The sequence below is a fragment of the Nycticebus coucang genome, chromosome X, assembly GCF_027406575.1.
Source record: "Nycticebus coucang isolate mNycCou1 chromosome X, mNycCou1.pri, whole genome shotgun sequence".
Lineage (NCBI taxonomy): Eukaryota > Metazoa > Chordata > Mammalia > Primates > Lorisidae > Nycticebus > Nycticebus coucang.
In genome coordinates, this window is record NC_069804.1 from 158,654,084 (window position 1) to 158,726,172 (window position 72,089).

The 72,089-nt window shown below is 39.6% G+C and overlaps 2 protein-coding genes across 2 annotated transcripts; both read right to left on the reverse strand.

The window, feature by feature from the left end:
• Window positions 1–454: 454 nt before the first annotated feature.
• Window positions 455–23,091, reverse strand: IGSF1 (immunoglobulin superfamily member 1). The gene is made up of 23 exons (XM_053579095.1): window positions 22,984–23,091; window positions 20,646–20,771; window positions 17,983–18,038; window positions 16,081–16,354; window positions 13,611–13,713; window positions 13,428–13,454; window positions 12,752–13,033; window positions 12,149–12,436; window positions 9,867–10,151; window positions 9,330–9,623; window positions 8,571–8,849; window positions 8,127–8,247; window positions 6,198–6,268; window positions 6,070–6,102; window positions 5,396–5,686; window positions 4,816–5,094; window positions 3,913–4,200; window positions 2,895–3,182; window positions 2,416–2,703; window positions 1,937–2,224; window positions 1,537–1,815; window positions 1,021–1,144; window positions 455–870 (listed from the first exon to the last, which is right to left on the reverse strand). Exons 1-23 carry the CDS (start codon window positions 23,089–23,091, stop codon window positions 735–737), a joined length of 4,608 nt encoding a protein of 1,535 aa, XP_053435070.1. The 3' UTR covers window positions 455–734.
• A 36,466-nt stretch (window positions 23,092–59,557) lies between these two features.
• LOC128577054 (olfactory receptor 10A4-like) lies at window positions 59,558–60,487 on the reverse strand. The gene has a single exon (XM_053579096.1). It carries the CDS (start codon window positions 60,485–60,487, stop codon window positions 59,558–59,560), a length of 930 nt encoding a protein of 309 aa, XP_053435071.1.
• Between the last annotated feature and the right edge of the window lie 11,602 nt (window positions 60,488–72,089).

Consider the following 72,089-nt stretch of genomic DNA (forward strand, 5'->3'; position numbering starts at 1 on the left):
AATTAATTTACACATTGTGATTGCCAGGTAAGGGTCAGAGAGCACACTTTGTCAGTTTCAAAGTTCTGCAGAGGGCCAATCTGGCTGTTTAAAAGTAGGTGCACTGTGGTATCTAAAAGTAACATGGTGAAAAGGATGTAAATTAGGTGTTTGTCCTCCTCAGAGTTAACTTGTAGAGAACACTGCCACTCATTCATTCATTCAGTCAGTCAGTCAGTCAATAACGGGGTGGAAAAACAAAAAGACACTCTATTGAGGGACCACATGTCAAACTAAATGGGAAGTATCTATTTTGGAGCCCTCCCACCTTCACAACTCCAACTTTGAACTCCTTTCACTATGTAAGTAACCACGTGTTCTCTTATTCTGCCTTGGAGGTCAGCTCCAATATATCATTTCTTCTAAGGTGTTAGTGAATAGTATATGAATAGAAGACCACTACCACAGTTATTGCAGTTAAATAGTGAATACTCTCTTTATTGAGAAGAACACATTTTTAATAGAATTTCATGCACCACAAAATCAGTACAGTGAGGAGTTATAGGGGTGGGGAATCTCTCTTGGGGAAACATCTCAAACTGGTAGAGCTCTCAACTCCCCAAATTCCCTTGACTCAGCTCAGGTGATTAAAGACCAAGGAGTAGTAGATGGGGCTGATTCTTAGGGTAACCAGTCAGATTTACAGGTCTACGAGGGTAAAAGAGAGAAGAGGAAAGCTCTTGTAAAGGAGATTATTATACAGGGACTGACAGATCCACAGAGATCCCCTGAGAGGTTGATGAGGGAGAGTTGGTGGTGGTGCCTGGTTCTCCTTCTTGGTTACACTCTTCCAGGGCTATAGTCTGGTCTCTTCCATCTGTCTCTGAGCCCCTGTGTAAAGAAAAAGGTGTAACTAAGGGAGAATCCAGACCTGAAGACAGGTTGCATGGTAGGGCTCAGCTGCTAGGGGAACATTTGGATCATTATTTTCCCAGCAGCACTCAGTTCACAGAAGGAGGCCAAGCTGAGGCATTTATTTACCTGGTTCGGAGTCGAGGCCACTTTTTCCACTCTATGGCTAGCACCACACCCAAGGCTACAATAACCACCACGATCAGGCTACTTCGGACAATGTTTCCCACTGTACACTCCTGAGCAGCAGGCCCTGGGGTGATAAAAGAGCAGAAGTCAAAGCTCCAGAGGTTAGCATGGGTATGTTCTCCTTGCTCTTATGGTGCACCCTCACTTTGGCCTCCTCTAGGGTTAATGCGGGAGCCATATGTCCAGACTGCTGAGAGGTGGCTGGTGGCAGAGCTTATGCTGATGCAGAAGAAGCCCTCCTTCCCTTGGGAGGATGGGACCTTGAAAGAATCCCACTCACTGTCTTGGAGTGAATCTGAGGTCCCACCTCCTCACCATCCTTAGGAGAAATATGACACATTTGGGGTCTCTGACTCTAAAACCTCTCCCCTCTCAATTTGAGTGTCCTTTCCAAGGGGACTCTCCCTGGAATCCCAGGTGTGTCATGCCAGGACAATGGAAGGGTTATACTCTTACCTGCTGCCCCCACCAGCTCCAGGGGATCACTAGGCTCTGACCAGATATTAGGGTAGGCCTGCAGGCGGTAGCTGCAGCTGTAGTTTCCAATGCCCTTTCCTTCTAAATTGTTGATGACAAAATCTCCATCCTCTGAGAACTGCTGAGGTGCTTCTTCTCCATCATGCTCTAGGACAAATTCCACACCTGGCAGGGGTCCTCGGCACTTAAGGGTGATATCCTTCCCTAGCTTGAACACAGTACTGGGCCAGGCTGCCAGAGAGGGTTTAGGGGGCTTATCTGCAACAGACAAGGACATAGAGTTAGAAGAAGGGGTCCTGAATCTAGCCCTTTACTCCTTCTTTTGTAACTACTAACAGCTATACAATCTAGACTCATACTGAAGTCTCCAGGACCTTACCAGTCACCCATATCTCCAGGGAGTCACTTTGATTTGAAGCAGCAAAGGGAGCAGAGTCCAAATAATAAACACAGCTATAGATCCCAGAATCGTCACCTATCACTGCTGCCATCCAGAAGTCAGCCCTGTACCCGCTTGGCCTCTGTTGCTCTAAGGGCTTTTGAGTTCCCTCTTTCAACAGGACAAATGTTGAGTCTGGCAGTTCTCCTTGACATTGAAAAGTCATATTTTCTCCAGGGGCCACTACGGGACCAGGCTGGACTAATAGACTGGGTTTGGGGAGTAAACCTGGAAAAAAAAGATTCCTGGTCAGAGAGAAGAGGTCACTTTCCAATGCATTACCCCCAGCATCCCTGTTCAGTAAAGTAGCAAGACTATTGCTTGCCTTTCCTTGAACTCTTTGAAAACTATCTCCCACAAACCAGTCTATTCCATCCTTTCTGCATTACCATGCCCACTTCAGAGCATCTTCCCTTTACCTGTGACTATGAGTTCCAGGGTGTTGCTAGGCTGTATCTTGATAGGGCTGGTCCAGTCAGGGTGGTAGCAGCAGCTGTAACGCCCTATGCTAGCACCGGATATATTGGTGATGGAGAATGCCCCATTGTTACTGGTGGGTCCCCAGAGCTGCAGAGAAGTGGCTTCCCCTTCTTTGTGCAGAATGTACCCCACTCCATGGACTGGCCCTTGGCACCAGAGAGTCACGTTCTGCCCCATGGAAACCACAGAACTGGGCTCAGCAAACAACGATGGCTTGGGGAATGTGTCTAGAAAGAAACCAAAGATGTAATGTGGTCAGTATGGAGACTTATCACACCCAGAATTAACCCTTTGTCTTTCTCCTCCTGCACACAATAGTTACCCTCCATGGCACAGGTTTTCCTTCCAGAATGGATTAACCTCCCTAACCCCTATTCCAATGGTCTCTATCCCACCCCCAGGTCTTGTCGGTTCTTACCAGTCACCCAGATCATAAGGGGTATACTGAGATATGAGCCCCTGTTTGACATAGTCGTCTCATAGTAGATACAGCTATAGTTCCCAGAGTTCTCTGCTCCAACAGTGTGCAGGAGGAAGTCAACTGAGTTCCCCGAGGCACTCTGGAATTGCAAGGGAACCTGTGTTCCCTCCTGTAGAAGGGCGAACCTCATGCCCTGGAAAGTTCCTTGGCAGTGCAGTGTCACATTCTTCCCAGGAAGCACCACGGGACCTGGTTTTGCCAGGAGAGTGGGTTTGGGGTAGAACTCTGAAATTAAGAGATCACAGCATTAGAGAAGCCCCCTTACATTATACAAATACCCTTTTTTAGTGTTATTATAAGAAACAATAAATGCTTATTGTGGAAAATTAGAAAACATGGAAAAAGAACTAAGAGAGAAAACATAATTCTACCATGCAATGATAATTCTTTATATTTCTTTGCCCTATATGTTCTCTATGCATGCCCATGTCCATGTAGCTATAACTGTTTACACAACTGGGACTCAGTGGAATCTGTTATTTTTCACTTGACTTTATATTGTGAACATTTTCCTATGACATTAAATTGGCTTTGAAAGGTGTCATTTGTAATGACATTTCAAGCTCTTCTCCCATTCTTTGAGGGCCATCCAGCCCTCGAATCTCTGACCACCTAGCTAAAGAAAAAGTGGACATTAACCCCAAAGAGCAATGCCAAGCCACAGAAAGATTTCAGGAATAGGGCCAGGAGCTGAGGTCCTGGGATTGGACAACCCCCATCTGCCTCCTTTCCTTCTCCAGAAGTGAACTGCTTGCCTCTCCCCTTCTTTGTCGCTTTTCCCTGTAATAATAACATGAGCAGCTGTCCTACAGGCATTGCTCACCATGTGCCAGCTACTGTCCTAACCACTTTCACAGTCTTTTAGAAAAAGTATTTCTCTCTTTCACATTGACAGCCCTTCTTCCCACTGTCCTAGGGTTGGAACCACATCTACCTGGATTTCCCCCCTCCTAACCTGTCACCACAAGCTCCACAGGGTCGCTGGGTTCAGACCAGATAGTGAAGTCATAATAGCGGCAGCTGTAATTCCCTCCATCACCAATGCCAGCAGAAATGATCAGAAAGTGAGCTGAACTTGCTCCAAGACTGGTCCAAGATTTGTCGCTGGATGCTATTTCACTTCCATCTTTGTAAAGAATAAAGCTCACGTGCTGGAGGTGGGTGGAGCAATTGAAAGTCACTCGGGCACCAGGGGTGACCACAGGGCTGGGCCAAGTCTTGAAGAAGGGCTTGGGGTACATTTCTAGAGGGGAGAACCCAAAATAAAACACAAAACCAAATTAAGAAAAAATGAAAGAAAGAAAGCAAATATGGCAAATATTGGTTCTAGGAAGTGACTCTGCTATCTATAGTATTTCATTCAGAAGTAAGTGCAGTCGAAAATCAAGGGGAACCCACTTTGTAGATACACTTCTCACACAGGAACCCCTCACCCTTAGCCCTCACCACCTCCAAGTCCTTGCTGTCATCAGGGCAGGCATTGGGGGCTAGCAAAAAGAATGCATTTTCTTTGGGGTTCTTCCGGTTCTCTGAGCCTCAGTTTGCCCATTTGGACAAGAAGTGGGGAAAGTACCTGTCTCACCTCCCTTGAAAAGTTCCTCTATAGCTAAATGAGATAATCGATGTGAAAATAATTAGAAAAATTAAATCACCCTCCACAAACCCAAGCTATTAATAACAATTATGGCTATTAATATCGTGCAGCCAGAGGCCCTGGCACTCCCAGTGCCACGCCTGCCTGGCTCTAAGATTGGACACAAGCAACTAGGACCAGCAGCAAAGTTTTCTGTGGGGAGAGGGGTGTCTGACCCAGAGCTTTGCCTCCCCCTCCTTCCTCACACACCCTTTTCGGCTCTACCTCTTATAACAAGCTCCAAGGGCTCACTGGGCTCAGACCACTTGAAGGGGCGCTTTTCAGTGTGAGTGCGGCAGCTATAATTGCCTTCATCTTTATCCTCCATTCTTTGGATTGTAAAGAAGGCTTCTCTCCCGACAGAACCAAGTTGCTGGATAGGCTCCTGCTCTCCCTCTTTATACAGAGCAAAGCTCATGCCTGCCAGCCATCCTTTGCACTGGATTTGCAGCTCCTGGCCCCGAATTGGGGGGGAGGCAGAAATGACAGGTTTGGGGAGGATGTCTGGAAAACAAAATGGGGTGGAAAAGGAGTCAGAACTTTACAAGTGCCCAGATGTGACACTTGGTGTCACTTTGTGAGCAAATAAAGAGACCCACTCTGGGCTGTCCCTTGCCTTTTCCTGCAGGTCTCTTCTCATTCTCTTCCCACTCCCACCCCCATTTCAGTGCCCCTCCTTGCCTCCAGGCAGCACAAGCCCTTTGGGCTCCGGATCTCTCTGCATCATCCCCCTACTCCCAGGAACAGCGTTGGAGTCCCAAGGGTACTGGGCATCCCTCTGGAAGGACTGTCCATCTTGTCTTACCTGTCCCCACCAGCTCAAGTGCCTCACTGGGTTCTGACACAGCCATCTCCTCCCATGAATGGCAGTGGTAGCTCCCGGTGTGACTCTGGGTCAGGGCGCCAAGGGGGAAGGCAGCCCGGACTTGCTCAGAGGCCGGGCGAGTTGCGATCCACCCGGTCCCGTCCTTCAGCAACACAAACTCCTTAGTTGAGTCAGAAGGGCTTCTGCACCAAAGAGTTAAGTTCTTCCACGGGGCGAGAGGGAAGTTGGTCTCTGCCCACAGCTCAGGCTTAGGGGTTGGCGTGATTATTTCTAGAAACAGCAGAATTAATGAAGCCATCCTCGGACCCTTCTCTTGCCGCCCCCCTTGCCCTTGAGCCTCCAACTTCGATTACACTGCCCACCGCCCCTTTCAACCCAAATTCAAACCCTTTCCTTCTGTCCTTCCTCAGGTGCTGGGAAAAGGGGAAGTGGATGTCTCAGCTGAGCCTCAGAAAAGTGCAGAAGCTTGGGGGAAATTTTGCAGGCAGAAAGGCAGAGTTGGAGGCTGAATTTTGCCAGCAGTTTTAGCAAGTGCCCCTTCCTGGATGTCCTTCCCTCCCATCCAGTCACTCCCTGGCCACTGACACTGACACTCTGTAGTTATTTCAGATCTCCAGGGAGGAATGTCCCAGTCTGGAGCAGGAAAAACTCACCAGTCTCTTCTGTCAATACCCCATTGCACAGTCCTGCAAAAGAAATTGCTGCCAGAGCTCAGCCCCATCCCCCACAGGACTTCTCCCCGGCCTTCTGCCCAGGCCCCTTCCCCACCCCCTGTACTCACCACAGCAGAGGAGGGCTGTGACTATGAAGAGCATGGTGACCCCTTGAGCTGTTCCCAGCAACCAGGCTTCTCTAGCGAGACCAGAAAAGAGATGAGAGGAGTTTCTGAGATTAGGGGGAGGGTGGAGAGAAGGGGGCGGCAATTTATGCCATTGGCTTACTCATTACCCAATAGGGACTGAATATTGTCAGGATAATGGGACCTAATATTTTCTGACATTGATGACTTTTCTTTTTGAGGGCCTCACCACCTACAAACTTCTTCCACTTTTATGGCTCACGTGCCCGCCTGCCCTACCCTCCTCCTCAGCCTATATCATATGTCAGCTCTCCATGGTCCCTGGTTAGGCTGTTGCCGGAGTCGAGACACCAGATGTGAAATGCTTTGGTATTATCTCCAGCTTTCAGAACCCCTGGAGCTCAGTGTGACCAGCAGTTCTGGGTAGTGGGTGTAGGGGCAGAAGGAGAAACCTCTAGTATTTCTCCATCATCAAGTTTAAGTTTGGAAGCAGTTGTCACGATGGCAGTATTGGTCCTCAGACAGACCTACCTCACCTGCCTTTGTTATGGACGGGTTGTCTGGGCAACCTCAATGAATTACTGGAAAATTGTCAGTGCTGAGCTAAGTTTGTCAGAAAGTGGGATCCCTCTCCCCCACCCAGATTCTGACTAGAAATGTGCACAGCTTTGGGTTATTAGTCCTGTAAAATTAGAGGATATGAAGTAAAAGTCTATTTGACAATTTATGCTTAGCAAATACTGACCTGCCTTCCTGGTCAGGAAAATGTGCCTTTTCAAATTGCTTTTTCTCTGAAATCTGGTTTCTGATCTTATCCTTTGTTGCAATGGTCCTGGGCTGGCATCAGGTACATAGACCTACATTTTCTTCTAACCCCCTGGTGTGGTGGTGACCCTAATGTGTATGGGACTCTGGACGGATTCTGGAAGAACTTGAATTTGACCCCCACTGAAACTTTTTGAAAATTTGAAAGGTGGTGGATTTTGCAGAAGACTTAGGTAGTTCCCCCCTGGTTGCCCAAGCACTCTGTCCCTCAGATCCCAGTGGAAAACACAGACACACATAATCATAGTCATCATCCATTGTGTATTGAATACTACTAGACACACAAAAATCTATAATTATAATAGGGGGTGGGGTACAGCCAGAAGCAGGGAGTGAGGGGAAGTAGGTAAGGTATTCAGGAGCTGAGGTCCCCACCAGTTTAGGAGCTGTCATTTATCTTCTTATTCCCAAGCGGAGTAGTCTGAGCACAAGCCATGGGTATCAGAGAGGTGGCCCAGAGGACACCAAAGGATGAAAGGAAATGGCAGGAGAATCTTTTTGACTTGCCAGTTTGTGGGTGAGAGGAAACAGTCTGATTCCCTATCCCCATCCATTGCCTCATCGGATGCCCATCCAGGTCAAGACTATATTCCCAGAATGCTCTGTGCATGTGGTTGGAGACCAGAGTGGCAGAGAGACTGGTTTCTAAGGCAACTAAAATAGACCACGAAGCTCTTTAGCCCTTGATAGTCAGGAGTAAGGGTGAAAAGTTGGGATGAGAGTTGAATAACAACTTGGGAGATAGGACAGCATGGCTTCTTAGAAGGGAAAAAGTACAGATAAAGTTCATAGGGGAGGCAGAGTAGTTTGGGGGGAGATTTAGGTGCCCTCCTTGGAGGGGGGATGTCAGCAAATGCAGTTCTGATTACTTCTCCAATCTCTAAGAATTATGCACTTCTCCACCCTCTGGTTTGGGTGCTGACCCTTCTGTGAGGTGAAAGAGAAATAGTTGGGGTGAGAAAGTCTTGTCTCCAAAGCCCAGAAGGTGGGGATGTATAGGGTGTGTTCTGGTGGCTCACTGGGGGATTGACCTATTTCTGAGAGTAAGCTAGGTTGGGGAATGGGGGATTGGGACATGACAGTTACCTGATTCTGAGTCTCCGACACTTCCACCTTATCCACAGCAATACCAACAGCAAGGCAACAAGCTGCATGATTATTGACAACCTGATAGCTTCATTCAGAACATAATTCCAGGTGAGAAAGCCTGTGGCCAGAGAAGACCAGAAGCTGGGCCTTGATGGGGACAGGGGTAGGTAAATACATTCATTGGGGGAGGAGGAGCTGGTTACTGAAAGTGCTTATATTGGGAAGGTGAGGCAAAAGTGGCTTTCTTTTTAACGGTGAATGGGAGTCTTGAAAGTATCCTGCTCACTATCTTTGAGTGATTATGAGGCAACTTCAAGGGAAAGGTGCCCAAACCCAAGGGCCCTGACTTACAAGTCCCTGACTCCCCTTCCCATGTTTCTGGGAACTGCTCTGGGATCCTTAGGGTCTTGAGGGGCATTCGTTGAAGAGTTATCCTCTCACCTGCTGGTCCCATCAACTTCAGAGGCTCACTGCGATGTGACCAGATGTTAGGATGTGCCTCTATGCGATAGCTGCAACTGTAGGTCCCTGTGCCTTTCCCATCAACATTACTGATGATGAAGTCTCCATCCACTGAAAATTTTTGAAATGTTTCCCTTTCTTCCCATTCCAGAGAAAATTCAAGTACTGGATGAGACACTCGGCACTGAAGGGTGATGGACTTTCCTAGCTTGAACACAGTGCTAGGCCAAGCTGACAGGGAGGGTTTGGGGGGCTTATCTGAAACCAATTTAGAAACCAGAGTTAGAAGTGAACTTAAATCCAGTAACTCCTATCCTACCAAAAGTTTCTGAGCTCCCTATTTGGTTTCCTCTTCTTTTCCACGTCCACTTGATCAGTAGCTTCAAAATTTGACTGTGTACTGGAATTCTTTTGCCCACACCTTGGTGCTCTAATGACTTCTGGTTCTCTACCTTTAATAATGAAGACCTCATACTTGTAAGCTTCCCCTAGCCTGAAGAAAAATGACTTTTCCATGGGTCAATGGGGCTGAGCCATGCTGAGAGCTAGGGCTTGAGGAATAATCGTGGGAGAGGAGGTCCCTAATGTTTTTGGAGAAAGTTTTACACCATCCTTCTAGTGTGTTTTTCCTTGGCTTATAGCCCCAAGAGGGTACAAGGCCACTAGGTTCTTCTAATAACACTCTAATGATAATAAAAAACAAACAGGTTGATGACAAACACACTTGTTAGCACTTGCCTACAACCAAAAGCTCCACGGAGTTGTGTGATGTCATCCTAATGGAGGTCTTCCACGTGAGAAGATATTGGCAGCTATAGAAGCCAGAATCACTGTAGGTGACATTGTTGAGAGAGAATGACTTGTTGTTAATGATGCTGGTGGCATCCAAGAACTGAAGTGGTTTGTCTTCTCCTTTCTTATAGAGTGCAAGACCCACTCCATCCACCGGTCCTCGACACCGCAGGCTCACGTTCTGACCCACTTGGACCACAGGACTGGGCCGAGCAAATAGCCAGGTCTTGGGGAATGCGTCTAGGATGAGACCCAAAATATAAAAGACTAATCATCTAACATCTCCCTCCCATTACTTAGGATTCTTTTCCTCTACTTCCTCCAGTCCATTTTTGAAAAATCCCTGCCTAAGCCCAACTGTAAAAATTCTGATCCCATCTCCACTATTAGCCTTGGCTGCATGATTAGATATTGAAGGGGGCCCAGAGGAAGTTTTATATCCTTAGCCCCTAATATAGATTTCATGGCATACCCCTCTCTTACCGGTGACCCAGATTTTCAGGACATCACTAAGGAGTGAACCCCTATATGACCCATCATAGTAAAAACAGACGTAATGTCCAGTATCTTGGATCTTCAATGTCCGGAAGAAGAAATACGCCTCATTTTTTATTGATTTCTTGTGGTAAAAGGAGTTCTCCAAGTCTTCAAGTTTCATTAGAGCAAAGGTCATTCCATAGATTGGCCCTTGGCACCTGAGACTCAGGCTTTCTCCAGGTGCCATGATGGGACCAGAATAGGCTGTCAGAGTTGGTTTAGGGTAGAGTCCTAGAAAGGGAAGAGACCCTGAAGTTAGAGGTAGGATAAGTCTTTCCTACTGTTTTCTGTTTCTATTTCCCTAATTTATTTGGACATAAAGTGGTAGCTGAAGTTGTTGTCTCCTTCTTTTCCCTTTCTTGGATCTCTGCCTCCTCTAGGATATAATTAAGGGTAGATTCACTTATGCCCCTGCCCTTTCTCTAAATTCTTTCAGCTCCACTGAACTGTAAACAAGTGTGGGGTTGTGTCTTAGCAGAACATCTACATCCATAATTCCTTTTATCTTTAGGTCCCTGAAATGCCAAATGTAGTTCTTCCAACCATCAGAAAAACCAAACCTCTGAAAATGTCTTTGATTCCATTTTTGCTGAACATAAATACTACTGCAATATTAAGTAGAGGTTTTGAATACATTAAGCTCACCTCAAGACCCTACTTCCAACATGAAATTGAAAGAAGCCTTCATAAGGAGAGTTTGGCCAGAAACTCTGCAACCCAAAGAAATCTCCATTTATGGGACAATGCCCTAATTTCCATGGATGTTCCTCCAAGAGGATTGTACTATAAAAGTGAAGGCAAACCTAACCTCCATACCACTCCTTCTTATCTCAACCCCATCCCAGGTAAACCCACCCATCCATTATGGAAGGATCAGCTCTGTCATCTGCTCATTGAGCATTTAAGTTGTGTCAGGCATCATGAAGTCCTAGGCGTATGTCTGTAAAGAAGACAGTCCCTGAAAGCAAAAAGTTCATGGACCAGTGTGGGCTACTGGTGTACAGGTGATTATGAAAGTATGTGTCAGTGGGGTGGTGCCTGTGGCTCCAAATGCCAGAGGTGGTGGGTTCAAACTCAGCCCCGGCCAAAAACTCCAAAAAAAAAAAAAAACGTGTTAGTGGAATCTATGCTGAAAGGGGATGTGTACGACAAACATCCATACACACAGTTCAAACAGACAGTCCTTTGTTCTTTGATCCTTAGTAAAAAGCTATACTAATAAAATTAATATCTACCATTTATTGAGAACTTATATGCCAGGCACTGTACATATGTTATAATTAGGGAAATCCTCACAACAACCCTGTGAGGTAGGCATTTTTATAATACCAATTTTGTAGATAAGGAAACTGAGGCACAGAGGGGCATTATACAGTAGGTCAGATAGATACTATTATCCCACTTTTGGAGTGGAGGAAACTAAAGCACAGAGAAGTAAAGTGACTTGCTCAAGATCACATAGGGAGGCAGTGTCAGACGTGGAAGTAAAACCCGGGATTACTGCTTTTATGTCCAGGGTACTTTTCTGGGGAAAGCAGCACAGCTTTCCCCAAGCCTATTTAGTTTAATGGGGGGGACAAAAGCCAATGTGGCCAATTTCTTCTAGAGGCCTCCAGGCCAGGGGGTGGGACAGTTGAGCCTGAGGTATGTCTGGCATTTGCCATTTTGGAGAGCTTTCTTCTGGGTTACAAGCTCGTTGCTGCCTTACTGGCTTTGCTGATTTTGGATCAGAGTAATTTATAAAGCTATTTTTTAAATATGAGCTATCATTTCCTTTATTATTTGCTTTTTTTTTTTTACTCACCAGCACTAGCAATTTATTCTATGTTCTGCTTTTAAAAATAAGAATCACAAGTAAAATACATTTAAAATTTTAAAAATCTGTTTATAAGACTGCAATGGCAGTGCCTGGTACATATTTAGGTGCTCAATAAATATTAGTTGAGTGAATGAATGATGCGTGATATTCAACAAGTAGAGAACAACAAAGTTATGATGAGCTAAAGCTTCTGGACTGTTGGCTGGGCTAACTCATTAGCCAAATGATTGGCTCTCAGGCCTTTGTCTTGTAGCATGTGTAGTTCTAATTTGTATTTCAGCAACATGTCAAATGACTCTAGCTCATGTGTCTTGCAGGGCCTAGCAACTGTAAAATCAGAAACTGCCTCAACCAACCATGATCCCTGGGATAACAATTGTCAGATACCAGCAGCCGTGGCCACACCCACCTGCTACAACCAGCTTCAGGGGGTTGCTGGGCTCTGACCACAGGGTGGGGAGCATCTGGATATGAGTGCGGCAGATGTAAACCCCTTCATCCTCAGGTGTCATGCTGTCAATGGAGAATATGGCCATTGTCCCTGTCGGGACCTGGTAATCCACGGGCTCTTCATATCCCTCTTTAAACAGCATGAACACCAAATCCTGCAGCCAGCCGTGGCAAAGGATGTTAACATTACATCCAGGAAGAGGTGGGGTCTCAGCCTGGATCCAGAAGATGGGCTTGGGAAGCTGACCTGGAAGGAAAGAATGCATTGGAATTAGGTAGAGCAAGGATAGTGTTGCTTGCTTCGGGAACAGCAGAGGAGAGCTCTACTTCAAGGTTTCCCTGTAAGATTCTTGTTTGCCACCCTCCTTTTCCCATCTCTGTTCCAGAGTTTTCATCCTCACTATGCATTGCTCAATGCAGAGTAGGCACTTATTTACTTACTGTGGAATGTATGCGTTTGAGGTAAATAAATAAATGAATAAAACAAACCCTGCCCTGGGAAGGCAAATTTGAATCCTGGGAGCTGGAGCTTATTGCTAAATATCTATCTCTGTCTTCTTACCTGGTGCCTCTAACTCTAGAACTTTACTGGGCTTTGACCAGCCTGTTTCCTTCCAGTAGCAGCACCTGTAAAGACCTGTGCTGGACTCAGTAAGGGCACCTATGGGGAAGGAAACTTGGAAGGTCTTGTAGGAAGGGCGAATCCAGGTCATGTGGGTCTTATCCTTCAGCAGCAGGAACTTGCTTGATAGCCGAGAGGGGCTTCGGCACCAAAGCGTGATGTTCTCCCAAGGGGCATAAGGGTAGTTGGATTCTATCCACAGCTCTGGTTGCGGTTCCATCACTGTCATTCCCAAAGATCACAAAGACATGAACAGTCTAACCCTCTCCCTCCCATAGCGTGCACATAATGTCCCTTAAAATTAGCCCCAACCTAGACCCCCCTTTTTGCCTTCCCCTGAGAACAGGAATGTCTGCTCATGGGGGACATGAAATAGAAACCCCAGGATATTTGTTAAAGGAATCCAGATGAGTCAGGGAATAAAGTGCAAGCCTGGCTTCCTTTCCATCTGAGATAAAGTTCTTCCCTATTCCACAGGAAACCAAGTCCTTAAGTCTGATTCTCAACCAGCCCAATCTTTATTTGGGGTCTCAAAGCTGTTGTGTCCAGGGCCTTGAAAGCAGGCCATTGTCTTCAATCCTTTGGGAAGGAAGGTACCTGATGGGCCAGGACTCACCTATCGATGTCATACCCCAACTCAGCCCTGAAAAGAGAGACTCTGTAAAGATGAGTTCCTTCATTGTCCCCACCCTGCCCTTAAATCTCAATACTTCCCTCTCCCTCCCCAAGGTAACCATTTATACATTTATACACATACTTATGACAGGGTCACTTGCCCCTCACCCCTTCTTGTACTCACGAATGCAAAAGAGCAAGATAGTGAACATCCCCAGCATGGTGCCCCCCTCCCCTGGTGGGGCTCTGGATCTTGAGGGATTTTTCTTCTCAGCAGGTGGTAGAATCTAAAAGCAGAACTGTTTTTCATCAGGGGACTTGTCCTGCTCCTTAATGTCTAGTTTAGATCACTAAACCACACTTGACAACCCTACATTCCACTCCCTCACAGGCATGCAGAGTATTCCTAGGTCATCCGTCATTTTCTCTCCTTGCCTCTTATCCTCACTTTCTCATCCTCCCACCCAAGGTCTTTGCTGGTATCTAAGATGCCAGATGTGTTAAAAAAGGTCTACTTGTCCCTGGGATCTCAGAGGCCCAGAAGTGACCTAATATGAGGCTGATGAAAGCCCATGGGATGGGGAGATGGGATATGCAGAGAGTCATCTTTTCAAATTCTTTAGTCAAATACACACACACACACACACACACTCTGATTTCTCCAACAAACTAGCAAAAGAAACACTAATACTATCTCCATTTTTCTGATGAAGAAACTGAGGCCTGGAAAGGATGTGTAATTTTCCAAAAATCAAAAGATATTAAATATTAGTGCCAAAATCCAAATCCTTGTTTAACTCCAAGACCCATAATCTAAAACTACTATTTAACTCCCTGCCCCCTCGCCCCTATTATCTCATCCATTGGAAACCTTCCCTTCTAAAGACTGCTTCAGATCCAATATTATTCTCATTTTTATTGCTTACCCCTAAAAGCTCAATACCCCCACTCAAGCGGTGTTGTGGAATCGAGCTGGGTGAGCTAATTAATATAAGGTTTAAATGATTCATTAGCTGCCTGTAATGTCTAAGCAGTTTTTTTCATTGCCCCTAAGGAAGATGGAACTGTTTGAATTTCAGGGAATATGATAAAGATACTTGAGTTCAGGGAGGCCTTTGGATTTTTCCAGAAATCACTGTTGATCATAGGACCTACATATACTTAAAGTAGACTCCTGAGCTTTCAGGCCTCTCTTACCTCCCCCAAAAGTAACCTTTCACCAAGGGAAGGTATTTTCTCACTGCACAAACTCAAGCTCATTCTCCTCCACCAACTCTCTATACTAAGTCTGAGGTCCTGGCTGACCCTATCTGTTTAATCTTAGGTCAAGAGAGTAGGGTAAAGGCAGCTCCCACAGCAGAGAAAGGGACTAAGTTTGCATTTCCAGACTGATCTTCAGCCTGTAAGTTGCTCTAGTGCTAACACTAGGCAGGACAGAGGAGCAGAAAGAAAGGAAGATTCATTCTGAAAACATCTGGGCTATAGGGAACGATTGGACAGTGAGAGATTCAAGGAGGCACAGCTCTCTTCTTCATTTCTCACTTTGCATTACCGGATGCTCAGTTTATCCTCTCTGAACTTTCCTTACCTATAAAGTGAGGGAATACTATCTCCCAAACATTATCACTGCATTGGATTGGAGAAAAATATATGTACAGTGCCAGGCACAGGGTGAACATTTCATTTTTGAAAGGTGCTAATTTTTTTCTTCTTTCCAAAAGGGGCATTAAACTGGTGTAAGACTCTCAATATGCTCTTTCCCTCTCACATCCTACAGCCCCTTGCCCTCTCTCCTCTCAGGGCTAGGCCAAGGCTTGGATACCACCCTGTTGCTTTGTTCCCCTGGGGCTTTGGGCCAGGAATTATTGGGGGAAGCAAGGTTTCACTGCCAAGGGAAATCTTCACCCTGTGATTCTACCAAGAAAATACCATATGAGGTTCCAGCCTTACCACTTGGACCCCTAAACCACAAATCTTTGCCTCGGGGGTTTGAGTGGAGCCAGGGAAGCTGGACTTTTCAGCATGTCTGATCCCTCCTCAATCTCTAAGGAAAACGTGCCACTTATATCCAGTCCATAATGAATCTTATAAAGATTCATCCAAAATGAACCTTATACCCCAGGACATGAGAACAGCCCCAAGCTGCAGGTTAATTGACCACTACCATTGTTGGCCTTTCACCCCCACTCTCACCCCACCCCAACTTCAACTGTCTAGTCATTTTACCCTCCCCTTCTACTTCACCCCAAGCACTTTCCCCACCCTTAGTCAGCGCCGCAGTGCTTTTGAGGGTGACATACCCGAAATGTCTAGTGGCTCGCCCCCTGCATAGCTTTGAGGGCTCTAGGAATCAAAGGGGTTGGGCACAGCTGGGAGCCGGGTACATGCTCCGCTGAGGGTTTGGAGGGAAGACTGAGACGGGAAGGGGAAGCTATCTACAGTGCCCAGAGATTCTCAGCGAAGCAGGTCTGGGATCGGGGAGGAAAGGAAAAAGGCAGAGATGAGGAATGAGGGTGGGGGGAAAAGACTGGGTAGCAGTTTGATTTATAGCAATTAAATACAGCAGGAAGACCTGTTTGGGGTTTTGTTTAGGATCTGGTGGCCGGTATTTAATCCTCAGCCACTGAGCTATGCGCTCATTTGCAGGTACTTACGGTAGTTGAAGGCCCGCTCCGCTGTTGGAGATTCTCCAGTGAGCTCCTCCAGATGCAGCAAACTGCCCGGCATGCGAAGAGCTGTCTAAGGACAGCCTCTCCGCTCTGAGTCCCGCCTCCCGCTTCCCCCGCCCGCCTGTAGGCCCGCCCCAACCTCCTCCCCTCCCTGCGCCAGGCTCTGGGAGCCCACCTACAGAAACTCTGCCTGGCACCTGCAGTCTTCTGACGACCAAGATTTCTATGCCCCTCCCATCTCCCGCCTCTCTCCCGGTCCCTGCAGAGGTGGCTGGAGCCAGATTTAGGCCCCTGCACCCTCGCTTGTAGCTCAGAGTTTCAATGGGTCACCGTACTGTGGAGGGGAGAAGGCCAGCTATTAAAGTAGCCAAAGCTGTAGATCCTCCTCTCCAGCTCCCTAATGTCTTTAAGGGGATGTCAGATCTTCCTCTGCTATTTAAGGCTCTCATTTATGTGTAAACATGACCATCCTCGTGGTTTAAATGCCTACTATGTGCCCCTGGACCCTGGACAGCTGTCATTTCTAATCTTCATAGCAATCCTACTAGATAAGTGTTACTTTTCCCAGTTTTACAGATGAGGAAACTGAAGCTCAGAGAGGGTTAAGTAACTTGGGCAGCCTTTAAAAACCAGCTTTGGATAAAAGCCCAGGCTCTAGAGACATACAAATTTAAATTTCAGTCCAGGTTCTACATTCAATAACTGTGTGACCTCAAGCAAGTGAGTTCAACTCTCTGAGTTCCAGTTTCACCATCCATAAAAGAAAACAGCAGACCCTATTTCACAGGGCTACAGTGGAATAATGCAGGTAAAGCTCACAGCTACATCAGGCCTGCCACATAGTAGGTGCTCAATAAATGGTAGTTGCTGCTCCTGGTACTACTAGTAGTATTAATCTGTAAAGCTAAACAATAGCCAAATTTTTCTTTAGGTACATTTTTTTTTTTACCTTCATAAAAGATTATCAGTTATTTAATGGAAAATAATTCAAGAATGCACTATGTAAAACTAAAGTAACAGCTCTTTTGGTGGCAGGTTGAGAACCACTTGTACAGAAGTAAATTAAATTTGGAAAAATTTTAAATCAATATTGGTATTAACCCGTAAATTCTCTGAAAATTATGTTCAGACAGAATGGAAAAAGCAGGATCAGGGCGGCGCCTGTGGCTCAGTGAGTAGGGCGCCGGCCCCATATGCCGAGGGTGGCGGGTTCGGGCCCAGCCCCGGCCAAACTGCAACAAAAAAAAAAAAAAATAGCCGGGTGCTGTGGCGGGCACCTGTAGTCCCAGCTACTCGGGAGGCTGAGGCAAGAGAATTGCTTAAGCCCAGGAGCTGGAGGTTGCTGTGAGCTGTGATGCCACGGCACTCTACCAAGGGGCATAAAGTGAGACTTTGTCTCTACAAAAAAAAAAAAAAAAAAAAAAAAAAAGCAGGACCCACAATGGACCCAAGCATTAATACTGAATATAAAATAAAAATAAAGGACAATCTCCATAGTTGACCACCTCCCTAAGTTGACCTGAAACTCCTGGTACTACTAGTAGTATTAATCTGTAAAGTGTCATAGATTCATGCATCAGGTGCTATCAGTATGGCTTCCTGGCATTTTCAACTCCTACACACCATTATAAACTGCAGATTGTTGTATGACAAATGGAAGAGCTATATAAATATACATATATGTTTCTGGGCAAGTTATTTAACCTTGCCAAGGCTCAGTTTTCATATTTGTAAAATGGGGATAATAATTGCACTTATTGCCTTACAGGGGTTTGGGGTAGAATGAATGAAAACTGTCCAGTAAAGCATTACATAGTGCCTGGGACACAGCAAGCCGCCACTGATTCAAGACATCTCTTAAGTACTTTCTTTGTGGCAGGCATTGACCCGAATGCTGACAATTCAGAGGGGATGACAGTTTCTCCTCTCAAGGAGTCTGTAGTCTAAGGATAAATCACAACAGAGAACAAGTAGGAGGAAGCCGGAAAAGGGAGAAGCCTTGGGAGTCAAAGAGGATTGTAGCAGAAAAGACCAGCAAGTAAGGCATGATAGTGCCAGTTCGGAAAATGGCAAGCAACTTGCTGTTACTGTGTGCCTGAACTAGGGCAGTGGTGATGGAGAAGGAGGACAGAAACATTGAGGAGGCAAAATTGAACAAACTAGATGGTTGTTTGGAATATAGCAGTGATAGTTATTATCTGTCTGGGTGGAAACATCCATGCCAATTTTCAAAACATTTACAGTGTATAGAAATCACTCCAATAGTACCAAACACTAAGTGTTTCATAAACCTTAGCTCATTTCACCCATAGCAACACTATGGAATAGTTATTATCATCCCCATTTTACAGATGAAGAAACTGAAATAGTCATTAAAGCAAATTGCACAAGGCCAATGCAAACAGCAAGTGGCAGAGCTCAGACTCAAATCCAGACAGTATGCATAGAATGCCATGTTTTTAACCATTACTCTATGCTGCTTCTGCATTGGATGGTTGAGCTTATAAACTAAACTAAAAAAAAAAAAAAAGTTCGAAAGTGCTTCATAAAATAGAAAAGATCCAATCAAATGCACTATTGATAATGTATTTAAAAAGCAATGATAGTGCCTCCCACCTTTCCCCACTCTGTTGTCCTTGGGTTGAAGCTTGTGCTTTTGAACCAGCACCCAGAATTCCCGTTATCTGGTTGCAGAAGCCTGAGAAGGTCTTGAGACTGTGTGGGTGAGAATACCATTTTCTCTTGTCTTTTGCTCAGGGACATTATGGAGTTTTGAAGCGATTTATTATTCAGGCTTCATAGAAACCCCTGGTAATTGAGATGCCAGAAGCTCCATCTCTAGGCTACCTCAGTGGATTTTAAAACTTGCAGCCTGCAGAAAGAAAAACTCTCTGGCCAGCCTCCCTGGAGAAACCTTGAGTGACCAAATATTACAAAGCTGGGGGTGGAAGCCAATAGTCTGGGGCTGAGACTCAGCTGAGATGGAGTTCTTGACAGTGACTCTGCTGGTCTTCTTCCGTTGGGAATCTAGCAGGCCTGTGGCTTTGTGATTCTGAATCTCTCTCTCTCTCTCTCTCTCTCTCTCTCTCTCTCTCTCTCTCTCTCTCTCTCTCTCTCTCTCTCTCTCTCTCACACACACACACACACACACACACACACACACACACTCCAAGAAGCCTGGGTTGCTCTCTTGGTTTATTACTCTAGAGTTAGCTGATATTAAACAACTCTTCTTCCAGGGAATATTTTGAGAATGAATAACCTTGTTCCTAATGGTCAAGCCCCCTCTGACTCTCTACATCCTCTTAGACTGGTGGTGATAGCAGAAAATATTCCTGAATTGCAGTCCTTCTCACTTTCAGATCTTGAACACAGGGAAAAAAAATAATATTCCTCCTACAAAATCTTTAAAGTCACCTCTTAAGGTTAACCACTAGATTCTGTTCAGCATATACTGCATATATACACTGAGGCAGGGAGTATGGTGGAGTGTAGAATTGGGACTAACGTGGTGTGTTAGACAGGGTTTCTGAGCCGTACAGACTTCAAACCTAGATAGAAGACAAGAGAAACTATTTTACAAAGCTGTACTGGGGATCAGAGGTGATCTAAAAGAGCTTAAGAAAGTGGAACTCGAAAGAGGTGGGGCACCAAGGGCCACAGAGTGATCTGGGGAGCTTTCTCCATAATCAAATTCACTGTAGGATGATGAGAATTTTTCTTTCTTTCTTTTCTTTCTTTTTTTTTTTACAGTTTTTGGGCGGGGCTGGGCTTGAACCCGCCACCTCTGGCATGTGGGGCCAGCGCCCTACTCCTATGAGCCACAGGCGCCGCCTGGATGATGAGAATTTTTTAAACCTAAATCTGTCTTAGAGTACCTCAAACAAGAGAAGATAGGGCAAAGGTAACCTCTTTCCAGCATTATGCTAAAGCTGGCTAACTCTGGCCTGGGAGATGTGTACATTTTATCTCGACTCAGCATTCGGTGACATAAAAGTGGCAGCTTGAAATTAGCCATGTGCAGAGAATTTTCACCACTGAAGAAGTAAATGCTAAAAATCAAGTCCTCCTTCCTCATCCCAGAGCTGTTTTTAAACATTTACTAGCAAACTAGGAAACTTCCAGTGTCATGTTTTAAAGCAATGATTTTTACTGGGAAACAGGAACTTTTCTAAACTACTGAAGGATCCTGGTAAGTTTCTTACTTTCTCAAGAGAGGAAGGAGCATTGCGTTCCATCCACTCTCCCCTCATTTCACTGCTGTGATAAGCCACTTGAGAAGTGTATCAGATCTTTGGATTGTTTGGTGCATTCAAAATTTGATCATGTGTTTTATGTGTAGCATCCCAACCCACTCTCCAGCCACTCCCAGCTCCTATCCTTTTGTGCAATGAAGAAGGATGAAGAATTCAGCTGGGATGAAGTAAATGGTGTTCTGGGACAGTTAAGAGATCCAGTCAGACAGATTGAGTTCCAACAGCAAGACCTGATAGGGGGCTTGGGCTTTGCAAGTGAGGAATGAGAAGCTGGAAAGGGAAGCTGGGACCCACCCACAGAGCTTGAGTTTCAACTTTTCCTTTGCCAAGCTGTTCGATTATTAAGGGCAAAGTTTGGGGTACCAAGTCACTTCCAGAAGCTATAACTCTGGACATTTTCAAGACTGTACAGGAAGCTTCCTGGAATAAATCAAATGAAAGTGATGAACCAGAGCTAAAACTTATTTAATCAAAACACTCATGATGGGCTGTAAGGCAGTAGATAAGAGAATTGTATAGGGTGGCACCTGTGGCTCAGTGGATAAGGCACTGGCCCCATAAACCGAGGGTGGTGGTTCGAAACCGGCCCTGACCAAACTGCAGCAAAAAAATAGCTGGGCGTTGTGGCGGATGCCTGTAGTCCAAGCTACTTGGGAGGCTGAGGCAAGAGACCCTCTTAAGCCCAGGAGCTGGAGGTTGCTGTGAGTTGTGATGCCACGGTACTCTACCAAGGGTGATAAAGTGAGACTCTGTCTCTAAAAAAAAAAAAAAAAAAAAAAGAGAGAGAGAGGGAGAGAGACCTATATAATCAAGCTTGTGGGTGTCTGCCACAAAGCCACCTAACAGGGTGAGTAGCTAGGCAAATTTAACTGAAGGTTAATGAGTCGAGGGAGAAAATGAGGTGTTTTTTTTTTTTTTTTTGTATTCCAATGTAGCAGTGCCACAAGGTCCTGTTTGGTAAACTATTGGTCCACCGTCTTCAAATAAAAATCCTCCCATCATCACAGGATGCCTTTTGTTTATATGAGAAATAGTGTGTATGTGAATACATTGTGGAGACAAAGGTTCAGAGACGTCTAAAATGCAGGAGGGCTTCAAGGGCAGGCTGTAAAGTGTTTCCGTGTTCTCCTTACCTGGATGAAATTGGTGGGTCCAGAAGGAAAGCAGGTAGGCCTAGCCTCATTGTCCAGGCAGGCAGGAGGAGGAATTTATATGAGCAGTTTAGTTCCGACCCAGGAAGGATTCTTCAGTGTGTCTGTGCCAGGAAAGCCTTCTTGTGTTTGAGAGTCTGACTTGCCTTCAATATGTCCAAACTGCAGGCTTTTTCGTTTCAAGGGTAAGATTGCCACTCAAGAACGTACATCTAGGCTTTTTCTAATATTTATTTACATTTAATCACTTGTCCAAAGGAAAGCATAGAAGTCAACTACTGGGTTCTTTTCTTCACATTTATTGTATGATTAACAAAATATATAATTAACATTAAATAGATATCTAAATTGTAAGAGGGATACAAAGTAGCAATTTGAAAACATGTCATTGTGCTATATAAAATCTGTTTCTAAATAATGTCAGTTTATAGGCAGACATTTCAATGTATGTACATCTCTTCAAGTTCTGCTTTTTTTGTGCCCTAGGATATAGTTAAATTTTCTTTTTCCTTTTTTTTTTTTTTTTGTTTTGAGACAAAGTCTCAAGCTGTCCCCCGGGGTAGAATGCTGTGGCGTCACAGCTCATAGCAACCTCAAACTCTAGGGCTCAAGCGATTCTCTTGCCTCAGCCTCCCAAGTAGCTGGTACTAAAGACACCCACCACAATGCCCGGCTATTTTTTTGTTGTAGTTGTCATTGTTGTTTTAGGTGGCCTGGGCTGGGTTTGAACCCACCAGCCTCATTGTATGTGGCCAGCACCCTACCCACTGAGCTACGTGTGCTGCCACGATACGGTTAAATTTTCTAAAGATCCATATGCCCTGGACAGAGGGTGGGGAAATATTTTTTTCTAAACAAGTCTCTTAATTTTGTATGATTGATTACTTTCAGATTGATAATACTAATTGATATTTTATTTGATCTATCATTGTTTGATTACTCCCTATTCCACCTACTCTTAAATATTATCTTTCCGGTATTCACTTCTTTCTTCCCATTTATCCCTCCTTCATTCCTTGTCATTTGAATTTTTCTTACTTTTTGTATCCTCTCTTTCCATGCAATGTGCAAGTATATGTATGTGAGTGTGCACGTGTGTGTACAGACGTACATACACACACATAATAACAATAACAACTTGATGCAACTTTACATTTTTACCTCCTTTTCTACTAGTCGCCTTGGCAAAAATGCTATTAATTAATGCTAACAGCAAAAACGCTATTAATTAATACATTACATTAAGAAACTTGGCTTTCTAAGTAGTATCTTCTCTCTGGACTGTAGCTGTTTTCAGTAAAGCCATTAGTTTTGGAGTTTTACTGATAAAATGACTTGAAGTCACCTTGATTGTCAAAGATTTTTCTCTCACCTTGAAATAGGAAAGGTAGCTTGGTGAGATGGTTCACTGGGGGCCTCAGACCCAGCAACTTCATGTGTAAGTACATTTTGCTCCAACTGATTCTCTCTTCTATCATTACCAGGGCATAGTCAGGCGTCGATCTTATCTTTATCTTATTGAATATCACGTTTTTTTGAGCAGCTTGTAGAGCAATTTCTTTTTCTTTCAAGTTTAAGAACTGTACCATTACGTGCCTCGGATTTTCAGTTTGAGAGGGACATTTGATTGGGGACCTGTAACTACTTTTTGTGTGAAAGTTGAGATCTATGTTTGGCTTTGAAAATTTGTTTTCTCAGTCATTTCCTTAATACTTCTTTCAAGGCTAATTTCACTTTCTGCATCTTCAGGAATGCCAGATACACAAGTATCATACAACCTTCGTGTGATTTCAAGACCCATGATGTTTTCTGGCACCATCTTTGCTTAATTTTCATCTTTTGAGACAGAAGCTCAATTTGGTCCTCATTTGTACCAATTCTCTCTTCCATGATATTTATTCAACATTTTTCCTCTCTCAGGGTTCCCTTCAATTCCTGGACTTCATTCATCAATGCCCCACAGTCTTTGCTGAGCTTTTCCTGGGTGCTTTTCAAAATGTCCACATGGTCCTGCATCAACTCCCTCACTCTGGCCCCTTCTTTGGGTTCTGCCTGCTGCTGCTCCAGACCAGCCACATCACTTGAACTCTGAGGTCTCTGGTTCATCCTTGGCATCAAAGGACTTCTTCCTTACTGCTGAGCTTGTTTTCACTACTTTTTCCCATTCTCTTTTAAGATGAGGTAGTTTTTGTTGTCTTGTCCTACCCCTACAACTGAGGCTTCTGTTGGCTTGGAGGTATTTTCTAAGCCCAGGAATTTGATTCTGAACATAGCCATTCTCTTTCCTCTCCCTGAGAAGCTCAGAAGTTGGGGTCTTTTAATTGAAATATAAGACCGATTTTAAGCTAAAATCCTCAGAAACACTATAGGAAATTGAGGTATAATCAACTGATGTTTACCATCTAATAGTATGGGAAGTAAGAGCTTCATAACCCTACAGATAAGATAAAGAACAACAAGGTGGATAAACAAAAAATACACATACACATATATAAATACTTAAGTACATTAGATACCTGAATACATAAATCTATAAACACACACAAAGTAATATAAATAAACACACAAATACATAACCATGAAAGTAAATATATATATATATATATATATATATATATATAATGAGACTCAGATGTTCAGAATATTTAGCTCCTGCTTGGCTGAGAGGACACAGAATATGTTTCTGATTAAGCAACTAGACACATTAGAATTATAAAGTGCAAAGTGAGAGGAGTTCACCTACATGTTTCAGCGTTTGTGGAAAGGGATTTTGACTTTGTGTCAGGGGGCTTGAATTTCAGTCCTGGCAGAGCCACTTACGAGCTGTGTAATAGTGTGACATTTGGCAAGCTACTGAAAGTTATTTGAGTCTCTATTTCCTCATCAGTGAAATGAGCATTCAATAACTATGAGCTAAATCTGAGTATAGAACTCTCTGTTTGCCTTGTCCTAATCATTACTTTTAAAATATATCTCTTTCCAGTGGAATCTGGTATTTAGGTGGCTGGGGGTGGAGATAGGACAAGATGGAGAGAGGGAAATCTGAATAGGTTTCAAATGGATACCATCCCTAAGGTCCCCTCGGATCTTTTGTTTTAAACAATTAAATAGTAAGTATTTAGCATGATTATATGCAAGGTATGGTAGAAAGATAAGAAAACAAACTCTGCCTTCAAGATTATGAACTAGTGGGATATGGGAGATATACCCATATTCACAGATAAGGATAATGTAATGCAGAACATGGTTAGCTTTGAAAGACGACATGAAACAAAGCATATGGAAATATAGAAAAGAAAGTAATTCCAATTGGCAGAAGTTAGAAATTCTTCATTCACATCCCCCAGACTCAAGCATCCTTATCATTGACCTATGAGGTTTCCTGTTCAAAGCATCTGGTTCACCTATCTGATATCTCCCTGACATTCTACTATATGTTTCACTTCTGTGGAAATACAGGACAGAGAATTGCAAAGTATGGTGGTGTATGGTGTTTGGAGATAGTGGCTGAAAATGAGGCTAGAGGCCTGGACAGGAGCCAGATCATTAGGAACTGTGTGTGCTCTATAGCGCTTTTTAGTAAAATTTTATATTTGTGCCAAATTGAAGGGCCAAGTCATGAACTTGGTCCAAACAGAAGGCTTTGATCCAAGCAGAAATGACCTTCTCTTGCTCCTAATGCTCTCCCTGACGTTAGTTATTCTATCCTGGGCACAGATCCTCAGGGACAGGGCTCTGAGGCCACTTTCTGAGCTGACAGTACACCTGTTCCTCTAATTCCATCTCCCAGTAGTTCAGGTTTCTGTTTCAAAAGGAAATAAAAAGTAGAGATAGGACAGTTTACAATTAGAGTCATTCATACATGGTATTAAACACCCATGTATGAAAATGTTGGTCCTATTGAGGCCTGGTAATTTTAAAATCACGGTCGGTGTTAGACTCCAATGTATCTAAGCAGATAACTTTTTATTTTTTTTAATTTTTTCTTTTTTTTTATTAAATCAGAGCTGTGTACATTAGTCTGATCATGGGGCACCATACACTTGGTTCATAGATCGTTTGACACATTTTCATCACACTAGTTAACATAGCTTTCGTAGCATTTTCTTAGTTATTTTGCTAATGTAAAGGTCTTAGCAGATAACTTTTTAGAATGGGGTTTGTAGGACAGTTTAGGGGAGAAAACAGTGTGTTGGGAAAAGAAAATCAAAATTAAGTCTGGTAAATTCACATGCAAACAGTGATTTCATCCGAATTCTTAGAAATACTTAGAATTGTTAAGGGAAATTAGAATAAATACCTTTTGGAATTCACCTAATAAAAATTAGAACAGGTGCTTGGTACCGCCACATTCAAAACAATTAAAACTTCGTCTTTAGCGCTTAGAATGCTCAGGTACTGTGAGACCTTAAGCAAATGACATTTACACATTCCTGAATTTATTCAAGAATATTAATTGCACACCTTTTTTGCTTTCTACTTCTGGGGATACATCATTGGCAACCAAAATAAAAAAACCTCCCACATATCTATCAATAAGTAGTTCTACTAAGTATCTGAGTTAATACATTCTCTAATGCTTGAAAATAAGGAGATATTTTCACAACTCTACCGTTACTAAAGATATGAAACTGACTTTTGCTGCAAACTATGGCAACTGAATTTTTGGACATAGTTTAGTAGTGTCTGGGAATGATTAGGGTGGGGCTGACTCTGAAGAGATTTTTGGATGGCCCTATCCAGTTTTCTTTCCCTAAAGCCCTTTCTTCAGATGCAAGTGAGCAAGTGGGGCAGGAATGGTAGGACTGTAAAGGGAACATTATGGAAAGACCTCTACATGTTTGAAAGGGGATAGAAGAAAACTTGTGGCCACTTGGCATTAAAGATCATTTTGATTAACTATATAACCTTTACCTACAAATTTCTTTGGTGTTTTTTAACAAGATCTTCAAAAACTTAACATGGCATAATCCAGTGGGGAAATTGCAGTGCCAAGAAAATCTACACTACAATTGTTAGGCACAACGATGTTAAAAATACATATTAACTAATGGAAATAGTGCTGGACACTAATTAAAGTATCCAAATGACTTGTCATTATTAATAACCCTGGATTTCAACAAGGAGCACTTGCTGTGGAAGTTCTGTGACTATCCTGGGCACAGCATGACAATATTTTAAAAATATGTACACCATGAAAGAATCCCACTTGAAATAGCTGTAAGATGGTGCCAAAAAGTGAGCAAGTGGAACTTAGTACAGACTCAAAATGAAGTGGAAATTTATTCTTATGACTTCCATCTGACTAAAAAGTAGTTTATATTTTACACTTTTCGAAAAATAATGACAGGAATAATAACATATGCTTTTTTGAATTTTAAATGATAACTCCAACATTCATTTCACCACCCTTTTTGAATGCCCACTAAAAAGAAGGGGCCATCAAATATTTGGTGGAATAAGATGGGTGAAGAATGGAAGGAAAAAAGGAAGGACAAAAGAATGCGACACACTCTGTATATGCTGACAGCTGAAAGATGAACAAAATATATTCACTACCCTTCTAATAAGTTGAGCAAAGACCTATAAACAAATAAAAGTAAAAATAACAATATTCTAAACTCCAATAAGAAAAAATGGAGAAAAAGGTGGTCATGGAAGTTTAGTAAAGAACAACATTCTTGGGCGGCGCCTGTGGCTCAGTCGGTAAGGCACCGGCCCCATATACCGAGGGTGGCGGGTTCAAACCCGGCCCCGGCCGAACTGCAACCAAAAAATAGCCAGGCGTTGTGGCGGGCGCCTGTAGTCCCAGCTACTTGGGAGGCTGAGGCAAGAGAATCGTTTAAGCCCAGGAGTTGGAGGTTGCTGTGAGCTGTGTGAGGCCATGGCACTCTACCAAGGGCCATAAAGTGAAACTCTGTCTCTACAAAAAAAAAAAAAGAACAACATTCTTCTCGGCGGTGGAGGGGGGATCAGTGAAAGCCTTGTGGATAAGGTCACATATGAACCCAACTCTCAAGTATGGTAAGATTAATCTGGCAGCTGTGACATTACATGGTTACTTCTCCAAGAGTAGAGACGATGACTTGCTTATCTATGTGTCTCCTGTGCCTAATTCAGAAATTATGCTCATAATAGCTATTATTTATTAAGTACTTTTGATTTGCCAGGCACCATAAGTAGTATTTTTCAGACATTGCCACATTTACCTCCACAACACTCCAAAGCAGTGCTTTTAGCAGCAGCAGAAGCAGCAACAGTAACATTTGGTGACTGTGAACTATGAGCCAGGCATAGCCTTACAAGATTTCTGTAACTGTTAGCATCCCTTTCTTACAGATGAGAAAACTGCAGCTCAGAAAGGTTAAGCGAACTGGCCCGAGATCGCACAAGTTAGTTTGAGGTAGTTAGTCTGCAATTTGAACCTGGATCATCTTATTCTAAAACTCATGTTAAAATGCCTCAGTATCTATTGCTTAGAATAAGTAAATGAAAATCAAAAAAGGAAGAAAGAGATATTGTGAAGATAGAAATGGCTGAATCTGAAAATTGTTTAGAGAAGAAAGAGTAAGATAAAGAGCAAGACAGAGAGAGATACGTATAGAAATTGTCATGGTATTTTCAGTTTAAGCTAAGAAATGTAAAGTTTTTCTCCAAAAACTACTGTAAAAGACAAGCTATTGCGTACTGGATTCTTAAAAAATTATTTTTATGAAGCATTTGAGAAATGTTATGGTGTTTTATTAAATGTATAAAGTAATGGTCCATAAAGGTTACCTAACAAAAACTTCAAAGAAAACACACACAATTTTCATGGTGGTTTAGTAGTGGAGAATTATTGGAGATGTTTTGTTTTCATCATCCCTGTGTTTTCTGCTGTGACAACAAATAATTTATGATTTTAAAAATCGAAAACATGTACCCTTGTAAGATGCACCGTGTGAAAATTATTAAATGTAGAATATAAATATCTTAACACGATAACTATGAAAATGCCATGAAGGCTATGTTAACCAGTTTGTTGAAAATATTTCAAATTGTATATAAAGCCAGCACATTGTACCCCATGACTGCATTAATGTACACAGTTGTGATATAATAAAAAAAAAAGAAAAAATATTGAAAACAAATTTTGATAATTTGGGTAACAATTCAGGGTATATTTAATACATAACTAGAAATCTTCATTGTTAGAAAATATTCCTTACATATTTAGGAATGATGTGGATATTATATTTTCAACTTCATCTTGAATGGTTCAAATATATATAAAAATACACAAAGAGAAAACTATATAATACATATGTATTTATATATTATTTATGTATGGAGAGAGTCTGAGAGAAAAATATCTGGGAATCTTTTTATAATAACCTTGCAACATTTCTCTAAGTCTAAATTTATATTAAAATTAGAAAAAAATACTCTAAATAGGTAAAGCAAGAAAACCTGAAGAAAATGTCTCTGTGTATATGTATCTATATGTATGTATAGTTTATAGTGCACATCTATAGTTGAAAGCTCATATATACTAATATTTTAATTTTAGAAATAATAAAGAAAAATAATCACCGGAATCATAATTTTTTAACTCTTCCTATAGCACTTATTTGTGTTGATTTCCCTTCTTTTAGCACCAGGGCTGCCAACTTTTCCTTCCTAAAGTTACCAGCTGTGTCAAAAAAGGCTAATTCTTAGTTTGCACAATTGGCTATGTTACCTACCTACAATATCATTTCAAAGGTTAGCTTCTGTCCAGCTTTTGAAATGTCATTTGAAATGATCAAGCTTTAATGTAGTTTGTCCATTTATACTGAGCTAGCTGTTTATTTGAATAGTCTTGAATATTTGGTTAAATGGACAGTTTGTGGGGGGCTTTTGAAGAGTAAGGTGGAAAGAATATTTGGACTAATGGAAGAGTAATTAATCCAAATGGTGAGCCTTTTATGAAAATGCAGATTGCCATGGGAACCAAAGTCAAAAGAAGAAGAAGAAGATAGTTATGAGGGTTTGTGAAATTGCTTTTGGTTTTGCTGTCCAATTTCCATTAGGTCAGATCTGATGACTATTATTTTTATTATAATTCCCTATCTATGTATAGTACTGTTGTTCTTTTCCCCCAAAGTACTCATAGATCCATTTTGCCCATTTACCTTCTCAGCTATGCTACTAAATAGAGCCAGTGCTTATTTTCTTACCGGCTTCGTATACAGTACCTAATTGCAAAAAAAAAAAAAAAACCACAATCTGTTGACAGGTAATGGTGCTTTTGGACTTAATGTTGATATGTCACATATAATATAGCCATTACGATTGGTAATTGTCATAACAGCTTTATGATACCTTTAAAAGATGTTATTGAATAGTATTCTTAGCAGCTCTTAGGAACTAGACATATACTGAGAACTGCAAATATACTAATTATGTATCCTAGACTGAGAAAGTTTTCTTTGAATTTGTCTTCCCTGAGAGTTTGGGGAGAGAAATAAAAGCTAACAGCAATCTAAATTTTCTCTTAAAATGAGAATACTATCCTGTGATTTTATAAATCCATTACCTTATAATTTGATGTAATTTGGAAATCATTCAAGTGGGAAACATAAACAGAGAAGTTTTTCTAAGACTCATGTTTATCACAAGGTAATAAATTTAGAATGAGTTCTTGTAATGTAATTTTAATTTTAGCTCTAAATATTTTGTATGTCTTCCAAGGTTAAAAACACAGCAAGTACACACAAACACTGTGCAAGATCTAAAAATTTCCTGAAATACATTAAACATCCCACTTATGTAAAAAATACCTTGTTTGTTTGTGATCCTCTCAACATTAAGCTAGATAAGTAGATGCAAAAATGAAGGGAATTTGATTTGTGACGCTCTCCATTGCCCAGCAGCGAGGGACGATGGTTGTTTTTGCAGCACTGCACCATTTTAGGATGCTGGGGACAATATGCCTCTTTCTCTTTCACTTTAGACTGAAATGACTGCAAAATAGAGAATTTGACTGTCTTATTTGTCAACAGGTTAAATTTAATGACATTTACATTTTGAAGATGAATTATGAAAATCTAAATGTCCTTGAATGCTTAATCATCTGTGCCTTCATTCTAAAAAAATTAATTTTCACAATGAAAACAAAACAAAATAGGGCGTTTACATGACTACAAAACTGATGAGAGTTATTTTTACAAACCTTTGAAATCAGCTTAATAATGCATCAAAATAATTTTTCAGTGTTCACAAATATGGAAACATAAATGTGAAATCCTGCATTTGGGTCCAAAAACAACCAGATGCACAAACAGAGGATGAGATGTGGCTAAGGAGCAACATGCATTAAAAAGATTTAGGGGTTTTCAGGGACTATAAACTGAATATTATTCAGTTGTGTGCTGTGGCTGTACAGAAAACTAAATCCATCTTCATCTGCATTAATAGAAAGATAGAGTTGGAAACAAGGGAGTGATAACGCAGCTCTGCTCTGTGCTTGGCAGACCTGTACTTGAAATATTCGACGAAAATAGCAGGATGGGGAGGACATTTGGGCAGCAGCCACAAGCTACTATGCATCTAGAAGGGAGAGAGCAGGTTACCGAAGAGTCTAGAAACCATGCTAGTGAGGGGTTTACTTAGCTTGGAAATGAAAATTCTTGAAAAGGAAAAGAGAGGCAAAAGTTGTCTTTGAGTGCTTCCTCTCCTCTGTCTCCTCTTTCCACCCTTTTCATCTCTCCCTTTCCCTTTCTTTCCATCTTTCTTTATTCTTTTTATTAAGCCACATACGCAATGATCATGAAAACATTTATGCATATGTGGGGTACAGTGTTTTTTTTTTTTTTTAATACAATCTTTCTTTAAAGCTATTCACTAAGATAGGGATGTTCCAATGTGGCTCTTTAACACTGTATTTTTTATTTCCACACATACCTGCAGGTCCTTCTCATTTCTCCATGGTTCTTGTGCCTCCTTACATCAAACCAGGCTGACCACAGTGAGTCTCCTCCTCCCTGTACCCTTCTCTTCTAGGGAGGGCTTCATGTCCCTGGGAAAGGAAACAGAATATGAAATAACTAACATAGACCCTTGAGCTGAAGTTTTGTAAAAAATCACCTAGGCACAAAAGGAACAATTTTAATAAAGCTATAAAATGGACTTTAGTCCCCCTAATGCTCATTGGCATTACACATGGGAATTTGAGCATAGCTCCTCCCGGGTGGGCTCAAAGTGCACCTGTAACACTAATCTAGGATGCTTAAATATCAGGTTCCTATTTAACAAGGACAAGAAAAGGGGGAGTTTGTTAATACAATAGTTTGAACATAAACCATCACCACCTAAGTGATTAAACCTATTTCAGAGGGCTGAAATCCTAATGACTCCAATTTGTCAAAACATGGGAGTTTTAATGGGTGGCAGGAAGGGTTGGCAGCGGTATGCAGTGTAGGAATCAACAACTGCGTACTTTAAAGCAAAACACAAAAGCTCTGTCCCGCTGAAATTCTCAGAATCACTATAGGAAATTAGATGTAATTGACTGATGTGATCTCCAGTAATAGAAATGGTAGTGAGTGCTTCATATCCTTACAGTTAAAACAAGTAAATAAAATGAGCCAGCAGTGCATAAAATGCTTATGGTGTGTAACAATTCATGTAAATCGGCTACATTGCTGAATTAAACATTTTGTACACATAAATTTCCATGCTAGAAGATGACAGATTGAAGGAAAAAGAAAACCAAAGAAAAAAATAGAAATGTGGGAGTAAAAAGGAAAGGGAAAGAAATATGGAAAAGGAGAGAGGAAAGGGAAGAAAAGTGAGAAAATGAAGAGGAGAAAAGACTGTAGAGTAAAAAGAAAATTAAATAGGAAAATAAGAGGGAGAGAGAGAAGACGGGTATATTTGAATGACTGCAATGTATCTGTATTCACAAAAATCTTCAAAAAAGTGAGAAATCACAGGTTTTTTTTTTTTTTTCAACTTGTGATCACCAATTAACAACATCCTTGTAATAGCGCTGGTGAATTAGACTGGGTGGAGGGGGAGAGGAAAGTTAGTCCTGATTGGTTCTTGGTCCAGTAGTCTCTTCCAGGACCCATTCATCTCTTGCCAGTTACCTTTGCTCTGAGTTGAGAGGCTAGGCAAGCACACCATCACTGCTACTTGAATGTTCACAGCAAGTTTATTCATAATAGCTCCAAACTGGAAACATCCCAAATGCCCATCAACTGGTGAATGGATAAATTGTGTTACATTCAAACTGCAGAATACCACTCAGCAAAACAGGGAAGAACTTCTAATACATTTAACAATGTTGATGAATGGCAAAGAAATATGCTAAGTGAAATAAGCCCAACTCAGGAAGTTATATATTGTATGATTCCATTCCTATGACATTTTAGAAAAGGCAAACTATAAGTACAAAGAACAGACTGTTGATTGCCATGGGTTGGAGTTAGGAGTACAGGATTTATGCAATGAGAAATGAGGAAACTTTTGGAGGGGGAGGAGGAAATATTCTTTATCTTGATTATGGTGGTGGTTAATTATCTAGGTGTATTTGTCGTAACCTACAGATCTGGGTGCTGGAGATTGGTGAATTCTAAATTATAGCTTTATAATCTTGATAAAAACGAATAACCAAACAAACACAAAATTTATCTAAGATCAACCCACTGCTGGTGATGCTGCCTTTGCGCTTATTTCTTTCCCCCTGATGTGTAAAGATGATAACTGAGGGTCTCAAGCAGAAATTTAAAGATGTTTGTCCACAGAATTCCTCATTTCTTTATTAATCAAGTTGAAATTCCTTATTCTGGCATTTAAGGTCTTATATTATTTGCCCCACTCTGTCTGTCCATTTTTGACTGTCAAAATTCTTCTATACATCCTCCTGACTACTACCAAGTGGCTCCGCCCACTTCATGTGTGTGCCCTTCCTGCCTAGCCCCTAGCATACATATACTATGCTTATTTCAATCTATTTGTCTTTGTTGATACTGGTTCCCCCTCCATGCTCTGGTATGCTTTGCACATACTCATTTAACAACTATTTATTGCAGGCCTTCTATGTGCCATGTAAAGTGCTAACTAAATGAACAAGTCTGTTTAAACCAGTCTGTGAAAGTCTCTGCCTTTGCAGAACTCGCAAGCAATTAGGCCATTAGAATGTAGCTTGGAAAGGGCTACATAATAGGGGAAAATACAGGATAATAGTACCACATGGAAAAGGAACCAAACCCAGAGATGGAAAAAGAATGGTCAGGAATGGTTTCTGAAAGGAAATTATATCTAAGTGGAGACTTGAAAGATACTTTGGGATTTTCAAGGCACACAGAGAAGAGTGCTCTGTGCAGAAATAGCTAGGATACAGAACAATCTGGGAGGTAAGCAAGAGCCTGAGAAGTAAATTCAAGATTTAAAGTAATTTAAGTATATGAGGAACATGGAAGATGAAAGAGGCAAGAGATGATGCTGTATAGAGAGGCTTGGGTCAGGTTATGAAGGGCTTTCAGCACCATGTCAAGGAGTGTGAACTTTATTTATAGGCTAATGATGAACCAATGAAAATGGTTGAGTAGAAGAGTGGTACCCTCGTGTTGGCATTGAAACAGATCATTCCATTCACAATGTGGAAAATGGATAAGAGGCAGGGAGATCTGTTAGTAGATGTGGCATTTTCCTAAGCATTTTTGGCTATGGTGGTGACAAGTACAACAGAGAATAAATATTTAAGAGATAAAGATAAAATTAAAATTATCTATGTGTAGATTTGGTTGTTTCAGTGCAGGGAATAGGGTAGCATCTAGGATGATGCTCAAGTCTACCTGGAAAACTTGGTGCATAGTGGAGACATTCGTTAAGATAGGGACAAAAGAAAGACAAGCAAATGAAAAATGCATGTACAAATTCAGTCTAGGACATGACAGCTCCTGTTTTGTACCCTTGACCAGACTTTCTCAATTATGCCTCCCCTACGGAAAATCCTAGGGCCTAGTCTATTCCCTTGGGCATTTGTGTTTCTATAGACTCTCGAAGGAGAACAGAAATCCTTGAGAGCAGAGGTTCTGTCTGAGACTTCTAACACCTCACAGGCCCTATTATGTGATAAACATAGAATGAGTTCTCGAAAACACTTGTTAATCAGTTGCGCACTGTCATGGGCCTCTGAAATGTGATATGTAGGTGGGCCTGAGTCATATCCACTATTGAAGATGGTTAGTGATAAAGAATATCTTCTGTATAAATAACAAATATATCAGGAAAGGGTTAAGACATGCCTACATTTACCCAATTAGAAAATTGAATTTCATATGAAATCTATCAGAATTATTTAATATTTAAATGAGAATGATTAATACATTATTGTATAGGACAGAAGATCCTCTTGTGATCTTAAGAATCTTTAAGTTTGAAGAGCTCTGCATTTTTTTTAAGTTGAACTCCCAGTTGATGCTAGAAATCTTTCGACAACACCCTGGTGGTGGTAATCTTGTTGGTAGTAACACACCAGTAATGACAGGGAACTCGCTATGTTTCAACTCAACTCATTTCCTCTTCAGACAGCTCTGAGTGTTGTTCCTTATATTTTACCTAATTTTATCTCCAAAAGTGAAATACTTCATTTACATATTATTTTCTTATGTGTTTAAAAGCAGAAATTATAGACTTTTTAGTTCTCCATTCTCCTTTTTGTTTTTTTGAGACAGAGTTTCACTTTGTCACCCTCGCTAGAGTGCTGTGATGTCACAGCTCACAGCAACCTCCAACTCTTGGGCTTAGGCGATTCTCTTGCCTCAGCCTCCTGAGTAGCTGGGACTATAGGCACCCATCACAATGCCCGGCTATATTTTGTTGTGGTTTGCATTGCTGTTTTAGCTGGCCAGGGTCAGGTTTGAACCCGCCACCCTTGGTATTTGGGGCTGGCGCCCTACCCACTGAGCAACAGGCACCGCCCTAGTTCTGCATTCCTTACCTCAACTCTTGCCAGTTTATTTACCTGGTATCATTTTGCATTTGTTACCCATATTGGTCACTTATCTGTGTGTGTGCAAGTTTATTTATAATCTTCATGTATTCTGGCACCTAGCAATGAGCAAAGTACCGTATTCCAGGCATTATCTTACAAGGACAGATAACAGCAAGCTTATTACTTCTTTCATTTTGGATATTCCCCTCCTGTAAATACAATCCAAACGAGATGATAGCAGTTTTTTATCTGCAGCTAATTATGGACATACATTGAGTGAGTGTTGACTTCAAACTCTGTCTTTTAGATGCATTGCTGCTAAGCTATGATCTGTGGAAACTAATTGAAAACTACAAAGCACAGCTTAATTTCCTCTCTTCCCATTTATTTTATCAAATTTTAAAGTTAGAATTAATAGCTTCTATCTCTCTTCACTGAGGCTCAATTGCCTGTCCCTGTTAGGTATACAAAGATTGTATATAATAGACATTTTTATGTCATATTCATCTTGAAGCTTGCTGTGGACTCAAGGTTTGTGGACCAGTAAAATTCATATGTGATTGTATATGGAGATAGGGCCTTTACTAGAGTAATTAAGGTTAAATGAGATGGTAACAATAGGGCTCTGATCCAAGAGGGTTAGTACCTTTATAAGAAAAGACATTCTCTACCTCACACACCAGCACCTTGATCTCAGACTTCCATCCTCCAGAACTGTGAGAAAATAAATTTAAGCCATCAATTCTGTGGTATTTTGGTATAACAGCCTGAGCAGACAAATACAGAGTCCCAGCCTAGTACATGGCTTACCCTATTATTAGAGTTTAATGGAAGTATGATTATTTGAATGAAAGACGGATATTGTCTAAAAATAGCAAAACAATAAAAATTTTGTTTCGTCTTGACCTTTGGCATCTACAGTAATTTGGGGCCCTCTCATTGATTATATGAAAACTAGTTTGGAATCCAGAAATCACACACAAACGACCTCACTGACTACCTTCCCTCACCTTTGAAGGATAGTTTTGTTGGATGTAGAATTCCACGTTGATAGCTTTTCCTTTTAACAACTTAAAGATTTCATTTTACTGTCTTTGTGCTTGCATGGTTTCTAAAAAGTTCAGTGTAAGGCTTACCCTTTGTCTTGGTAGGTAAGGGATTTTGTTTCCCTCCACTTTGTCTTCACTCAAGATTTTCTATTGGCATTTGCTTTTTTGCAGTTAGAAAACAAAATGCCTAAAAGTACTTCTGCATGTGTACATGTGTGCACACACATGTTGTTGATCTTGCTTGATGTTCTCTGAACTTTAAAAAATTCTTCTTTTTTTTTTTTTGCAGTTTTGGTTGGGGCTGAGCTTGAACCCACCACCCCCAGTATATGGGAACGGTGCCCTACTCCTTGATCCATAGGGCCAACCCCCTCAAAAAAATTCTTCTATGCTGTTCCTTTGTTTTTCTGGAATTTTAATGACATGTATATAACCCTTTGATATTATCATGCCATCTTTGCACACTTTGTTTGCTTTCTCCCTCCCCTTGTTAGAGCCACTGAAAGGATTTTTCCTGATCATCACCGTGAGACTATTGTGCAATTCTTGGAGCAAAAACCAAAAAAAAAAAAAAAAAAAAAAAAAGAGAGAGAGAGAGAGACAGAGAAAACTGTAGGGAGCCCCCTAGAAATACCCCCTCAGGAGCTTTGCACTCTCACACTAGTCCACATTTAACCTCTAACAGTTTTCACAGTTATTGATGAATTGAGTAGTCCTACTGTTTATGGCTTCCAGCAGGTCTTCCCCTGACAAGCAGATCTAGATGCACCTGTCTCTCTAGCTTTTAAGGTGTAAAATGGCCCTGCCATCTCAATTCTGAGTCTCAGATTTCCATTCATTTCCTATATTTTCTTGTTGTAAGGATGAGAAAGGCAAGTTTCAAACTCTTTGCATGTTAGAACTGAAAGAAGAGGTGTCCTGAATTTTTACTTTTCTTAATGTATTTTGTATTTACTAAAATATCCACTCTTTTAATAATTTTCATTTCTTCCAGAATATCTAAGCTTCAAACTGATATTATCTCCATTCTACCCAAAGAAATTCCCTCAACAGTTTTTATAGTGTTGGTCTACTAATGACTTATTTTCCTGGTTTCCTTACGTATGGAAACAGTTTTATGCTGCCTTCAATTTTGAGGACTGTTTTTACTCAAGGTAGAATAATTGGTTGATTGTTTTTGTGTTTTAGTTCTTGAGGTGTTATTCTACTGATTTCTGGTCTCCATAGCTTTGAATATAAGCCCAGGGACATTTGAATTGATATTCATTTGAATTGATATTCATCTGCATACAATGTGTCAGTTTTCTCTAGTGGCTTTAATAATAATTTTTTAATAACAAGCATCCAAATTGGAAATGAAAAAGTAGAACTATTTCTATTCACCTATTATATGATCTTATATATAAAATCCTAAAGAGTCCATAAAAACTAATTAGAGCTAATAAATTCAGCAAATTTGCCAGATGCAAGATCAACATACTAAAGTCTGTTGTATTTCTATATGCTACTAGTGAACAATGTAAAAAAAAGAAATTAATAAAAAAATCCTTCTGGGTAGTTACCTAGTCATGGGATTGAAGGGACAAATGGAAGGTCTACTTTTGGTTGTTTGAGAATTCTCCATACTTCTTTCTAGAAAGACTGTATTAGTTTATAATCCCACCAGCGGTGTAGAAGCGTTCCCTTCTCTCCACATACATGCCAGTATCTGCAGTTTGGGGAGTCTGTGATGTGGGCTAATCTCACTGGAGGTAGGTGATATCTCAGAGTGGTTTTGAATTGTCTTTCTCTGATGATTAAAGATGAGCATTTTTTCATGTGTTTTTTGGCCATTCTTTTGTCATCTTCAGAGAAGTTTCTGTTCAAGTCTCTTGCCCAATTATAGAGGGTTTTTTTGTTGTTGTTCTTTCTTATTCTTCAATTGGAGTTCCTTATAGAGTCTAGTTATCAGGACTTGGTCAGATTCATAACATGCAAAAATCTTCTCTCATTTTGAAGGCTGTCTAGGTATCTACCCAGAAGAACAAAAATATTTCACCACAAAGACATTTATTCTAGAATGTTTACTTCAGCTCAATTCATAATTGCCAAGTCATGGAAGCAACCCAAATGCCCATCAACCCTCGAATGGGTCAACAAACTGTGATATATGTATATCATGGAATACTATTCAGCCATTAAAAAGATGGAGACTTTACATCTTTTACATTTGCCTGGATGGAGCTGTAACACATTCTTCTTAGTAATGTATCACAAGAATGGAAAAATAAATATCCATGTACTCCACACTAATATGAAACCAATATATAAATAATTACATACTCATATGAACAATGAAACACAAATATAGTCTAGTATGGGGGAAGGGGGAAAGGAGAAAGGGCAGATGACAACTGGCAGAATAAGGGAGGGCATATGGTAGAATCTCACCTAACGTGCACATTGTAAGGGTGTATGAAACACCCTCTGGGTGAGGGGCTCTTTTACAACTGGAACTTTATATTGGAAGTGAGGACTATGTAATCTAAAAATTTGTAACCTCATATTAATTTGAAATAAATAAAAAAGAAAAAACCCTATTTATGATAACATCAAAAACAATAAAATATTTGATATAATTTTTACAGAAAATGTCCAATTGATGGTAAAAATTTATATGGAAATGAAAGAACCTAGAATATCCAAAGGCATTCAGAAAAAAACAAAGTTGGAGAACTTACATAACTCAAAATCAAAACTTACTATTAAGCCATACTGATCCAAAGAATGTGTTATTGGCACAAAGATAAGCATATAATTGAGTATTCAGAAAAAAATCTTACATGGACCATTCAACAAAGATCCCAAGACAATCTGCAAGGAGAAGGATAGCTTTCTCAACAATTGATTCTGAGACAAATGTACATATATCCAAATGCAAACAATACAAAACCAAGAAAACTTACATGCTTACCTCACATCATACATAAAAATTAACTCAAAATGAATACTAGACCTAAATTTAAAAGCTAAATGTATAAAATTTCTATAATAAAATATAAGAGAAAGATATACTATTTGGGATTTAGGCAAAGATTTCTTAAATACAATGCCAAAGACACTATTCATAATTGGAAAAAAATTATAAATTTGTATTTTATCAAAACTAACATTTAAGCATCAAATGAAAAGACAAATAAACTGGAGTCAAATATCTGAAAATCATTTGTCCACTAAAGCATTTTTGTCTGGAATATATGAAGAACTATATTACATAAACAACATAATTAAAGACTTGAATAAAGATTTAAATGGACATTTTACTAAAGAAAATAAATAAATGGCTACTAAGCACATAAAAGGTGCTCAGCTAATTATTGTGAAAATACAAGTTAAAACCATGATAAAATACTGATATACACCCTCTAGAATTTCTATTATCAAAAAGACAAACTATATCAATTGTTGGTGGATGTGGGGAACTGGAGCTCTCATGCATTGCTGACAGGTATGCAAAATGCCACAATCACTATGAAAGGCAATATGGGAGTTTCTGTTAAGTCTCACTGAAATTTATCATGTGATTGAACAATTCCACTTATAAGAACATATCCAAGAGAAATAAAAATATATGTTCAAACAAAGACATATATGTACAGCAATGTTCATAGCAAAAGAAAAAAAAAATTAAACAATAGCCTGAACTGGCAACACTGCAAGTGCCTACCACTTGGTGAATGGGCAAAAACAGTGTATCCATACACTGGAGTCATTTTTGGCAATTTAAACAATGAACCACTGACATGTGCTATAGCATGGATGCACCTCAATAATGTTATGCTAAATGAAAGAAGCAAGACACAAAAGCTGCATATGTATGATTCCATTCACATAAAGTATCTAGTAACAATTTTTACGGATGGAAAGCTGATCAGTGGCTATGCAGGGTTTTGGGTAAAAGTTAGGGGTAACTATAAACAGACACAAGAGGACTTATTATAAGAATAAAAATGTTCTAACACTAGACTGTAGTGATGGCAGCATAACTCTCTACATCTAATAGAATAATTGAATCGTTACACTTACAATGAGTAAATTTTATGGTTTGTAAATTAAATATTCCTAGAATTGTGAAAAGAAAGATAACAAGAGAATATTATGAATAACTATATGCCAACAAATTTGGCAGATTTCTTCAAAATGGAAGTTAACAAAAACTAACTGGTGATGAAACTGATACAAGAAAATTTGAAAATTCCTAAATCTGTTTAAAAGTTGAATTACCAAAAGACTTTCTATAGAGAAACTCCTGGCTTAGATGGTTTTATTGTGAATCCTGTAACAATATTAAATAATGATATTTAGTACAGGAAGAAGGGATGCATCCAAACTCATTATATAAACCAACATAATTCTAAGACCAAAACCTGAAAAGACATTACAAATGAAAAAAAGATAAAATTCCCTCATGAATATACATACAAAACTCTTTACTTGCAAAATATTAGTAAATAAAATCCATCAATATATAAACAGGATAATATATCATGACAAGTACAGTTTATTCCAAGAATGCAAGGTTCATTTAACATTAAAAAACTCATCTATTCACTATATCGAGAGAACAAAGGAGAAAAAAATACACAATTTCAACGGAGGCCAAAAGACATTTGACCAAATTCAACACCAATGCATTACAAATAGAAAAGAAGGAAAATTCGTCAATTTAATACACAGCATATATAATGGACTTACATGTAACATCTTATTCATCGGTGAAGCATTGACTATTTTGCCATTGCTATTGGGGATAAGGCAAAGATGCTTGCTCTCACAACTATTCAACATTGTCTTGGAGGTCTGAGGCATTATAATAAAGCAAGATAAAATATATAAGGCTTAAAGATTAGAAAGGAAGATGTAAAAACGTCCTTGCAGATGATATTTTTTACATAGAAAATCATAAGGAACCTACAAAATATGTAATGACTAATAGGCAAATTTCACAATGTCACAGGGCACGAGATTACTACATACAAAAAAATTGTATTTTTAAATTAAATTCTTTATTTTGAGATAATAGCAGATTTGCATGATGTATTACAAAATAAAATGAAAATGTCCAACGTACACTTTACTAACTTTTCCAAATAGTGACATCTTTTAAAACCAGAGAACTATATCCAAACCAGGATATTGATACTGATACAAAACAGTTTCATCTCCACTAGGATCTTTCATGGTGCTTCTTTTATAGTTATAAACAATTTCGCCCTTCATTCCCCCATCCTTAATTCTTGGTAACCATTATTGTTCTCCATTTCTATAATTCTGTCATTTAAAGAGTGTTATCTAAATGGAATCATATAGTATGCAACTTTTCATGATTAGCTTATTTTGCTCAGCATACTTCCTTGGATATTCATCTATATCTTGCATGTACAAATCAGCTTCTCTGAAAAGGCTGTCCTTCATTAAATTACTTTTGTACCTTTGTCACAAATCAGTTGGCATGCTTGCATGGGTCTATTTTGGGGTTCTCTGTTTTATTACACTGACCTATGTTCCTATCCCCCTGCAATTGATCAATGACACAGGATACAATATTACCATATAAAAATAAGCTACATTTTTATCTAGCACAAAAAAACCTTTGGAAAATGAAATTAAAAGGCAACTCTATTTACAATAGCCTCAAAATCGTAAAATACTTAGGAATAAATTTAATTTAAAAAGCAAATCCTCTATACTAAAAGTATGAAAATTCATAAAAATATTAAAAAGTGCAAAATAAATGGGGTAGATGTATTTTACTCATATTTAAGGAAATTATGTCAGGAAATAATTTCTCCTGGATTTATCCACAGTTTCAACACAGTCATAATTAAGACATAAACAGATTTAATTATAGAAGTTGAAACACTGATAACTTAAAAACATTTTTTGTTATAACACTAATATAAAATTTCAAAACACCGAGAATACCCAAAGCAATGTTCAAAAAGAACTTAGGTGAAGGACATACATCACTTGATGTAGGAATTAATATTAAGGCAGGTAATGAAGTAATCAGGATAGTGTGATACTCATTCAAGGAATGATATATATATATCATTGGAACAGAACAATCCAGAAATAATAGACCCAAACTTATATAGTCATGTAATTTTTGACAAACAAGTCAAAACAATCCCATGGGAAAAGGAAATATTTTTATTTTGTTTCGCCTTGATTTTCTTTTTAACAGATGGTTCTGGCATAGCTACATATTCATTGAAAACAGTGAATCCCAAATGACAGCATAGATAAAAATTTTATGTGTAAAAATAACAAATATCAAACCTTTTGCTATACATAACATTCATAAATATTAACTCTTGGTAGATCATAGGCCCACCTATAAAGGGAAATCTTCAGGATTTTAGAAGAAAACATGCAAGAATATCTTTTACTATGTGTATAGGCAAGGGTTCCTTGTACACATCATGAAAAGCATAACAATATGAAATGGATGAGGAAAATGCCCTCAAAAATATTCGTTGGATGAGGAAAATGCCCTCAAAAAGCTCCTGCTAAAAACAACATTGGAAACAGAAAGGTCACATACTGGGAGAAAACATTTGTAAATATGTATCTGAAAAAAGATGACTACTATTTAGGATACTAAAGAATTTCTACAAACTCATAATGAAAGAATGAAAAATTAAAAGGAACAGAAGTCATATAGACAGTTTGGAAAACAACTTGGCAGTTCCTCACAAAGTTTAACTTAGAGTTACCATGCAGCCTAGTAGTCCCTCTCCTTGGTATTTACTTACCCAAGTAAACTGAAAATATATGCACATAGAAAGATGTACATCATGGAAGAAAGTGTCCTTATTCATTGTTTCCCCAAACTGGAAACAACCTAGATGTCTTTCAATAGTAAATGGATAAGCAAACTGTAGTTCCATGGAATATTACTCAGCAATCAAGAAGAAAAGTGATTGATACATACAACAGTATAGGTGAATTTTAAATGCATTGTCTCTAAGTGAAAGTAGAAAAACTACAAAAGCTATATATTGCATGGACCTGTTTATATGATATTCTGGAAAAAGCAAAACTATAGAGCCAGAAAACAGATCTGTGGTATCTAGAAGTTGGGGATAGACCAGAAGTTGATTACAAAGGGATCACAAGGAACTTCACAAAGGAACTTTCAGCATGATAGAACCATTCTGTATGGTATTATGGTTGGGGATACATGAGTATACATTTGCCAGAACCCACAGGACTGTACACCATGGAGAGTATCTTACTGTATGAAGATTTAAAACAATCACCTAGAATGGCTAGAGAACCCAGGATGGAATAAAAATCTAGGGGAAATATATCTAACTATATTATAAATGTGATATAACTTCATTAAATGTGGAGAGGAAAGAAGCTGGCTTAATAACTTCAGATAACTGGTTTGTCTTGATACTATTGTAAAGGTAAAGATAAAAATAACTGTATATAATCACTGTAGTTAATAAGAATGTTTTTTACAGGGATATGGTTTAGCAATTATGAAACTATTTTGTATGTGCACCAGAGTTGAAAAACTAAGCAAATGCATTACAAAGAATAAGAACCAGATTTATCTACTATGGATAGAAGTAACAAATAAGCAATAAGGGTATTTTTGTCTTCTATTCCTACTGTAACAAATTACCATAAACTTAGTGTCTTAAAAAATAATATACATTTAGTATTTTACAGTTCGGCAGGCTAGAATTCCCACATGGTTCTCAATGAGCTAAAATTCAGGTGTCACCTCACTGTATTCCTTTTGAGTGGCTATAGTAGATAATGTGTTTCCTTGACTTTTCTGGCTTCTAGAGCCCACTCATATTTCTTGCCTCGTGGCACCCTTCTTACATCTTTAAAGCTAGCAACATCTTGTCTCTCTGTGTCTTTCTTGCATAGTCAGATCTTCTCCTGACTCCCTCTTTGGCATCCCTCATCCATCTTTAATGACTCTTGTGATATATTGGAGCCACCCAGATAACCCAGAATAATATTCCTATTTTATGGCCAGCTGATTAGAAACCTCAATTCTACATACAACCTTAATTCCTTTTTCCCAGGTAAGGTACCACATTTCCAGGCTTCAGGGATTAGGGTATGAACACCCTTTAAGGGCCATTATTCAGACTACCATCATAGGAATAATAAAATAAGCCATGTAATGCTATATTAGAGTCAGAGATATCAGTGTAAACTGATATTTATTCTAATATGTATAGGAAGATACAAAACAGAGATATGTATGTATATATATGTATAGATTTCTTCTTATGACTTAAAATAGTCCTAAGAACACCCCAGTAGCAACAAAAACAACTAGGCCCAGATCTTGGTTTCTAAATACTATTCTTCAATAAAAGCAGCTGGACTTAAATTTCCCCTATCAGAGAAATAGATGACTTTAGGGCTGGGGCAGGGACTATATAAGACAAACTCAGATTAAATTTAGTGGTATGAAGTTCTTAAAAAAAAAAAAAAAACAACACAGCAATAATCAAAAGGATAGAACCATGTCCAAAGGATCTAGGACCTTAGCTCAAAGAGTACTTAATGGCCAAAGCTGGGCAAATTGGAGCAACAAACTCTAAGTATTATATTTTAAGCTAAAGAATAAGTGTGTCTATATGGATATAAGCAAATGATCTAATATGTAAATGGAGAATAAAGAACTCTTCCTTATGGAAGAATTTTAATCAGTAATGGTAGAAGAAATCACCATCTGGTGAATCTTCACCAATTCACCAATGGTAGAAGAATAGCAAAGTAATAATTTGTGCAGGCAAGATCCACTAATGAATGAGTATTTCCATCTCCCTCAAATATTATAAATTTTTGTGGTTGTTTTAAGGTGTGCTTACAAATTCTTCGGTATTCTTCCTAGGAAGTCAAGTTCAATTCTCTTCCATTAGAGCTAGAGTTAGTGATTTGTTTCTAATGGAAAGAGTGTAAGCTGTTACTGAGTATATGCTATGTATGTACTGATTATTTATGTTACCGTGAGAGTAATGCTATAGTAAAAAACCTAAAAGACACCAGCTTGACCAGGTAGCCAAGGTTAACATCACCAGCAGCACCCTGTACCTGTCATGTACCCCCTGATATGATAGCCTGAGAAGAGGGACCTACTGGATTTGATAGAGGGATAGAAAAAAGATATCAGTGGAAAAACTGGTGGAATCCTAATAAAGTCTCCGGTTTAGTTAACAGTGTTAGCTTTTGGTAAAGTATGTATCATATCATGGTAGTGTAGTATGTTAACATTAGGGGAAGCTGGGTGAAATTATACGGAAACTATCGGCAGTGTTCTTAAAACTCTTTGATAAATATAAACTTATTTCAAAATATTTTTAAGGGGCAAAGAATTTGGACAGACATTTCACCAAACTAAATATATAAATGGCAGTATACATGAAAAAGTATTCAATGTAATTTGTCATCACAGAAAAGAAAATTAAAGGTATCAATACCCACCCACCCGAATAGCTAAAATTAAAAAAACTGTCAACACCAAATGTAGGCAAGGATGCAGAGAAATCAAAATTTCCTGCATTTGGGTGGGAGTATAAAATGGTATGACAACTTTGGAAAATATCCCAGCAATTTCTTATAATACTAAATTATCCTATGACCAAGCAATTGCACTCCTACATAGTCAATTTAAATAAAAAAACATATGTTCACACAAAAATTTGTACACAAACATTCATAGAGGATTTAAACATAGTACCCCAAACTGGAAGCAGCCCAGTGGTCTATCAATATGAGAAGGGATAAACAAACTTTGGTGTATTCATAAAATTGAATAGTACAATAATAAGAAACAAACTATAGACTACCAGGAACAATATGCATGAATCTGAAAAACATTGTTTTGTGTGAAAGAAATCTCATGTATAAACATCCCTACTGTCTTATTATATTTATTTGAAGTTCCAGAAAAGATAAGATAGATCTGTTGTGTAAACAAAGGAAAAAAATCAAAACAGTGTTTACCTCTGGAGGGATGGGGCAAAGATTTACTGGATTGGAGGATGAGAGAACTCTGGAATGATGGTATCATTGTTTAGTTTGAAAGGCATTTAGGGTACGCATACATGCATTTGTCAAAACTCTGCGAATGCAGATTTAAGGTGTTTGCTTTTTATTATATGTAAATTGTACGTTAAAAGATCATCTATAAGCAAATATTTAACTCTAGTTAAAGATATAAATTCTTAAGGATTTAAGGAAGAGTATTGATGTTTGTAATTCATTTTGAAATGTACCAAAATATAAGATAGATTGATGGATGAAGAAAGGAATGGTTGGACTGACACATTTAATAAAGCAAGTACAGTAAAATGTTAATGGCAGAATTTAGGCTGGGCATATTTGCAGGTGCTCGCTTAAAGTATTTTCAACTTTTTGTTTTAAATTATGAAAATCTCTATAAAGTATTTGTCAGTAATATACTAATGAACAATTTCAATTCAATAGTAGCCAAAGAGCATCAAAGAAAAAATAATGCTAAGTATAATGACTTTAATAAAAGGTGTACATTTTAGATAGATTAGTATAAAGACAGATTAAAATTAAAATGTACCACTTAAAGACTAATAAAGGTAAAGTCAACACATAATGCTGTAAAATATTTAGTAGCTGGATGTCCAAGGCTAATGTTTGAGTTACTGGAGAGATGAGGGTTTAAAAGTGACAGAAACTTAAATGGTAGCCATAGATATTTATGGCCTTTGGGTGACATTCAATTGCTGCCAAGTACAGCTACACGTAGGCTGGCTGGCCTATCTTGAGAAAGAAATGACTCCCTGAGCTAAAAACTGAATGGGCAGAATCAATGGCATTGCTGAACTAATAACAGCTATTCAAGAGGCAGGAGTGGGACCAGAGTAGCACACAAAAAAGCAAACGCTCTAGGTGGTTGCTGTTACCACCAGGATCCAACCTTGTGTCTCAGAGTCCTAAGAAAGCCACCAAGAATGACGAGAAAGACAGGGAAATTCAACCGATGGAGAGTGCCACATCCTAGGAAAGCAAGTTCATGACTGTCCAGATTTGCCTTTTCCTTACTGGGTACTCTAGAGTACTGGTTCTCAAAGAGGGGAATTCCATTCACTAGGAGGTATTTGGGAAATTGTGTATACACTTTGCTTGTCACGATGCTTGGGCATGCTACTGACATTTAGTGGATGGAGACTGGCAATGCTACTGGTCCTGGAATGCATGGGATAACCTCATACAATGAAGAGCTGTCCTGCATCCTGCATAGCTTTCAAATATTCCAGTGAGCTTTAATAATATAGGTGAGAACACTATTTACAGTTGTCTTAATCTTGTCTTTTTTTATTAAATCATAGCTGTGTACATTAATGCAATTATGTGGTACTGTGTGCTGGTTTTATATACGATTTGAAATACTTTCACCAAACTGGTTAATATAACCTTCACTGCATGTTCTTAGTTATTGTGTTAAGACATTTATAGTCTACACTTAGTAGATTTAACATGTACCCTTTTAAAATGTACCATAAGTGTGGTCCCACCAATTTTCCTCCCTCCACCTAGCCTCCCCCTATTTCCTCCCCTAAAACTCCTCTTTCCCCTTCATCTTGGGGTGTAGTTGGGTTATAGCTTTCATATGGAAGTGTGGGTGCTTATAAATTTGTTTCATAGTAGGGCTGAGTACATTGGATACCTTTTCTTCCGTTCTTGAGATACTTTTTTAAGAAGAATATGTTCCAGCTCCATCCACATAAACATAAAAGAGGTAAAGTCTCCATCTTTTTTAAGGATGCATAATATTCCATAGTGTACATATGCCACAATTTATTAATCCATTTGTGGGTCAGTGGGCACTTGGGCTTCTTCTATAACTTAGCAATTATGAATTAGGCTGAAATAAACATTCTGGGGCAAATATCTTTGTTATAAAGTGATTTTTGGTCTTCTGGATATATACCTACTAGGGGAATTGCAGGATCGAATGGCAGGTCTATTTTTAGATCCCTAAGTGATCTCCAAACATCTTTCCAAAAGGTACGTATTAGTTTGCATTCCCACCAGCAGTGCAGAAGTGTTTCCTTTTCTCCACATCCACGCCAACATCTATGGTTTGGGGATTTTGTGACATGGGCTAATCTTACTGGAGTTAGATGATATCTCAAAGTGGTTTTGATTTGCATTTCTCTGATGATTAAGGATGCTGGGACAAAAGTTGATCTAATATTCTCTCTACCTTCCTGAACTCCCAGTCCACCCCTCCCCCCTCTCCTGGTGGTCTGGAAGACTACCCCCTGCAGAATCCAGAGCATCTGGCAGATTTTTGCTAAGGCAGGGCATCTCATGGGCTGTGGGGCAGTTGCGCTGAAACTGTAACTTTAATAGAGGTGGCAGTCACAAGGGGAGAGAGACTTGCCCCATGTTGGAAAGAGCATAGAGCCATCCTGCCCATCACCTGGGACTGCTGCGGCGCATACCAGCACCCCGCCCACATGAATCTTGTCTGGACAGGAGCTTTTATCCTACTGTTTTCCTGTATCTCCTGTTTTCCTTTCTTATACATGATGCCTTTCAATCCTATTACTTCTCCTAAATATAAACTTATTCATTATAAGTTGGTGCAATCATGTATTTCATTATGTTGTCTGATGGAGTCATGCCCTTGCATTTATATATTGAAATACATATAATTTTACTGTAAATTGCTTTCTTTTCATTTCTCATTTATTTTCCAGTTAGGTCACTATATTGATTTTTTGAAATTATGTGTGTAGGTAGGTTATATTATCTATGAACTTCATTTCAGAATAGTGAAGAGGGAGTCACAAAATATTTGTTATTAAGAGCAAGTATTAGGTCTCAAAGGAATAAGGACTACTGATCTAGAACTAAAAATGAAAGATGAATATGGATAATAAATAAGGCTTGAGGCTGCTGAAATGCTGGGCTCATTATTACCATAGCAGAGGAAAAAAATCTTCATTGTGAGTGAGCCACTGGAGCAGAAAGTTTCTGCCTAAGAAGAATCATTACTAGTGTGTGTCAGGCCCTTTTCATCAGCATGCAATTTTATCCTCACAACAATTCTGTAAGATACATTCTATTATTATCCCCATTTTTCAGATGATAATTGGACTTCAGAAAGATGATGTCAGTTGCCCAAGTTTTCTGAGTCACTGAGTGACAGAGCCTAGAGTGAAACTCAAGTCAGTCTGAAACCCAAACCACATGCTTTCTATTCTCTTACTCAGCCTTTCTAAGAGCAAGCTGGGGAAGAATGTGCCAGACATTTTCATCCCTCTATAGAAAAATCAGCCTGTGAGAAGCCATAAGTGCAGATCTTTCAGCATGTACTGAGTGCTTCAAACTGTGCTAAGAAATCAGAAAGAAAAGACATAGAAGCCCCTTGTCTTCAATGAATTTGTAATCAATCTAACTGGATTTTTCAGATATGCAAGGTTAGCTTAGAGGTAGAGGAGAAAATTATGGTGATGAAAGAAGAGCAAGGATAGTTTGTGTGTGAGTGTGTGTGGGGGGTCCCTTTGTGTCTCGTTTATCTCTTAAGGAAAACTTGACAAAGATTTATAAGTGCCTACTATGTGCATGGCAAAAAGCAGAGAAATAAAGACATAGTGAAATACTGGGATAGTGAACCTGTCTTTGGATAAATAGGAGGGGGAAAAATCCCAGCACAGACGAAAGGGCTTTTCAGAGGCCAGAAGCCCACATGAAGGAACTCTGAGATGCAGATAGGGAGGCAACAGCCAGGCTTAACTTTGCAAAGGGATGAAGTCATCTTTATCCCTTGAGCAAGAGTCAAGAGAGACAGTGGTAAGTTGTGAAGCCAAGGAGACCAGAAAAGGCTTGGGAACATGCTGGGGGCATGAACACAGCGAAAGAATCAACAATAAATGAATAAAAGATCGTGAAGCTGCCTGCAGAGCTCCAGTGAAGTTAAGCTGCTGGGATTTATGCATTTGTTGATTATCCACTTTGTGTGCTACCCATAGTAAATATTCAACCACAGGCAGCCGCCTCTGCACCTTCCCCACTCTTGGCCCCCCAGCCAATGTTCTGTCTCATTTATTCCTAAATTGTGAGCAATCTGAGCAACAAATTATAAAGACAGAGCATACACACATAGGGTTTGCTATTATAATCAAAATTTACAACAAAATTAATCTGACACATTTAATGATATGCATAATTGTTATTGTGCCGGGTGGCAATTAAGCATAAATTGTAAACAGTTCACATAAATGCCTGCAATTAGAATTACTTTCACCCAGTTAAACCAAATTCTTAGTTTCTTTTCTGAGTTTTTCAGCCCCTGTATATCCCTCATCTGCATCTACGTCAGCAGTGCACATACTGAGGTGGTGTGAATCATCACCTTCTTGAAGCACTTGTTAGCGTTACACAACAAATCTAGGGTCTTTCTGCCCAGCAGCTATCTCTGGATGCCACCCACAGAGCCCTCTCATCTGAAGTGCCCATGAAAGTCCAGTTCTTATGCCAACCTCAAACGGTGCTCGCTGCCTGCTCCAGAGGGATTTCAGGGAGAGACAGAGGGGAAAATCTAGGTTAGTGGTGACAACACATGAGAGGAAATGGACTCTAAATCTCAATATCTGTAACTCCAAAGGCCAGAAGATCACAGGATGAGGGTAAATGGCATAATTCAGCACACTACCCCATCTGCTCCTGATCCCATGAAATGACAGATATGGTCATCTTCATAGATGTCCTTAAGGGGATAGTTTCTCGCTAAATAGAAAATCCTGCTCCATCCTCACCCTCAAAATATCCCTCCCTCCATCAATGAAGCTATCCCCTTAAATGTCTTGAAGGTCCAGACATATGCTGCTTTTACTGTATTGTGCCATTAAAAAGAAATAATTTTTAAAATCCCGAAGTGAGCATATCAATGAGAATACATGTCAGTAGATTAAACTTCAAAGTCAGATAGATCTGGATGCCACAACTTGCTAGCAGTGAAATGTTCACACGTGTATTTACCCACTCTGAACCTCATTTTCCTCATTTGTAAAATGGTGAAAATAATAGTGTCTATCTTACATGGCCATTGTGAAAATTTCATGGGATCATGTATATAAAACATTAATACACTCCCTGGAGCATAGTAAAATTTCATTAACTGTTGGATACACTTATTATCATCATGACAGTTGTTGCTTTTTGCTGTAGCCTTGGCTTCCTCATTACTGTGACCATCCCTCCATGTGTTTCCTTCTGTAGGGAGCAGAACTGCAGGAAATGAATGTATGAAATGCTAGTGGTGAAATCTGGATAGTGAAGCCACAGATGACCTTAAATCAAACAGAACAGCACAGATGGCTCAGAACCTCATCTATATTCCACATTTGTTAGAGGGAGGTTGGTGCAGACGTGGAACACAAGAAGACCTGGCATTTAGAAGGGACTGATGAAAATTGTCATTAGAAATATAATTTTCATCACCAAAAATGTATTAACTGAACCCCTAATGCAAGGCACTGGGGAGACAGAAGTGATATAGGTGAGATATCTTAGAAGGGAAGAGAGAAATGTGAGTTAACATGTATAAACAAATATGACAAGGGAACTAATGGAGGGGTATTCTTGATATGGTGGTAATACTTAGGGTGGAAGTATTCTCCTGTGCTTGGGAAGTTCAAGGAATCTTTTCTTCAGAGAAGCAAGTTTTGAAGTGACTGTAGAAATCTGATAAATTGTAGTGTGTGTGTGTGTGTGTGTGTGTGTGTGTGTGTGTGTGTTTCAGTGTTGGTCAAGAGGAATTTTCTCATATAGCTGAGTTTTCTTAATTTACTTTGTGCCTCCTAACATGAAATGGATTCTACGGCCACTATCCTAGTTACCATTCCTCTATAACACAGCACTCCCCAAATTAGTGGACTAAAATAATGATTAAATTATGTTCATGGTTCTGTATCTGAGACCTCAGCTTGGAAAACCCTTGTGACTAGAGGAGTCTTGGAAGCTAGAAAATAGGTTCTTCCAGAAGCATCTGTGCTCATATGTCTGGCAGTTGATGCTGGTTGTCACTGTTGTTTTCTGTTAGTGCCCTTGTAATGTTTTATTGATCAAAGCTGCCACAGCCCTTCCATAATCAAAGGGAGAGGACATAGATCCCCTTTCTTAATGAGAAGAATGTCAAATAATTTTCAAATATAAGTCCTATAGACCTTGTATGGACATCATTTCTGTCTCCCTGGGGACTCTCAATTGAATAACTCCCTGTGGCTTCTCCATGTGACTTGGTCTTCACAGTGTGGAAATTTCAGGGAATCAGACTTCTTACATGGTATCTTAGTGTTCCAAAAGCAAGTTTGAAGCAAGGCAAAAGCTGCATCATTTTTTTATGATCCATCCTTGGAAGTCACATCTTTCATTCTGAATGCTACCATTGTGCCCAGGATGCCCTCTGTTGGTGTTCTTGTCATGCTCTCTATTGTCACTAGCCTTTTGAGATTCCAAAAGAGAGGATATTGATCCCACCTACTGTTGGGAGGAATATTAAAGAATCTGTGAATCTGTGAATATGTTTTAAACACCCATCTATCAAACCACAGCCATCAAATATCTACTCATTGACTAACCAGCGAGTGAGAATGCCAAAGGCATTTGTTCATTAATTTATGTCTCAAATAAGCATTGGCTACTTACTGTAGGACAGGAACAGAAGTTCTAGGAGAAAGGCATAAAAACATAAATGTATAAATAATTACATAATTATCACTTTGCTTGGTGCTGGGAAGTATAATGAGATATTGAAATGGAGCTTAACTAGGTAGGGTGATGGTGTTGGCATGGAAGTAAAATTAGATGAGGTGGCCAGGAAATGTCTATCTGATGACAGGTTTAAGGAGAGAGCAGAAAAATAAAAGAAGTCGACTACATCAAGTTTGGGGGATGAACACTCTAAGTAGAGGGAATTGCATGTGGGAAAGGGAGGGGAGGGGAGATGGAGGGTAGAGGGAGGGGGATTGGTGGGATCATACCTGTGGTGCATCTTACAGGGGTATTTGCAAAACTTGGTAAATGTAGAATGTAAATGTTTTGGCACAGTAACTGAGACAACGCCGGAAAGGCTATGTTAACCATTGTGATAAAAATGTGTCAAATGGTCTATGAAGCGAGTGTATGATGCCCCATGATCATATCAATGTATACAGTTATGATTCAATAAAAAAAATTAAAAAAAAAACATTCTAAGGCACAAAATAATTTACAAATTTGAGAAACAGAGTGAGGATCCTAATGGGACCAGAGCACATACAATAACGGTATATGGTGAAGTTGGAATGGTGTATACGAGCCAAACTATTAGTTTAATGAGTCCATTTCCCTTTAGCCTACCACAAGGACGCCCCTTGTTTACCTTTACACTGCTTATTGTTGTTAGGATTTTGAGTAAGAAAATCACGGGGACGCTGTAGAGAAGGAAATATGGCTATTGCAGAAAGAGTAAGGTGGATCCAGTCTGGTCAAATTTTAGGGGCTGCCATTAAAAGCCAGATGCCAGATAGTAGGGTCCAAAGTTTCCACAAAGCTGTTCAGTCAATTAACTTAGGAAATATCTTGGTGTCCAGCTTGTGATTTTGCTTGCCAAAGATGATAGTCAGCTGAGATCCTGACAAAACTGGGCCCTCAGAAACTTGGCCTTAGATTTTACTGGTTTCTGCTTTCAGGTGTCAGACCACTTCACAATTATTCAGATACCTCTGTGGTCCATGTTTCTTTATTATATCAAAGCAAGAAAGGACCCAGTGACATCTACTTTTGAGTTATGATAATGATGATAACTACTAAAATAATAATTGACATGTAATGAATATCTGTTATGTGCTAAGAGTCTTATATTTATTATCTCTTTTAATCTTTGTAACAGCCTTGTGAAGTAAGGTACTGTGTTTAATCAATTTTGCGTTGTTATGAAGGAATACCTGAGACTGGGTAATTTATAAAGGAAAGATGTTTACTTGGCTCATAGTTCTGCAGACTGCACAAGCATGGCACCAGCATCTGCTTCTGGTGAGGGCTTCAGGGAGCTTCCAATCAAGACAGAAGGTGAAGGAGGGGGGAGCAGCAGTGTCACATGGTAAGAGAAGGTACAAGAGAGAAAAGAGATGGTGCCAGGTTCTTTTAAACAACCAGCTCCCACATGAACCAATAAAGTGAGAACTCAGTTGCTATCATGGGGTAGGGCAGCAAGCCATTCATGTGGGATCTTCCCCACCAGACCCCACCTCCAGCACTGGGGTTGGAATTTCAAATGAGATTTGGAAGAGACATATATCAAAACTATGTCAGGTAGTACTAGTATCTCCATTTTATACTTGGAGAAATTTGAAGATTTGAAGATTAAGGAAGGTAAACTATTTGCCATAGGTCACAGAGCCGGGACTCACAAACTAGTCTATCTGAGTGGAAAGCCCATTTATGGAAGCACTATTGAATACCATAACTTTTTCAGATAGTGAAAGACACAATTAGGTGCCCAGAAATCTGGCATATGCAATTTCTCTAAAGGCAAATTTTCATCTAAATTTCTCACTTCTACTTGATCAAACTAAAAAGCTTCTGCACAGCCAAGAACACAGTAAGTAAAGCAAGCAAACAGCCCTCAGAATGGGAGAAGATATTTGCAGGTTATGTCTCCAACAAAGGTTTAATAACCAGAATCCACAGAGAACTCAAACGCATTAGCAAGAATAGAACAAGGGATCCCATCACAGGCTGGGCAAGGGATTTGAAGAGAAACTTCTCTGAAGAAGACAGGCGTGCGGCCTTCAGAGAAGGCTCATCATCTTTAATCATGAGAGAAATGCAAATCAAAACTACTTTGAGATATCATCTAACTCCAGTGAGACTAGCCTATATCACAAAATCCCAAGACCAGAGATGTTGGCACGGATGTGGAGAAAAGGGAACACTTTTGCACTACTGGTAGGAATGCAAATTAATACATTCCTTTTGGAAAGAGATATGGAGAACACTTAGAGATCTAAAAATAGATCTGCCATTCAATCCTGTAATTCCTCTACTGGGCATATACCCAGAAGACCAAAAATCACGTCATAACAAAGATATTTGTACCAGAATGTTTATTGGAGCCCAATTCATAATTGCTAAGTCATGGAAGAAGCCCAGGTGCCCATCGATCCACGAATGGCTTAATAAATTGTGGTATATGTACACCATGGAATATTATGCAGCCTTAAAGAAAGATGGAGACTTTACCTCTTTCATGTTTACATGGATGGAGCTGGAACATATTCTTCTTAGTAAAGTATCTCAAGAATGGAAGAAAAAGTACCCAATGTACTCAGCCCTACTATGAGACTAATTTAGGGTTTTCATATGAAAGCTATAACCCAGTTACAACCTAAGAATAGGGGGAAGGGGGAAAGGGAAGGGAGGGAGGGGGGAGGTGGATAGAGGGAAGGTGATTGGTGGGATTACACCAGCGGTGCATCTTACAAAAGTATATGTGAAACTTGGTAAACGGTCTGTGAAGCTAGTGAATGATGCCCTATGATCATATCAATGTACACAGCTATGATTTAATAAAAGGAAAAAAATGAATTTCTCACTTCTATCAAATGCTTGGCTTTACATAGGCTAAACTGAACTGTGGCCTGTGCAAAAGTGACCCATTGCTTTCATACTCTTAATTCATTTTTTCTTTCCAAACAATTTCTAATTTGAATTCTGGTTTAAGAATTAAGTCCCTAAACTTACACAAACTACCATTTTGAGCTGAGTTATCTTGGAGATCAGGGCATGTAATCAGCCTCCTTAAATACCTTAAATTAAGTGATATGTAGAGAACAGCTTGCCTTTAATAGATCTCCTTACCTGCTCTCAATGGGGCCCTGTCTTAGGTATTAAAAACACGAAATCCGATTAGTTCTAAACTGCTGCTCTCCATGGACGTGTTGCCTTCTCATTGGCAGATGGCAGCTGGTGTTATGAAGGAAGCAATGACTCTTAAATTGTTCGGGTGGAATTATCACTTCCCCTTCTTCTTTACCACACTTTTTACCTGCAATGCATCATATCTCTAGAGACTATAAATCCAGAGTTAGGACTATGAGTATTAAAAATTGATGATCTCTTCAACAGAGGCCAAGTCTATTCACTAGCCACTCGATATTCCTTTGGCTTGGTCTAGTTGAACATTTATTTGGTACATGCCCTATGTCTGAGACTGTGAAGGTGGTTCAGTGGATTACACAGGAGAGTTTTCAGGGTAAATTCACACAAACCTCACCTTACCCTTTTTGTGCCCAGGATAATGCAAAGTACATAGTAGGTGTTTATACTTAATTTTTTATTTAATGTATTTATATGTTAATTTATATTTAACAAATATGTCAGACATATGAATAAATGATTTGAGTTTCTTTCTCAAGGGCTCAAGGCATTGCTAGTCCCAGACATTAAGAGGAAATGCAAGAGATTCTCCATCCTTCACCACAAATTCCACCATCAAATTTGCCCCAAGACAAATCTTAGACTTCTGGAACTGGAAACTACTCTTAAAAAATAATGTAGTTCATCCTTGACTTTAAGCAGGTGAACAACCATACTGTAGGATAAGTACCATTATGAATTAGGTGAATGTTGGGGGTCCAGCCCCAGGGTTAGGGTCCACTAAGACCTGTTGAACTGGCAGTGAGACTGAAGAAATATAAGGGTAGAAACAAAGTGGAAGAAAGAGACAAGAGACACTGAATAGAATTTTCAAAGGTGGGAATTCAGGGGACCACTGCCCCATGGTCCCAAGTGTCTGTTCCACTCAGCTTTTTTTTTTTTTTCCACTCAGCTTTTATTGAAGACTATTTACCTAGAGGGTAAGCCGAGGGAGGGAACAAAGATACCAGCAGTTTCTCTCAGTGAGCATATCAGCTCCTATTGCTTTTATAATCATTAACTTCAAGGGTCTGAGCAGCCTTGACAAATCCAGAACCTGAGCCTTGTGTGGGGGCAGCCTCCTGTCTGACGTCACACATACAGATTCCTAGGGAGTAGTTAAACTCCAGTAGTTCCCTATAGAGTAAAACACCACTGGCATCAATCTCCTCTGAAGAATCAGTAGGAGAGAAGAATTTTCCTCTCATCACCACCACAAAGGGTTTTCCTCTGCAGTAAAGAATATAAGCCCTTCAGCCCATATTTCAGGGCTTTGAGCTGTTCCCTTGTTCTCTGCCCAGCCAAATGCAAATCTCCACAATAGGTATCTGCTTTGTGTGTTTACTGGGCAGGAAACAGCCTAGTTAATGTATCTTTCCAGGCCTTGCCATAGCCTCTTCTACGGCCACTATTCCCCAGAGTGTTCACCGACCCAGTAGGGGTGTTTGTAAGCGGTATCCCCAATAGGCCAGAGTTCTAGGAAAAGCAGAAAACGTGCTCAGATAAGAAATTTAGCTGCAGCTGCTTTAAAGACAAACTAGCTGACTTTCCTTTGTTCTGACTCACTCAGCTTACTTTTATTTATTTTTTTATTATTAAATAATAGCTGTGTATGTTAGTGTGATCATGGGGCACCATACACTGGTCAGCTTACTTTTAAACTTTTCCCTTTTTCTGGAGGTGTTTTCCCTTGCCAGGAATGGGGGCTTCAGTCCCCATTCTGCCTGCAGGTGAAGAGATAGACACAAATTCAAAAATTACTGTACAGTGTAATTGATGCTAAAATAGAAATGTGTGCAAAGTGCTTTAATAATGTAGGAAAAAGAGGCCTAAATTTAGAGGGGTGATGAAGGATCAGGGAATGCTTCACAGAATTTGTGACACTTGCCTTTGATATTTGAAGGATCAAAAGGGGTTAACCCAGGAGAAGTAAGGAACAAGTAAAAGCAGAAGCAACACGAGTAATTAATTATACAGTCACAAAGAATGGGAGACCTTTATTCTGTTCCAAATTGGGGGGTCCTTGTGGCAGAGATTGATTAAACACCAGAGACATATGGTCATATTTTTGTTGCAGTATGGTCACTATGGTGATAGTGTTAGGAAGAGCCCAGATAACCATTGTCACTTAATGCCATACCCTTGCTAGCTTTTAGGGCTGCACTTCCATGATGCACTGAGATGAGTATGAGACATAGGCTCACCTTTTTCCCTTTTGGGCTTTTCATTTCAGAAATGAGAACACACCAAGTTATTGGGAAGTATTATGCTCAATACGTATTGTGGTGCCCTGTTTTGGATGATGACACAAGTGTTAAATCAAACATCTATTCTATACACATTTTACTTTTGGCCTTTAGGGCACTGTGCAGGAAGGTTCCCATCGTCAGAAAGCTTATTACTTGCCTGTGAGAGAAAAGAAGCCTTCCAAGTGTCTAGAAGTGCTTCCATGCTGGTATATAAATGTAGGCTATTTAACATTTCTGCTTTTTATATAATTGGCAATTATTAGTTAAATTTGATTAATGTGCAATGGGTAACCAAAATATTTTTCAATGAATTTACGTAATTCCCACTTCAAAAGGTATACCTCCACATTAGTTAGTTTCTCTACCAAGTGGAAACCAGTATCACCAAGTTCATATGTATCTTTCTAGAACAGTCTATGAATCCACAATTAAGTATAAACATTTTTATTTTATCTTTTATGGGACGCACTGCACTATACATTGTTTTTCTCACTTATAATACATCATGGAGAGCTTTCCATATTAGCACATGCAGACTTACATAACAGTAGCTACCTCACAGTGTTTCTGTGAAGATTCAACACAATAATCCATGCAAAGGACTTAGCATAATGTCTGGCACCCACAAACTATTCAATAAATGGCAGCTTAACACACTCGGGTTCATTAATGTGGATAGAGTTGATGTAACAAGCAAAAAAACTGTCATCAATTTCACAGCAAATATCTTTGACGATATAGAAAGATTTTGGCTTTGTTGGGGTTCTCAGAAAGTGCCAAGAGTCACTCAAATATTCGAACTTTCTTTTGACCAATTCTACATCCCTCAATGCACCAATTTTCTGAGAGCAACTTTCACATCCTTGTTTCGTAGGGTGTAAATTATAGGGTTGAGGGCAGGAGTAACTACTGTATACAGGAGGGAAAGCAGCTTCAAGAAGTCTTCATACTGAAGCCCCGATGGAAAGCCATAGACAATGCCAAGTGTTCCATAATAGAGACTAACCACTATCAGATGGGAGGAACAGGTGGAAAAAGCCCTCTGCTTCCCTGCAGCAGAGGGAATCCTCAGAATGGTGGAGATGATATGAATATAAGAAGCCAGGGTCAGCAAAAAAGGGCCAAGGGCAAAGAAAGAGGTACATACAAAAGAAGTCATCTCAGCTACTTGAGTGTCAGTACAGGCCAGTTTAATGATGGGCTTCAAATCACAGAAGAAGTGCTCAATTTCATTGGCAGAACAAAATGTTAAGTGAAAAATGAGGACCATGAGAAGAATGGGTGCCAGAAAACCAGCCAACCAGGAGGCACCAGCTAGCTGTAAGCAGCTCCAGTGGTCCATGATGCTGAAGTAATGCAATGGTTTGCAGATGGCTATGTAGCGATCATAAGACATTACAGCCAAGAAAAAGCATTCTGTAGCCACTAGGGAAGCAAAAAAGTAAAACTGGCATGCACAGGCAGGGAAGGAAATAGGCACACGAGCTGATAACAATGTCTTCAGCATCACGGGCTCAATGGTAGTGGTGTAGACGATCTCAAGGAAGGAGAAGTGGCAAAGAAAGAAATACATAGGGATGTGAAGAGAGCAATCAGTTGTCACCACAATTAGGATAACAATATTACCCATGACAGTCACCACATAGATGGCCAGAAATATTCCAAAAAGAAGAAACTGAAGGCCATGGAGATCCCCAAAACCTAAAAGGAAAATTTCTGAAAATTGAGTAATATTGTCCTCTTCAGTGCCAGCCATGATTTGAATCTGAAATAAATAAATGAATATTTGAAGACTAACCATTGATCTACTATCTTTAGAAAAAAAAATCAAACTGCTTAGAGGCTTTATACATATCAAGCATAATTGCCTGCTTTCTAGAAGTTCGGAATTCTGAAACTTAATTAGTAAATTTGACCACGGTCCTCCAGGGGCGATTTGGAAAGTTAATCCATGACTTTAATTATCCCATCATATTTACAATTATGAACTATTGAAACTGTGACCATGACACATGCATATACACATTTTTTCCAATATTTATTTTGGAAAATAAGGGGAAAACATTCAGTTCTTGGAGATTTTACACTGTTTCTACTGCTGCTGTTGGTGTTATTATCAACAATAAAAATTCCTAATTATGTATCTGCAAATTGCATAAGCTCTGTGAGCAAATCTGTTTCCTGTTTTAGAAATTCCATACCAATTAAATTATATATATGTATTTAATCATGACATAGGATGTCTAATTCTTAAAATTTGTTTAATAGAAAGATCTCTAAACATTAGCGGAGGAGGCACAGTGGAGCAAGGGTGAACTAGTAACGATGGGGAGATGGTATGGCGCAGTGAAAAGAGACATATCTGAGTTCAAAGCATAGCTCTGCTACTTGTTTGCTATGTGCCTCAGAGCAAGTCATATTACTTCTCTGATAGTTTCCTTATCTATAGACTAGCATATTAATTCTCTGTAACATGTTTTGTACAATTACTGATCCACATGAATCACTTAATACATTAATTCATCCTTTCAACAAATATTTATGAAATGCCTACTATGTGCCAAACTCATTGATAGGTACTTAAAATAAAATAGTAAAAAAGTAAATAACTTTCAACAAGTCAGAAACACTTTCTACATTTCATGGATTTAACATTCTACTGGAAGCAAAAGACTAAAAATAAGGAAAAAGACCTATAAAGAATTTTGAGTTGTTTACTATGAATGTAACAAGGATCTAAAATAGGAAATATGGCTATGTATGTGTGCTTATGTGTATGGGGGAAGAATATTTTGGTTGGGGTGGTCAAGAAAAGCCTAAACAACTGAAACCTAAAAAAAAAAAAAAAAAAAAAGGAGATAACAATTCAGGAATTGGAAGTGGGAGTGGAGGAGAATATTATCATAGGCAGAGGGAATGGCCTTTGAGCAAGGAAAAATTGAGTGTGAGAAAAATTAAAATAGGAGAAATGGGAAAGGGCCAGATTACTCAGGTTATGGAATTTAGATTTTTAAATACTGTAGGAATCCACTGGAGGATTTTAAGGTATAGTGATCAAATTTAGAGCTTAAAGTCACTCTTTCTGTTGTTTGATAAATGAATTAGAGAGTGAAATTCATGCACAGTGTGAGAAAGTTAAGAGACTATTTCAGTGAACCAGGTAAGAGATAATAAGTTACCTCTGAATTGGATAGTTGCAGAAAAAATGGAGAAAAGACAGATTCAAGGTAGATCTTGGAGACATATGTGCCAGTACTTACTGACATGTTAGATCTGAAGGGTGATAAAATGTCAACTATCAGGGATGACTTGTGGTTTTCTGGTTTGACTAAATTGTGTCTTACTTAGATGATGAAAATTAAGTAGAGAGAAAGTTTATAAGAAACATAAATTTGTATGAAATTCAAGATGGCTATAAAAATTCCGCATGAAGAGGAGAGACAGATGGCTAGATTTGAGAGTACATGGCCCAGAAATAAAGGGCTGGACCAGGTATAGATTTAGGAGTTATCCGAATGTAGATAGAATTCAATGCCATGAGAATGCCTGAGATACCCTACACAGAGATTATAGACATAGATGAACATCCACACTGAGTTTTAAGACCCTTTTTCCCTTAAGTCTAACAGAATAGGAGAAGCCTGGAGAAAAGACTGAAAGGGAGGAGTCAGTGAGGTAGGATAAAAACCAAAAGGAAATAGAATAGCAGCATTCATATTTCAAGAGAATTATTGATTATGTCAAAAGCTGTTGTGAGATTAAAATGAAGGTAGAGAATAAGCTTTTACATTTTGTTACATGGATGCTGGAGACTGAAGGAGACCAGATAAATTGGATAGTAACTTTAGAGAGATAAACATTTCCCCTACCTTTGTATGCTTATGAGAATGATCCATAACAGAGGGGATATGTGTTGATGATGCATACATAAGTAAGGAGCAAATTATTTTAGAAGGTGAGAGTGAATGGGATACAGAGCACAAGTGGAGAGGTTAAGCTACGGTAAAGGCAGAGACACTTCTTTTTAACAGGAGGAAGGCAGAAGAAAATAGAAGAAGCAGTTGTAGCTGTCATATTTAATCTTAGGAAGATGACTGAGTTTGTGTCTATGGCTTCTGTTTTCTCAATGAAGTCTGAAAAGAGGTCATCATGTAAGAGGGAGGCTTAGGGAGGACGTGTGGGAAGTTTGAGGGCAGAGGAAAGCTGTAAAATTGTCATATCTGGAAGTGAGAAGGCTATCCTACTAGAACAAATACTATATCTTGGAAGTACTGAGTGGCCATTTGATCATTTAAATCATGAATTTAAGAAGGTGAAACTAGATTGCTTTCTTGTGTGATCTTTTTTCCAGTGTTTAGCTGCCAGAATGGAATAGGAAGATAGTTGCTTTAAGTCAAGTTTTGGGGTTGCCAACTTAAAAAAAAATGGAAGAAAAGAGGGCCCAAAGAACTGGGAGATATTAAAAAAAAAAAAAACCTTCATAATGAAGAACTATATGATAAATGTTATATCTCACCCACTTTCTTCCACTGATCATCAAGTTGTGAGATATTGAAGATGGAAAGGACTTTTCAAATCTCACTTGCTAAAAAGGAAGATCCTGACAGGTAAACTGTCTTTCTTAGGATCTCACATACAGTCAGTAGTAGGGCAGGAACTGACATCCAGATCTCATTTTCCAGTTTTTGTTCCTTCCATGATACCATGCTTTTATATTTTTGTTCACTTTTCATTTCCCTTCCATACCCTGAACAAGGATCCTAAAGTATTATATGTAAGTACGTGAAGGAAAACTTTCCTTCCATTTAGTACTTTACATGTCTAGAACACAATTCCTTTTCAAGAACTTTCATATCCATTATTGTTTTTATCCTCCAAATATCTTGTGAGGTATTTGAGAATAGGTCCTTTATTTGTCTCATTGGATTTATGGATGAGATAACTGGTAATGATTATTACTACACCACCACATTATGCTTGTATTTCAATTATAACTCTTTCTCCCAGAGATAAAAAGTTAATCTTATGTGTGTTGATATAAATGTGAATTTACAAGATGGTAATTATATTATGAGCTAGGAGTTTTTTGTCAGGTAACTGGATAATAGGAGCCATATGGAGATTGCCATCATCTGATCTGAACAACAAATGTAAGAAATTGAGGGAAATTTCCATGATGTAGATATGTAACAAAAACTCTGCTTTATGAAAAAGGTGTTTGGAGGGCAGAATGAAATAAACTTTTTCAGAGCTATGGAGGGTGTCCAGCAAAAGCAATACTTTCTTAGGAGAAGAAGAGTGACAATATTCCAGGTAGAAGGAATATTGAACAAAAACATGCAGTAACCTGAGGACCACATTGACCACTGAGTTTGGATTAAGTGTTTTGGCAAAACTAGTAGGGGGTGGAGGACAGAAAAGGCAAAGACACACTTTTTTAAAGAGGAAAATATCAGAAAATGATTTTAAAAAAAATGTACCACAGTAGTGAGAAAAATACAGAGAGTGATGTCACAGGGTCCAAGGGAGATGTGGAGCCATCAGCATTGCTAGTAAAGAAGGTACCATGAAAGGGAACACTTCTGCACTGCTGGTGGGAATGCAAACTAATACGTTCCTTTTGGAAAGATGTTTGGAGAACACTCAGAGATCTAAAAATAGACCTGCCATTCGATCCTATAATTCCTCTACTAGGTATATACTCAGAAGACTAAAAGTCACATTATAACAAAGATATTTGTACCAGAATGTTTGTTGCAGCCCAGTTCCTAATTGCTAAGTCATGGAAAAAGCCCAAGTGACCATGGACCCACGAATGGATTAATAAATTGTGGTATATGTACACCACGGAATATTATGCAGCCTTAAAGAAAGATGAAGACTTTACCTCTTTCATGTTTATATGGATGGAGCTGGAACATATTCTTCTTAGTAAAGTATCTCAAGAATGGAAGAAAAAGTATCCAATGTACTCAGCCCTACTATGAAATTAATTTATAGCTTTCATATGAAAGTTATAACCCAATTATAGCTCAAGAATATGGGGAAAGGGAGAGGTGGGAAGGGGGAGGATGGGTGAAGGGAGGATAACTTGTGGAACTACACCTATGGTGCATCTTACAAGGGTACATGTGAAACTTACTAAATGTAGAATATAAATGTTTTAACACAATAACTAAGAAAAAGCCAGAAAGGCTATGTTAACCAGTGTGATGAAAATATTTCAAATTGTATATAAAACCAGTGCATGGTACCCCATGATTGCATTAATGTACACAGCTATGATTTAATAAAAAAAAAAAATAAAAAAGAAGGTACTATGAATATTGCAGCTCCATGGCAAGAATCCCTGCTGCAGTGAGGTGGGGAAATGAAAAGGACAAACAACAAGTGTGAGGTCTAATTTCAAGAAGATTGGTGGTGAAGCAGAGAAGAGAGGGAGAGAGACAAAAAATTAGGGGTAGAAGAGAAGATAGAGAGAAGGCATTTACATTATTGATTTTTGCTTCTTAGTAAAGGAGAAACTTGACCAAGATTTTAGGCAAAGAGTCTAGGTCCAGAGAGAAGGAAATGTGAAAGATGATCAAGGGAATGGGTGGTAGATTGAGGAGCATCTCTGAGGGGGGTTATAGGAAATGGATGAGATGGGGAAATATAAAAGTGGAGGCATTGTTCTCAGGCAGAAGAGAAAGGTCATTCTTTAGAAGAGGGGAAGAAGGTAAAGATGGGTGTCGATGATGATTATGAAGTTAATTACCTCATCTTTTTCCTTCCACTTGAGTTTGGAGACTTAACGAGCCATAGTAGAGATGTTCACTTTGCTTCCTCAGAGCCTGTCTTCTTGTTTCATCTATACACATGGAGCCCAAATACTTAGCAGAAACCAAAGAGAGTTGCTAAGACAGGTGGTGGTTTGCTGTACCCCTAATGTATTGCATGACCAGGAGTAGATACAGCAACAGATACACTATTATATAGCCTTTAAAAAGATCTGGTAAGACCTTAAAAATTATGGCTTTTCAATGTTTCCTTTTATATATGCACAATTATATTATACTTTTCTCTCTAACTTTCCTGGGGCCCAAAAAGTTTCCAAAAGGAAGAACTAAGAATATGTCACATCACCCAAAGGCCCTTTTAGTTTTCAGTGGTTGTGGCCAAAGAATTTTTAGCTTCTACAGTAATCTCCTTTGGGTTTAGAAAGAGCGTAATGCTTGCCAATGTATCTGTCTTTTAAACACTCTAACCTTCTGCAGCAGGGACTGGTAGACACAGTTAAAACAAGAAAACCAATTATCTGTAAGTTTAGCTCCCAGGGGAGCTTTGCTTTTTAATTGAGAGATCGATGTTGGGTTCTCGTGACATTCTGAACTTACATTCAGTGACTGCTGACTAATGGTGGGAAATTGGATATTGGAGTATCTGACATGTCACATGGGTTAGAATCATGATCCATCTAGGCCTCTGGAGGCGGCTGCCAGCTCCAAACAAGCAATAGTGTAGGGAGAGTACAGTGTGAGAATTACTGAAACTAGTGACAGAAAATCTAGGTTCTAGATCTGGCTCTCTCACAGCCTGTGCGTACTATCTGGTGTTATTTATTTTCACTCAATCCTGATTTTTTACATTTTTAACGGGGGCGATAATCTCTGCCCTGCCAACCTCACAAGGTTATTGTGGGACTGTAGGAAACAGTTAACTTTTATTAACTAGAAAGCTCCAGGCTCCATGGTAGCATCATACACACATTTGAGGAGCATGGGAATGATGTTGCTGACCATAGACATCAAGGCTAATTTCGTCTTAGAAATATAGGGAAAGGAATATAGGAATATCTTCTTTTTTTTCATCAAAGAAGCCTATATTCCTAGAACTGGAAGTAGAATTCTTACTCTTATACATCATTAAAAATAGCCTGAAAACATACAAATCCCCTTCCCCCAAAGCCTTCAGTTAATCTTAAGTGAATTCCACATTCTAATTAAAAGCACAACTGTTATAGTTTGGTTTTTATAATCAATTAAATGTCCACTTACAGAAGTTGTCAGAGGCACTTTTCAAACCAGTTACCTTGCCATTTTTCCATCCTTGGTGGGCAGATTGCATGTGGCCTCCTGGGTAAGTTTCCTCAATGCTGGTTCTGTATGCTTTCACTGCTTTCCAGGATGTATGGAAAAGAGTTGGTTGAGGGATTGTGGCCTCTTCTTGAGTCCTCTCCCTTGTTTCTTGGATGGTTATGTGAGCATCCTTTAATGCTGTGTGAGCATCCTATAAAACAGAGTAGTTGCAGAGATATGACAATTGCGTCTGTTACTCCAGAACATCATCACTGTTGCCATTTAGTTATTGCATTTACACACAAATTTGGGTCTCTCCTCAGCATCAGGCAATAGTCTAAATGTTGGGGATTCAAAGGTGAAGAAATCCTGGAAAGCTTTTTCTGACTTAGGAATTCAATGTCTAAACATGTAAACAAAACAATCAAATTGCTACATGATAAATGCAATAATAGCACTCTGTATAACATGTAAAGGAGCACAGAGAAGGGAATTTGGGGACCAGTTTTCAGAGAGATATTAATAATAAAGGGCTATTGGAGAATCGGCCACCTGCATTGTTTTTTGTTTTCCACAACAACTTCCCATTTATTATTTTGTTAATCTGTACAATACCTTGGGTTTTGAGGGATGAATAGAAGTCTGTCAATCCAGCAAGAAGATGGAAAGAATTTCAGTCAGAGAGAATAGCATTTCCTTCTCACCAAGGAGAGAAGGCAATGTAGAGAAAACTGGAGGATTAAGCCAGCACTAGATGATGGGGAACAGTGGACACCATCCTAAGGAGTGAGGAATTTTTCCTAAGATCAGTGAGGAACCCTTAAAGGGTTTCAAATAGGGAAGTGGCACAGTTATGTTTGTGTTTTATACACTTTTGGTGGTAATACAAGTAAGTTGTAAGTAAAGGAACAGTATAAAAGTCCAATGAGCAGCTGTAACTTTAATCTGGGAGAGAATGGTGGCCACTGTAAAGGGAGAGGAGGCAGTAGTATCGGATTGATAGTAATAGTATTGTTGTTATCACTAAGACCATCTTCTCCTTTCATTGTCATTCAACTTTATCAAAAGTAATTTATGGATGAAAATGATTTTCCTGGGGTGGGGGGAGACAAGATAGGTGACTGAAGCCAGCTTTCCATAGAGGCTCCTATCTAGAAGGATAGTTAAAGGACAGAAATTTAGCAAGTAACCTGGCAGATTAGAGCTGCGCCAAGAGAGAAGGTTGAAGAATGCACATCAACACTGCTGAGGTGAGCTGCGACCCCGAGGACAAAAACAAAGGTACAAAATCCATCACCAAGAGGACGGGAGTCCCCTCCCCCATGAGAACAGCTGGGACTACCCTGTAAATAAACGAGCAGAGTACAAAAGTCCTCCCATTATACCCCATGGGAGAGACCCTCTAAAAACTGGACCTACTTCCGCTAGTAGGGTGCCATGGCACTCTCCTGCCAGGCATAAAACTGTGTAAAACTGTATATATTCTCTACCTGCAATTCTGAGCTTTCAGAACTCCCCTCCACTCTCACTCTGAGGTCTGGAGGCCTGTCCCCCAGGAATCCAGATTCTTGGGTGTTTTCTCGAGAGGTGTGGACAGAACCTGGACTGCTGCTGGTCAGTGCTGATTCTGTGGCACAGGAGTGAGGAGAGAACGGTTGGCTGAGAGGGAACCAGACAGGAATGGCGGTGCCCTGGGGTGCAGAGCAGCAACCATTTTTGGCAACAATAGGGGTCACCACTAGATATTCCGGAGTCACACCCGCTGTCTCTCTGGGCAACCAGAGGAGGCCAGGCATCTTCTCAGGTGACAACCACTGCAGAACAGATCTGGGATGGAAATGCAGGCCCCATGAGTAAAGGGTTTGCCTGAGGTGGTACCAGCCTGGGTGGAGTGCAGGGACTAGAAAATGCATGCACAGTGCCATCAGACTCCCAGGGTGGGGCTGACCCAGAGAACTGCTTTACTGAGCCTAAGACGCACCCAGCCCCCAGGGGATCATCAACTTAGAGAAAGGAGGGCAAGCAGAGGCGAATACAAACTACAGCTGAGACGGACAGCAGCACAGACAGGGCCTGAGGCACAGGTTCTGTGAACTCAAAACAGCTTCTCTTCTGCAGAGGAATTTAGCAGGGACAGAAACAAAAAAGTTGTTCTGTTCCCTGGAGTATCTTCTCATAGGAGGCAACTGGGTCACACCCCTGCAGGGTTATCAGTGACTGGGTGTGACAGAGGTGCCAGGTGGGGAAGGAGGCATCAACCATACCATACTAATATATTTGCTGGGTGGGTCCTCCTGAATTCACGGAGCACCAGAGCAAGTCATACTTGAGTTGTCAGCAGATCCCTGTGATCTAGTTGCCAGAGACCATTTAAACTGTTTTATTTGAGATAGATGTTGACTGAGACAATTGATTTGGACCTTTTGAACTGAGCCAATCACCCAAGGATTATCCAAGAGATTATCCAAGAGGTACCCTGGGTATGTGGAAGGTTTTATTTTCCTTTTCCAATTGTTGCCTGTGGGGGGCAGGGTGACTTAATTGCAGGTATTTCTCCACAGCTGAGACTTCAACCCAGAGTAACTGTTTCACTAGTGTCGAACAGAGACCAGCTGAAAACAAGACAGAGCCACTTAGCCCCACCTCATCAAGCATGTCCCCAGTTTCTCAGGCCATAGCACTGTATGGGTCCTCAGTAAAGCTCCAGGGGAAAAGGTACAGACACCAGTCCCAGCCTTTGGGCAAAGGGCTGGTTAATCACTACTCCTGGAGCCCCCAAACCAATTTTTCTTTATCCACTAATCTAGTCAAATGGTGCAAAATAATCATGGGGTGGAATCAGCGAAAAAACTCTGGTAACATGAATAACCAGAGTAGATCACCCCCCCCAAGGAGAGATATGGCACATGTAACTGAAGATCCCATTCATAAACAGCTGGCCAAGATGTCAGAAATCAAATTCAGAATTTGGATTGCAAACAAGATTAATCGAAGGGAGGAAAAGTTGGAATTAGAAATTCAAGGAGCAATTCAAAAGTTGTCTCAAGAATTCAACGAATTTAAAGACAAAAGCACCAAAGATTTTGACACATTGAAGCAAGAATTTGCAGCCCTCAAAGATCTGAAAAATACAGTAGAATCCCTCAGTAACAGAGTGGAGCAAGCAGAAGAAATGATTTCTGACATTGAAAGCAAAGCATTTGAACACTTCCAAACTCTCAAAGAGGAAGAGAAATGGAGTGAAAAAATGGATCATTTGCTTAGAGAGTTCTGGGATAATTCGAAGAAGGCTAATATCCGCCTCATTGGAATCCTGAAAGCGATGAAGTGGCTTTGCAAGGCACAGAGGCTCTTCTTCAAGAAATTATGAAAGAGAATTTTCCAGACACGCCAAGAGATTCTGCAATTCAGATAGCAGACAGGTTCAGAACCCCAGCATGCCTCAACCTGAATAGGACATCCCCCAGGCACATCATAATTAACATCACTAAACTTAATATGAAGGAGAAAATTCTGAAAGCAACCAGACATAAGAAAACCATAACCTACAAAGGGAAGAATATTAGAATGAATGCAGATCTCTCTACTGAAACCTTTCAAGCCAGAAGAGGGTGGTCATCAACTAAAACAAAATAACTTTCAACCCCGGATCCTGTATCCAGCTAAACTGAGTTTCATTTATGATGCAGAATTTAAATACTTTAATGACATTCACATGTTGAAGAAATTTGCCATAACAAAACAAGTTCTTCAGGATATTCTCAGACCTATCCTCCATAATGACCAGCCCAATTCTCTACCACAAAAGAAAACTCACTCAGAAACTTTTGATCAAACTCCAACTTCCTCAGTGGCGAAAGGATTAAAAATGTCCACTGGACTTTTGAAAAACTCGATACCCAAAATTTTACCAGAATTATCAATATTCTCCATTAACGTGAATGGCCTAAACTATCCTCTAAACAGGACAGGTTGGCTGACTGGATACAAAAACTCAGGCCAGATATTTGCTGCATACAAAAATCTCATCTTACCTTAAAAGATAAATATAGACTCAAGGTAAAAGGATGGTTTTCCATATTTTGGACAAATGGAAATTAGCAAAAAGCAGGTGTTACAATTCTATTTGCGGATACAATAGGCTTTAAACCAACAAAAGTAAGGAAGGATAAGAATGGTCACTTCATATTTTAAGGGTAATACTCAATATGATGAGATTTCAATTATTAATATTTATGCACCCAACCAGAATGTGCCTCAATTTATAAAAGAAACTCTGACAGACACGAGCAACTTGATTTCCTCCAGCTCCATAATAGTCGGAGATTTTAACACTCCTTTGGCACTGTTGGATAGATCCTCCAATAAAAAGCTGAACAATGAAATTTCAGATTTAAACCTAAACATACAACATTTGGATTTAATAGAGATCTACAGAACTCTTCATCCCAACAAAACTGAATACACATATTTCTCATCAGCCCACAGAAGATACTCCAAAATCGATCACATCTTAAGTCACAAGTCTAACCACAGTAAATTTAAAAGAATAGAAATTATTCCATGCATCTTCTCGGACCACCATGGAACAAAAGTTGAACTCAGTAACAAGAGGAATCTGCATACTCATACAAAAACATGGAAGTTAAATAACCTTATGTGGAATGATAGCTGGGTCAGAGATGAGATAAAGAAGGAAATTGCTAAATATTTGGAACAAAATGACAATGAAGACACAAATTATCAGAACTTCTGGGATACCGCAAAGGCAGGCCTAAGAGGGAAATTTATAGCACTGCAAGCCTTCCTCAAGAGAATGGAAAGAGAGGAAGTTAACAACTTAATGGGACATCTCAAGCAACTAGAAAAGAAAGAACATTCCAACCCCAAACACAGTGGAAGAAAAGAAATAACCAATATTAGAGCAGAATTAAATGAAATTGAAAACAAAAGAATTATACAACAGAGCAATACATCCAAAAGTTGGTTTTTTGAAAAAGGCAATAAAATAGATAAACCTTTGGCTAACCTAAGCAGGAAAAAAAGAGTAAAATCTCTAATTTCATCAATCAGAAATGACAAAGATGAAATAACAACAGACTTCTCAGAAATTCAAAAAATCCTTAATGAACATTACAAGAAACTTTATTCTCAGAAATATGAAAATCTGAAGGAAATTGACCAAAACTTGGAAGCACATCACCTTCCAAGACTCAGCCAGAATCAAGTGGAAAAGTTGAATAGGCCAATATCAAGCTCTGAAATAGCATCAACTATATAAAAGCTCCCTAAAAAGAAAAG

Coding starts and splice junctions, on each gene's coding strand:
- IGSF1 (XM_053579095.1), bottom strand. CDS start 23,091: ATGGTACAGTTCTTAAACTTGAAAGAAAAAGAAATTGCTCTACAAGCT. Junction 2,225..2,415: donor CCTGGAACTCATAGTCACAG/GTAAAGGGAAGA, acceptor TTTTTTTTCCAG/GTTTACTCCCCAAACCCAGT. Junction 1,816..1,936: donor CCTGGAGATATGGGTGACTG/GTAAGGTCCTGG, acceptor TGTCTGTTGCAG/ATAAGCCCCCTAAACCCTCT.
- LOC128577054 (XM_053579096.1), bottom strand. CDS start 60,487: ATGGCTGGCACTGAAGAGGACAATATTACTCAATTTTCAGAAATTTTC.